The 71,566-nt window shown below is 45.4% G+C and overlaps 1 protein-coding gene across 1 annotated transcript; it reads right to left on the bottom strand.

Moving 5' to 3' along the window:
• Positions 1-43,918: 43,918 nt before the first annotated feature.
• On the bottom strand, positions 43,919-65,794 carry RIPK4 (receptor interacting serine/threonine kinase 4). The gene is made up of 8 exons (XM_059824536.1): positions 65,537-65,794; positions 57,561-57,852; positions 49,786-49,934; positions 48,940-48,989; positions 47,710-47,868; positions 46,654-46,760; positions 45,892-46,144; positions 43,919-45,096 (listed from the first exon to the last, which is right to left on the bottom strand). Exons 1-8 carry the CDS (start codon positions 65,716-65,718, stop codon positions 43,919-43,921), a joined length of 2,370 nt encoding a protein of 789 aa, XP_059680519.1. The 5' UTR covers positions 65,719-65,794.
• Between the last annotated feature and the right edge of the window lie 5,772 nt (positions 65,795-71,566).

Genomic DNA, 71,566 nt, shown 5'->3' with positions numbered 1-71,566 from the left:
AAATTATCTTAATGCTTTATTTCATGGAGGAGATATTGTTAATTGATTGCCTATCCATAATTTACAGATACCACTTTCTGCCTTTGGGTAAACTATTAAGTAAAAATTCCTCTGATTAACAACTATGTTGTTATTTCATTTCATATTTGTGTTAGTATTAATCATATACATTTTATATGTTAAGGTATTTGAATTTCAGGGGACTAACATTCGGTAGCTGCTATTGTGTAAGAAAAAGCACGCTGAGATAAAGTTTGACATTAAGATAAATTGATTGAATGACTGCTAAAAACTCAAGCACCGGTTGCTTCCCTGGCTTGGGAATGACTTTTGAAGCACAGGGCTAGGCATAAAGGCAAGAAGGAGAAAGGGGAAGAGTAAGGGCTTTATCTAAGAGGCCCAGCTATTTATGAAATCAGCTAATCATAACATACCAGCCCAATTAATAATTATTGGTGCAAAGAACACCATGGACTAAGCCACACTGATGCTCAGTGCTCCCAACAGGTGACAGAAAGCCATGCTCTGCCCTTCCCATATGTCTGACTGCAACAGAGAGTCGATCACCTCATCTTCTGCAACACTGCTCCCTGCTCTGCCACTGAGTTGTTCTGTGAGCCCAGGCATGTCTCTTTACTATGTTGTAAAACAAAGTTAGTAAGATTTTCCTGTCCTACAGTTAATTACACTGTAGTCGGTTGTGAAGTGCTCTGTGGGCACATCTGGAAGTAGAAGGGCAAAGTATCTCCAATGTAGTCCCTAAATTTCAACACCCATCTCCGTACAGAATTGCCTAAATCATCTGCTTCCTTGAAAACCTGCGACAAGATGTTCAGCCATGATTTCACTCAATTAGTGAAATGAGCATCATGTCCTCTGTACTGACGTATGCGAAGATTGTGATTAGGGACCCCTCTCCAGCTTCTGGTAAATCCTTGACCTATAGCCTCAGCCTATATGCTCCAGATCGTCCATACAATCCTTCTGCAGCCATAGCCCCTACTAATCCAACTTGTAGTCCATTGCATGAAATGCTAGATGTGTTTGAGCATTCTCCTTATTTTTCATTGCAGTTACCCATTGTTTTTGGGGGCAGTTCTTAGTATTTTTTAGTTCCTTATCTGTAGAATAAGCCACTTGTGAACTAGACAGGCAGAATTAAAGATCCTCAGCCTGAATTAACCTGGGAAAGAAGAATGTTCCCCATGCAATTAGCCACAACATTTATATTACCACCATTGGGAATTCCACAGCTGCTTCTCAGCATGCTGCACTGAAAATTAACTCTAAGTCTTAAATAGGCTTCTAAAAAAAACCGCCCCTGAAAATGCACATGACTTTACTTTTACCTCAGCACATACTGCTTTCAGTTAGATTTGACGAGGGGACTTTCCATTGACCCACTCTCTCTCCTCCCCGGGTTGGCATATGCCTCTATACTGAGTCAGGAACTGTCATCTTTGTCACTTGCCTATTCAAAGAAAGAAATTACCATTCCATAGGTCCAAGGATTTGTGGCAAACAATTTGGGAGAAGTAAGGGAAAGGGTCTAGAAAGTAAGATAAAAGAGTGATGTACACACAAGGTAACTCTAATGTGCAGTAGGGGCCAAATCAATCCAATTTCAAATTTCAGGATTAAACAGAAGTGCAGAAATCTTCGGCTGCAGCAGCATGTTGCCTTTGGCAGAGACGTTCTGCTTGAGAAACTTTTCCTGTCCTTGGCTGCTCACTTCCCAGCCACAGCATTTGCTGCATCCTCTGCAGAAATGTCAGTGCGGCCCTGCTGTAAACTGGATCTCTGAAATAATTTGGCATAAGTCTCTCGTTTTCTTTTTTTTTTTCTTTTTTTTTTAGCTTATTTCTTTTCAGCCTAGCTCATTTCAGAATGCAAACCTGAGACATAAGTAATTGTACTGGGAGGACAAACAGTGAAGTGTGGCACTGGGAACCAACATGTTTTGTAACACTGCCCTCATCTGACTAAAATCTAGTTATTTGATGTCTTAAACTGTGGAGGACCCTTCACCTCAGAATTAAATAACTCGTGCCCCATGTATTTCAATTCCACTGGTATTGCAGGGCGAGTAGGAGAGGACGGGAATTGGAGACTGAGGAGCTTGAAACAGCAGAGGTGGTAGAGGCACATAGAGGGGCAAGTAACAAGTTTTGTCTGAAAGACAGGGGAAATTTTCAAGGCGATCAGAGTTGCGTATAAGGTGGTCATGTGGAGGAACAGCAGGTGAATTGAGAGATGCTTTAAAGGAGACAGAAACTAGAAAAGGATGTGTACACAAAACAGGGTGGCTGTGAAGCAATGCAGAGAAGAAGGAAGGATAGAACAAGAGGCTCCATCTTGAGTAGGTCTGGAACAGAGGAATTAAGCCATTGCCCATTGCTGTAACTTCTCAGACAAGGGGGTTATTTGACATATCAGTACTGAAAGATTACAGACCAAATACTTTATCAAGCATAACTGACCCCAGTCTTTAGCTAGACAAAAAACCAAACTTCTGTAAGTGACATTTTATGGACCGTTATAGTGCCTGGTTAGTTGCAGTCTGCTATTTTGGTATCATTACCTCTCACTGTCTCTCTAACTTTGGGCAATGTTTCAGCTCATCTGAAAGAAATCATAGCCCTCCTACTCTAAAAGATCTGCCTGGAAGCAGCAGGGCAGGTTCTGGTGCCACCTCACACCAGTGGCTTGCCACAGAAAATTCCCAGCTGCTCCTTTATCTTTTTGCACAAGCTAAGTCCCATTGATTCTTGTATCAAGAGAGAGATCCTGCACTGGAGCAGTGGGTGTGGAGGGGACACACATTGTATCTGCACATGCTAATTTGGACAACCCTGAAAGCTGTCTTGACTTGTTCCCCTACTGCAAAAGGCCCATCCTGGTCACTGCAGAAGAACAAAATTGCTATGGGGCAACAACCCGCTATTCAAGTTTGTGACTTGTCTTAAAACACAGCTGAAAGCACTTTCTTCTACAGAGCCAGACCTTTATAGCTCAATCATGTGAGGAACTTCCCTGCAGCTGTGATTTTTAAAGGCCTCCCAGGTGTTTTGCATCTCCTTTTCAATACTTGCAGAATCCATGTAAAGTGGGGAGTGAGCAGGTTTCAGGGAGTTCCTCTTTTGCTGTTTTTGATTGTGCATGCAGCTCTTTTACAAAAGATACTGTGCCTTTTGGACCAAGAGATGTGATTACTGCAACTTCTCTCTGTCAGGAGAGGCCTCTTCTCGGAGGGCCGGTCCATGGGATAGCAGGTGAGAATGAAAGCAGCTTATGGTCATTCTCTTTCTTGTTTGCTTTGTCTTGTTTTTTGTCTTTTCACCATGAACCTGCCTGTGGACACCTTCCTTTTGAAACAAAAGCCTGGGTGAGAGGATTGAGTTTTGCTTTAGTAAAAAGAAATGACTTGTTTTGGGTGACCTGGCTGATGATTTTGCCTGCCTGTTGGCAGCTGCAGGCAGGGGGGAGCTGCAGCCGAAGGAAAGCAGGTGGACTTGGGGTGCTCTGCCTCCCCGCTCTGGTGTGGAGTGTTAGTTAACACGATGTGACAGACATAAGAGCAAGAGTTGGTGAACTCACCAGCTGGGGTAAATGGAAAGGAAGTACTGCACAGAAGCGCTTTGTGCGGATGCACTTGAGGTTCAAGCTCTGACCAGCTATTTTGGCATTCCTTGATTTGTAAAGGTGAGGCTCTGGCAGGCAGCCTGACAGGGCTCCTGTGTGCCTACTCCAGAGTACAGCTGTCTGTGCCCCTTGGTGCCTGTATGAGAAATCTCCGTTCCCCAGCAAGAACTTCACTTTGAATAATAGTTTGGGGCAGAAGGGAGGAGCCTCCTCACTACCTTGTAGCGCCTCGGTAATGCCTTCCGCCTACATCGATTTTTAAGAGGGGTGAGGTGGGGGTACCCCCACCCCCGGGCACCGCCCTGTTAACCATCAGCTACCCCTCGCCCAGCTCCGCCACCCTTTCCGGGGAGCCGCGGCCGCTCGCTCGGCCCGAGGCTCAGCCTGCCGGGCGGCCCGGTGAGGGTGGGCGCGGCCGGCAGAGGGCGCCGCCGGCCCGACGATGGGTCTGCGGCGGGTGGGGCGGGAGCAGGGCCCGGGCCCGGGCCTGGCGCCGGCACCGTCCCATTGGCGCCCCGCAGCGTCCGGGGGAGCTGTGTGGTACCTCGGCGTGAGGGGCCGGTGCCCCCGCCCGTCCCGTGGTGGGGCGGGGTGAGGAACCGCGTCATCAAAACAATCGGGGGGGTAAAAAAAAAAAAAAAAAAAAGAAAAAAACCATAATAACAGCTGCACTTCCTGTTTGTATTTCTGGCTTCGTTAATAAGTGGCCCTGTTGCCTTGAGATCCGCCTGGCTCTCCGCGGCCCCTCACGGCGATCCCGGCCCTGTGCGGACGAGCGTGAGGTGACTTGGGCAGGAAAGCGGGGACGCCGCTCCCCTGCCTGAGGAAGCTGCCCGCCCGTGAGGGCCTCCGGGAGGCCTGGTGGGCAGGGTGGGGTGAGCTCTGCTCTCCCCTTCGGTGGCTGTCGTGTGTGGCCTCCGTTCGTGGGACCGTCTCCCGAGGGGGTCTGGTCGAGGCACAGGGACTCCTGCCCTTGGGGACCCACTGCTGGAGGCGATGCGCTTTCTGCTGCGGCCAGCTCTGCGCGGCCTGTGGGGGAAAGGGCAGTGTGCAGTGGAGGGCCTGGAGTAACTACAACAGAAGCATCCTTGCCTGCCGTTATTCCATATGGAGGAAATTACTATCCCCTTTGGGCTTTTTTTTTTCTTGAGTGGTACATGTGAGTTCTTAGTCTGGATCCTGAGCTTCAAGAAAGGCGTCTTTGCCCTTGCATAGACTTCAGGGCTGTTTACAGGCTTTCCAGAGCTCATCCTGTGAGAGTGCAAAGGAGATGTTACAAAAAGGACTGGCCTCCAGGCACACAAACCTTCCCAGGGGCTCCAGTGCTGCTGGGTTGGGGTAGTCCTGTTTGGGCCACTGCAGCAAATAGTGGTCCAGGCTCTGGCTGTAAAGCATTTTTCTTTCACTTTTTCACTTTTAAATTGCATAGATTGGAGAAGACTTTAAAATAGCTGCAACAGGGATCATGGGAATGCGGATGTTGCATGCTCTCCATGTACCTTTGTCATTAAGTGTCTGGCATTCACATATTGGGATGTGACTGCTTAACAGGGAAATGGAATATTTAAACCACCCCATCCCCAATAAATACAACACCAAGGTTGTAATTGTATCTTATTCAGGGAGCTCTTGGATGGGAATTCCCTTGACTGAGTCTCGTTTCGAGAGCCTGATTCTGATCTGACCAGCTTTGTGTTTGCTCCTTTGGATATTATGCATTGAAAAAGTGAGTGGCATTGCTACAGAGCTAAAGGGGTTCAGGTCTTACGGTAGGTTTGCAAATGCGCCTCTTCAGTGGATCTTATTAAATAAATACATAAATAAATAAAATTCCAAACTCTTTAGTGGCCACTATGTCTAGACCAGTGTGTGAACTTCCTCTCTCCACCTAGTCCTGTTTGTCCACTTTCTCGCCTGGGATATCGTTGCCTGAATTCAAGGCTGTGCACTTCAGGTCCTCTGTGGAAGGGCATGTCTTTGTGGTGCTTGTTTAGATGGTGCCTTGTATAATGGTGTCCTCACCTGAAGGTTTGTAGTGCTCTTGTAGGGTCACAATAAATAAACTCTTTCAAAGAGTCCATCAGGTGAGGTAATCTGAGTGATGCATTTGGGTGAGAGCTTATACGGCTGTAACAGAGCAAAGACACGTGCAAGGAATTGATGATATTTAAGCATTTTGCTAGTGAAGACACTAGCTGTCCTGTAGGAACAGGAAAGATAGTGTGGACCTGAATCTGCCTGGCTTCCTCTGGTGCCAATGTTCCTCAAAGCCTGCATTTTGTGTCTTTAATGCTATTCAGCTTGGCAAAAGGTACAGCCTGGGACTAGTCAGAGAACATAAAGAACGCTCAGCTTCCCTCCTTCATATAAAGATTGTGTATTCACATTTCAGTTATTTAAGTCAGCCTCCAGCGTTTGTAAAGTGATGTTCTCTTAGTACTGTGTAAAACATTAGCAAAACCAAAGCAGAATTAATTTTAAATTGATCTGGGACATTCATAACAGGGATTAGAACAATAAACAAGTTTTATAATCGTCCTTCCTCCTTGCATATGAGATTATTTGACCTCTTTAGACTAATGAAATTTTACTTGTCAAATTAACTGTAAAATTCAGTATTGGTAATCCCAGACAGTCAAAACTTACTCAAGTTTCATCCCCTCCTAATCTATTCCCTCCAGGTGGGGGAAAAAATATTTTATTTTAAAAAAAAAAAAGTTTGGAATATGAACAGTCTTGATCTCATTTTAAAAAAGTTTGGGGTTTTGTGTCTCATTCTACATTTTTAACCTTTAGAACATAATTTTTTCATTTTCAAACTTTTTATTAGCATTTCTGAGGTCTGGATTTTTTTTTTAATGAAACCTGAGATTCCTGCATAATTGCTTGCCTTTGGGAGTTCAGATTTTAATTAAAAAAACAACAACATGGGACAGTTGTGATAAAATCACAAGAACTGGCAATGCATTTAAATTTTGAAGCCAGGTAGGGAAGCATTGCAAAGGAGAAGAAAACAGCCTGACTTTCCTGATGATGAAACCCTGTGGGATTATGGATGTCCCTCCGGAGGATGCAGAGGGAAGATGACAGGTCACCTATACCTGGTGCAAGCACAGGAAAATGTGAATCTTCAACCACCAAGACAGCCTTGTATTCATGGCCTTTACTAGGCCCAGCTCCTTATCTGTTGATAATCTTTCCTTATCGTGATACACGTTTGAAGTGCATGCAGCAAGGGTAGTGCCGGCACAGACTCTGCCCTGTGCCAAGCAGGTGCTTAGGGAGAATCCACAAGGTTCAGGGCAAAAGTTGAGACCATGACTGTTTGCCGGTCTGCATTGTTTAAACAATGATTCATTACTTGCTCAGAACAAGGAACTGGGCAAGGCTTGCTCCCTTTCCCGGAAGGACCCTAGTGCCTAACACCAGGAGTGGTGGAAAAGTCCTAATCTTCAGAGAGAGAGTAAAAAAAGTTCTTCTGTCAGAGGTGTTTTAAATAGTGCTGAACAAAGTCTTGGAGACCTATTGACTACACTAAATCTGAAAAGAAGATAACCCAGCAGATCTCTGGTTTTGCACTGTAGTATAATTATAGGTGAGCTTTACTGTCACACAGCTGACCATGTTCCTGGGTGCTAGGAAGAAAACTGGTGATACGTTAACTGCTGTGCCTCTCTTCTCAGCACAAAAGCACACATCTCATGAACAGACGTGTCTAGTCAGAGAAACAGCATTGTGCTTAGTGTTCATGGTATTCAGCAGTGTTGAGAGGTATTAATTCACGCTCTGATGAGCTCATCTTACATCCACTTTTCTCACCAAAGTTCTGAATTTCATAGCTTGTTATTCTGAACGGATGGCCAGATAGTGTCGTTCTCCTAGCGTGAACTGCATGCTCAGTTAATGTAACACGAATCTCTCAGCAAGAACTGAAGAATTGGGGTAATGATGGAGCCTGTATCCTGCTCTTATCAGTATCTGATTATGGAATTTCATTCAGCAAGACAGCACCAAACATAGCGTGGGCAGAAAAGAAATCTTCTGGTTCAGAAAGGCTGACCTAGCACCCAAGTGAATGGAAAATGCATCATCCTTCAGTTCCCCAAAGGAGCAGTGTCCTTATCTTGCACTTGCCTTGTAGTCAGGGACATGACCCTGCTTTTTAGCCATAGGGCTTCAGTGTGCAAGCCATCCTGGTGGCTCATCCCGTCACCACATTCTCTTCCTCATACTGCTGTGTTCAGTATGTATGTGTGCTCTTGTACCCTCCCTATACTCAGCACTTAAAATGAAGGCAATTTGACTTCACACAATAAAAAGCTAACAGTACCGTCTTGTACCAGCAAATTATCCTGCACATTAGGGTGAATTCACCTAGAAAGTGATTAAATAGTGGCCCGATTACCAATTTTCCATGGTTTTTCATACTAGGAAGAGATCAGAAATTATCCTGGCTTTTCTATTGTGAGTTCTGTCATTAGACTATATTAGAGCTGCTTCTGCATTCATCTTCCCCCTCGGGTGCTCTGTGACCCGTTTCAGGCTGGTGCTTGCTTCTTTGGGGAGCTGTTGGCTTTGTGTTACTATCGGAGGGAGAGGAGGAGAAATGGCCCTCCACAGTCAATCTGCTCTTAAACCAAAGTATGTTTCAGAAGTATGTTTAGCTTTGATTGGGAGGGGTGGGAAGAGGTTCTCCTATCTCTGTTTGCTTCTATTTTACTTCCAAGCCATCAAACATCGTCATTGCCTGATTTCGTATGCCTCTCAAACATGGGAACCAGCAGAGAAACATGGGAACGAGCAGAGAGACTATGATGAAACAGGTATTTAAGGCAATTAAGGGGCAGGCTGGAGCACAGGCTGAGTTATCAATCATTGCATGATTTACCTGGAGAGGTGAAAGAACAGTGTGGGTACTCAGCACATATTCGTTAGGTATTGAAGAGGGGCTGCCTGGGGATTTTTTATTTTTTCTAACTAAATCTGCAATGAAGTATATAAAGTTGTTAGTTTACCTGCTCATGTCTTATGGATTCAGATACTGCTCTAAATCAATACTCTGGAGGAGCTGAGAACGGGAAATTGCTTTTCCAGAGCTCCGATCTAATAAAAGCTCAGTTCCAGGACTAAAACAGAAGATGGACTGAGAATCCCAAAGTGACACACAGCATTTAACTTTGGCTTTTTAAAAAAACCCCTCGCACAGCTGCAGTAATCCAAAACAAAAGTGCTCAACTTAGAGAAATCCAAAGGATAGAAGTGCTTTAACCCACAAAAAAAATCTGTCAAGGATCAGATTACATCCCAAAATGTCTTCATCTTGTTATTCCTGCTCCAAAAAAATAGAAATCGTGAACTGATTTGTACCATGTCCTCTGTAAAAACTCTGCCAACTGCATCAATAACTAGTTTCCATTCAATATGTTAGTGATTCAACAATAAAAGACTTAAGTGAGTATTTATTTGTTTTATTGTTGACAGGATAATACTCTAGTCATTACAAATGGGTAAAAATCAAAAGTTCTGCCTGCCCCCAGTTTAAATTGTTGGTTGCTGTCCTGCAGTTTGGAGCTCTGCTGGTGTTTTGAGGCCATGGAGCCCTTCCAACCAGTAATGCTGATGAGCTTGCTAGTGCTGATTGACTCTACTGATGGGTTTAGGTCCATGAAACACTTTCAAAATATGGCAGTGACCTGTCGACCTCAAACTCTGAGAAACACCAGTCTAAGCAAAGAATGTGGAAAGGGAAAGAAACTGCAGCAGTGTGTGGTGGCATGACCAAGATTAGAAAACATTTGGGAAAATAGACTGGGATTTTTTTTCCATAGCATCAGTAACTGAATATAAAAAAAGAAACAAATCTGGTTTGGTTTTGTTTGTGGTGTGTGTGTTTGTTTTTTTGTTTTTTTTTTTTTTAAAAAGGGTTTAATGGTAATAATGTTTTTTAATTTCTTGCTAGCTGATAGAAGTTTCTGTGGTGTTGATATTTAAGCAAAACCCCACTAGGTGTCCTCAGTCTGTAATTTGACCTGAGAAGTTACAATTTCTCATAGGAGACTTGAAGTCTGAGATGTGGGAAACAAAGCCAGAGCAGCCTGTTGCGGTTTGGAAGGCTGCAGGCTTCCTCCTCCTCCTCTTCCACGTGCCCACAAAACAGCATTGAAAGTCAGTTCTGGTCTTGAGAGCATACCTGTGTCAGTAGCAAAGACTCATCAGTGTTTCCATGCTACAATGAGATGCCTTTAAATGTAAGAAAGTAAATGTGTTCTTCTGAATGCGTCTTGACATACACTGTAGATGTGTTGTCTACTTGCAAGCACATGGATCACTGTGTCCATCTTAAGTGCCAGATTAAAGAATAGCTTTGAAGAATCTCATGTTCACTTGGAGCATGAGTAGGTCTGTTATAATCAACAAACTTGAACAATCAAGGAACCTCAGTATTTATCAGTATTAGCTTGAAAATATCCAAGCGTGTGTGTGCAATCAAATTTTACCTGAACTTGCAAACCTCTTGAGTCAATGAAGGTCATCTGGAAACCAGAAGTTCTGAGTCTTTCTGTACATTTTGCTGTAGGGTTAGAAATATCCCAAGCACTGCTTTCCTACTGCTGTCTCATGTCTCCCCCTTTACTTTGCTGGAGATGGTGGGAAGTGTGGAGAACACTCCAAGTGCATCTCTGCTTCACTAAACCTATTTCATTCTGTTTTTTTGCCTTTTGGGATGTGTTGATACCAGCAAAATCTCTGTAGAAAGCAAAGATGTTTGAAGTCTTCCAGGCAGAAAATTAGCATGTTGACAAGGACCGTGGTTCAGAGTGTCTGAACCCCAAATTTAGCCTTACTAAATTAAAAAAAAAAAACAACAAAAAAAACCCCCCAAAACTACAAATCCCACTAGCTCTTTTCTGTGTAGCTCCAGCAGGCTTGCACTGGTGTTCCTAATAGGCTTTGTAAACAATCCTTAAAAGTAATCAAAATCTGGACTGAATCTCTGTGAGGGGCATGGTGACCTTATGACAGAGCTTGGAATTGCACATCTGTGCTCAGTGGTGTTTCTGGTCTACTACACATCAGTGCCAAAGGTTGTTGGATTCTAGGTTTTAAGGGAGGGGAAAAAAAGAAGGCAGAACTATTAGAAGGTAATCAAGGCACAAAACCAAGCACATCTATACCAGTGCTGTATTTGTCTTTAATATTGAATACTGGTTCTGAAACACAACAGAAAACAATCTTATTTGAATGTTTCAGTAATCTTATTAATAAGTCTAAACACTAGCTCTCCATGGGACCTTGCATGTTGCGGTTTCAAAATATTGAAACCATTCTGTACTTCTAGAAGAAAATTGGTTTTAATGAACAGAGACTGTGGTTCAAAATGTACATTAGCAAAAAACAGATTATTAAGCGAGTTAAACACTCATGAGACTTGCAAATTGACAACTTTGGAGGAGAAAGTTCTCTGTATAGCCACGGGGCAAATAAAGCAAGGGCAGAAGAAATACAGGCCCTGACAAAGTGCTGTAACATTGGCCCCAGGTCGTCCTGTTTCCGGCTTGGTTGAATGCTCGGCGCCTCTTACCAAAGGCTGAAGCTGTGTTGCTCTTTCTCCTTGTTTCAAGTCCTTCAGGGCACATCTGTTGCCCTGTAACCTCCTCTGGGTAATTTTTTTCCTCTCTTCCTAATGTTGATGATCTTAATACAACTCTGGAATAACCAGCAGCTCTGGCGCCTTTGTGCTTATCTTGCTTTGAAATGTCAGGTTGGACCTCCCTTGAGTAGTCACATGAATTCACTGAAGGAAACCAGTCATTTCTTGGGGGTATCGAAGAGGGGAACTTGACCATTTCAGCAAAGCAGACCTTCCGGAGACATGACTCACTGTAGGTTTTGAGTGGCATGTCTCCTGATCCAACACTTCTTCCAGTGTATTTCTCATCTCATTCTGATCTTAGTCATAAAGTTTTATGAGCGCGTTTCTTCCTGGCCTTTTTACCCTAGCTCAACGCTGTTAAGCAGCCCTTTGTTCCTTTTAGTCATCCACCCACAGCTTTCCCAGTTTTATTAGTGCCAAAATGAATGTTCCTACTTCTCTAGGCCATTCAGCACATATTGATTCACCCAACTTCTAATCAGCCTTTTCTTATTCCCAATGTGGGACTGGGAATTAGCTGAAATTTAAATAGAATCCTGTAGATTAGGATGTCTGCAGAAGCAGATCCCCTTTTGTATGGCACAGAAGATAAGCTTTAGGTTTCTAAATGCTCCAACAAACTTTCTGGCATGATTAGCACTCCAGGGAGTGTTCTTGTTATCCAGAAAGGCTTTAATTGTGCCCTTGGGGTATTGTGAGGTGGAAGAGGAGACAACTTGTGTTAGGGAAAGATAAATCATTTATCACATTTCTGGATGTTTTGAAAGTCCCCAGCAAACAGCGGGTTGGAGCAGAAGGCTCAGCAGTGATTCCTGCTAGAAGGCAGGCAGCCCCACAGTAGCTCACAGCTGATTGTACTGGCAGAGGATGTTGGCACATCACCTACCTCCAAAAGATGTACTCTGTCCAAGGCACTCGCTCTTTGGGAAGACAAGGTGTGCTGTGGCTGCTCTCCCTCAGCTGCGGTGCTGGTGGTTTGGGGGGCTCTCAGCCCAGAGACTCCTCTCTGGCCTCATTTCTTGGCCTTTATTTTTAGCTCCTTTGTAAGAATAACTAGCTCTAAGGTTAGGTCTTTGTCTCTCCCTGTAGAAGAATCCCTGCTGTTAAGAAGAAGCTTGCATAGAGGGAGCAAGGATATAATTTTTCTCTAGCCTTTAATTAGTTTTTGTAATGGTTTCTTCACAATCTAGCCCTTTAGGTTGCTACTATTTCTGACTTGACTGACTCTGCTGTCTCCTCCTCTCTCTCCCTCCCTCCGTGCCCTGGCCCTCTCATTTCCATTTTGTCTTTTCTTTCCCTCGTGTTGCATTTTCCTCCCTGCAGAGTTTCATACCTCTTTATGATCTTCACACCTATCACAGTCTTTGCTTAACCTACAGAAAATATCAACTGCTGAAGAACTAATGTTGACATTGAACTGTCATTGCTGATACTTGGCCATGCAGAAGTTGCTGTGAGATGGCCAAGAGAGGTCTAGCTGCTGATTCATTGTTTGGAGACCTCTGCAAGCTTGGGCGTGTGTGACTATCTCTGCTTGGTTCTTTTTTTGGCAGGCCTCCCCTGTGACAAATGAGGGCTAAAGTCTTGTCCATTAAAAAAACAATGAAAAACAAATCAACCCTCTAACACACATTTAGCATCTGAATTTCTACCCAGAGCGAACTAGGCTTACAAACCCCACACTCCGCTGCCTTTCTGCAGAGGCATGTCCCAAGTTTTGTGGAGCTTCTCTTCTGCTGTTTTGAAGAGCCTGGATCTACAGTCAGGAATAGCACTGAGACTGAGATTTAGATGGCCAGCCAAGTCTTAATATCCGTGAAAAGGCTCTACGTTTCCATAAAGTTTGGGTTTGCTTGCATACCGAGTGGATTCTAGAGAAAAAAAAAAAGTCCAGTCACAGGTTTAGTAATGCAAAGTGGGGAGCATGAGCAAGAAGCTGAATTACGTTTGTTTTGAGGATATTTCTAATACAGCATTAAACTAATTTATTTAAGCAAATGGTACACGAGAGTCAACTCCCACCAGAGTCAGCAGCAAGATCAAGTTCCACAAAGCTGAACATGATGCTTAAATAATACTAGAAGTTGTATGTGACCATTTGGCTTCTCATACAAAGAAAGAGCAGAGGGAAGACCAGGTGTGTATTAAGCAGAGGAAGAGGTGACTGCCCACAGGCCAAACGCTGGTTGCTCTCCCCCTGCACACCCCAATAGTCAGGGTGTCCTCTGCCCGGCTACCTGCCATGGGGTGGGAGGAGGAAGGAGAGCAGGAGCTTCCAATTTTGGTAGCAACAAGTTACTGGGCCTTGACATGAACTCCTACCTTGGAGCAGGGCAGGGAGCACAAGGGGCCAGAGCATGGGCAGAGCTGAGGCAGCAGTCACCCTGCTGCTGGTGGTGGCGATGGAGCTGAGGCAAAAGCTGGGGCATGACCCTGGGCTGCACAGCAAGATCTGGGAGGAGATGACAGTCTTTGGCCTGGTGAAGCAGGTGACAGCCCTCCAGTCTGTGCTCAGAAAACGTCTATGATGAGCCTGTTTGTGGGGAGGAGAAGAGAAAGACTTGCGAGGGCAGCAGTGTGGAGAGAAAAGAGGAAAAGTAAAGCAGTGAAGGTCAATTAAAAACTTATTTATTCATTAATTTCTTGAGTTAACTGGACAATAGAAATGATATTCGCAAACACTGACAATTAGAATTTTTAATTTGAAAGAATCTGAAATAGTCTGTCTTTTCTTCTTGAGGCTTTCTTACTTTGATTTTGGAGTATGATTTCAAATACATTCATTAAGAAATCATTTTCCAAATACCAAGTTTCTTGCGGGGGAGAACAGGACAATTATTTCAGGACAATTTGGGGGGGGGGGGGGAATTGCTGCGTGTGTGTGTATAGATATGCACACACATATATAAAAGTCTGTCAGGAAGAACCTTTGCTAACTTGCATGAAATACATAAATTTTTTAAAATGGTCTCTTTCAACACAGAAATCTAATTAATAGGCACAGCTTACTTTTTCTTAAATGAAGTAATCCTCTCTAAGGCTGTTAAGCCAGCTGTGTGCTGGAGCTGAGAATTCAGGTATTTGTAGACAAGTCACTAACGGGGTGCTGAAAGAAATGACCTCTTGTTTCTCACAACCAAGGATGGCTTCATAATGAATGTCTGTCGTGATGCCATAAGGTAGAACCTCATATAGACTGATTTGCATCGTAATGATGATACATTATTGATACAAGGAGAAGTATTTCACCCAGTTACAGTGCAGACCTCTCCCATAATATCTTCTTGTGCAAGTGCATTGAAATCTGTGTTGACATTGAGTGTGTCCGGCTGTGTCATTATGTTTCCAAACAAGCCACTCCTTCTCCCCATTGTTTCCTAAACCTCTCTCTGGAGAAATTATTTACCTCAGTGCTAACCCACAGTGAGAAAAAAAAATATATATATATATAAAGCAAGCACAAGAAATCTGTAGTAGGGCACTTGTCAACTAGTAAAGGAAGGAAATGCTTTTGTGGGGTGTGGTTTTAGGAGATCATTTCACTACATTCTACTACATTTTTTTTTTTTTTCTTCTTCATGCTGAAATTTCTTCAGGAGAGGAGACTACTTACACTGAGCAGATCCATCAACTGACAAGTGTCTCAGCTTAATTTCAGAATGAATTGCCCTCAAAAGACTTTTATTGCCACATCTGTTTTGCTGCCCTAAACATTAATGCTTTTGGATGGTAACTTGTCTGTTGACACATTGTGTTCCTGCTTCCCAGACAAAATACTCATCCACACTTAAAATACTTGGGATTTCTCAGGGGAGGGGAGACTCTTATTTTCTTTATCATAGTGTTTGATTATCGGTGGTACTGGATTGTATAAAAGCATAAAACAAAGGGAGCCTTTCATATAAGCATGAGTTTATTGTCAGCACAAGAATGTCTTGAAAAAAATACAGGGCTCAATGCTTAGGGAAGGTGACTATTCTGTATCTCTACATATATGAACAGATAAGTAGGTATTTACAGGTGAATGAAACTTGGAATTCCTATTTATTGAGACATTGATATGTTTTTATGCTGAAAATAAAACACTTTTAAAAAAAATAATTGGTCCAGAAATGCTTCAGGTTAGAGCCTGTGAGTTGCTGCTACTGGATTGTCAGGTGTCCAGCTGGAACTGAAATTAGGGCATGTCATGCCCTTTCTTCTTTTAGGATCAAGCTTCTATGTTGAAAAACATCTCAATTCAGGAAACGCTGTATGGCTTGGATGGGTAGAAAATATATCACAAAAATCTAAGTGTTCAGCTCAGCAGAAAACAGTAAGGGCATGGTATACCTGAATTTCTGTACTGTGTGACTGATCTTTAAAAAGGTGGTGTTAAGCTGCCCAGAAAAATCTGAAACTCTGCAAAATAAAAAATTTAAATTTTGAGGTTGGAGTAATTCTTCATCCAAAAATATTTTGGTCAGGAAACTCAAGCTTGTATATCTTTTATTACGTATGAAAATGGCAGAGACTTTTTTGTGGAACTACGCACGTACGCTTGTTGCCACCTGTATGTAGTCTGTAAAGCTGTTAAACAATGACAAAATCCAAGTGAGTAATAGGGTTTTTTTCCTCAGAGTTTATGTATGAAGGGACTTATAGATCCTGTTGCAATGTTGCTGAGTTACCCTGTGTGGTAACTTCAGAAATAGATTCAGTGTGAACTTCCTTGCCAGTTAAGGAAAGTTGCATGCATCCACATAGTTATTCAGTAAAATGCCATATTATAGAGCAAGATCTATGAGACCAATGGTGATGCCAAAAAATATGTCTGATGAGACTGTGGGGGTGTTAGTCACCCAGCACTCGAGCTGGATAGGAAATCTGGCTATGGCTCAAAATTAGCAGGAGTCTGAAGTTCAACTCATTTGGTCAGTTTTGGAGTCTGAGTTCCTCCACGTTTTGGAAAGGAACCCCTCAGGTGTTATACGCCAGTCTGCTTTTGGGTGCATACATCTCCATTTCTTTCTTTATTTGAACACACTGCTAATTGTGCCAGTTAGACAGTAAAATGAGTTTAAAAAATGTATTCAGAGCAGAAATGCCCATGGTGGTTTAAGGGCAAACTGGCTTTTTGCAGCAGCAGTCCGCCTTTAGTGGCAGAGAGATTGCATGTGTACTTCAGCTGTTTTGGTGCCAAGTGATTGCTCATAACAGGGTCTGAGCTAGTCTGTGAGCTCAGCCCTGGGGAGGTCAAGGTGCCGGCATGTGGTCTGATTTACAGCCTTGCTGGTGGCTGGCCATGCAGTGCAAAGGCCTGGGTTACAAACAGCTTAACAGGTAGCAGCATCCTAAATTGCTGCTATTAAACTTGGCATTGCGTGCTTGACCCATGCCCTTAAAAGCTTTTCTAGAACTGCTCTTCTTTAAGCTGGTAACAAGACCTTTGCAATTTCTGAGCTTGTTTTAGTAAACTGATCTTATCTAAAGATCAAAATAGATTTTAAAGGTGCCAAATGCTTGCAGTATATCTCCTACAACAACACACTTGTCACAACAGGTGGAGGTTTCAGACTGAACAGCACATTGGGCTTGGCTGCTCTTCGTGCTCCCTTCGGCTTCAGTGCGGCTGTGGGAGGGATGTGAACCCTCCCGTTGTACAGAGCAATGCGACTTTTTGGGCTGTTTGGAGTGTGCTTTGCACTCTGGTGTCCGGTTTGATCTGTTATCGCTATGTTTCATAAGGACAATATTTAGTTTGGCACACATGGTGGTTTTCTTTTCTGTATCTTACTATTAAATCCCTGACTGAAAGCACGTTGCTGCATAATTACACACAGGCATCTTCCTTTGGGTTTGGAAATAAAATTGCAGGTGTCTGCAAGGGGTATCTCCTCTTCTGTCTATTCAAAGAAATAAGAGCCATCTTGTAAAACTTGCAGTGTACTCTTGTTCTTTCAGCCTCAACCAGGATGAATTCTGCAATAACATTTGGTGACAGACGTCTGTGGGGGTGATGGGGTTTTATTTTTCATCTTCAGAAATTTATGTTTCAGTGATGCTGAAATGCTTTACAGCACTTAGAGAGTGTTATATAATAACTTAAGTGTATGCTCAGAGGAGTTGGAGAACTTTGACCAGGAAATGGGGCTGGAGAGAACAGTCATCACGGGTCAGGCCTTCGTCAGGGTGTGTGGCTGCTTGCGGTGGGGAGGAGGTCAGGCAGCCTCCGAGTCTTGGAGCAGAGCCGGATTGGAGACACTGCTGCTTTGGGATTTCTTCCCAAATGCGGTGGTGGTGGAGAAGCATTAAACCACAAACAGGATGAGGCGTCTGTCAATCTGTGGGCAGTGCTGGGGAGGATTGTCCTGAGAGCTTAACAGAGAGGTGCTTGGTGACCTGCGCTCTAGGTGGTAAAAGTCTGCTTGTGGGCAGAGCCGAAATCGGGGAGAGCAGATGGTGTTCAAGTACTTTCGTTGCTCCATAAACCCTAGCTGTCCCCACAGCCTTCAGCAAAGACAGCACAGGATGACATCTTTGCACTCAGTTGGCATAGTCGTAGCACCTCACGGGACGGGAGGTGGTGGATAAAGTCCAGCCACGCACAAGAGTGCCTGTGCCTGGTGGAAAAGCTCCCGTCCATACTGTAGGCCAAAGCAGAGCCAAGCTTTTCCTGCCACCGTCCCTGGAGCATGCCCAAAGCCCACAGTGAGTTTGCACTCGGGCACCTTGTAGCTATGCTCAGGTTGCAGCATAGAGCTAGCCCCCCCCAAGGTGTTTTCTAGCTGTGTCATAGGTGCTATTAAATACAGGCAGGGGTAGAAGAAAATAGGCTTGTCTAGTGCTGTTTTGTCAAAATACAACCAGGACAAGTGCAAACTAATTAGAAATCTAGACAACTCCCATATAAAATGCAGTGGTGTGTCATGTGTGTGCCAACACGCAAAGTCATTACTCAGTTGTTGTTCAGGCAAAATTCCCACTGAGTAAGGTCAGAGTAATTGCCTCAGGATCTGGCCCTCCTGTGTTCCCCTCCAGTTGCCATAGCGCTTTCCATGTGATGAGCACAAGGTACTTTCTGATCTCAGCTAGGTGCGTGTCTCATGCTCACCGCTTTGCTGAGTCAAGGCAAGGCTTGGCACGGCACCTGGATGTCATCCGTCCTCTCTGAGAGGAGACAAAACCTCATGGGCTTCTGCACGATGTCCTCCGGCAAGCCCCTCCGTCCGTGTGCCGTGTTACCAAAATTGCCACAGCAATTAGGCAACACTGTGTGGAGGCTGCTGCCTATCAGAGTGATCACGGTCAATTCGTCCTCATTATCCCTTCATTTCATCTTCCCTGCCTTTTCATACTAGTGGGCAGGCTAACTGGAGGCAACTGGGGCCATGCCTTTCACCCACTCTTCCCCAAAAGCCCTGCTGGGCTTTCCCCCCTGCGCTGGGCAGTGAGGGAGGAGTGATGGTGCCTCGGCACAGGCCCACCCGGCATCAGGGAGCTTGCTGCCAGCCTTGTGGTAGCCACGTGCTCCCTCAGCACCCAGCCTTGTGTCAGGGTTTCTTGGAGGCAGGTCCACGTCTTGCTCCGTTTGTAGAGGTTTGGGGCCCATACGCACCTGGGGCTCTTCCTGTGCTCCCTCAAGATCAGTAATGGTAGAGCTGTGGTATTTTTGGATGCTTTTCTTCATGTGGAGAGATGCTTCTTTACTGCCCAGGTGTCCCCCACCTTCAGCTCAAGGCCTCTGATCTGCAGGGTGCAGACCCTTCATGCACCTCTCCCCAAATCAGTGTTGCTCCTCAAAGGCCACCTCCAGGGCCTGTCCTGAGCCTTGCTGGTCTTCTGGAGGTCTGCGGGGTTGGTCTGGCTCCCTTATTGTGGGTCAGCTTTCAGGATCTGCACCAAAGTTTTTGATATGCAATGGAGAAGGTAGGCCCTTTTTTTTTCCTTTTTTTTTTTTTTCCCCCCCTAAGGGTAGGACTCTGGTATGACTGCAGTCTTTTTAGTAGGCTGGGTAGTCCTTAATGTCAGTGCTATGAACAGTGCTAGGCATGAACTGTGTCACGCTGTGTTCCCATCCCTCTATTTCGGGGATTTTCAGTTCCCTGCATCCCTGTCCCCTGACTCTGCTCTCCCTGCAGGATAGACCGTATGCCTAACTTAAATACCAGGGGCTTTCATTATCGTCCCATTGCTCCCCATTCACCACACTGGGCAAGGAGCTGCGTGCATCTCGCCCCCTCCCATACTGTGTGGTTCCTTGCTGGGTCTTTCACGCCTGGCTACGCCAGCTCCCTTCTGCTCTCCTTTCCTCCCTGGGCTCCACCCAGCTTTATCTTATAGACAGACAGAGAGATATATGACACACATTTGTGTTCAGACCTTACTTCACTTGGCTGATGATCTCTCTCAATTAACTTAAATGCAAGCTAGCACAGCAAGAAGGAGAGGAACTTTTAGGAGGGCTTGAAAGAAAATGTCGTCCTCTGTGGCAATAGCAAAGGAAAAAGAAAAAGGATTTAATTTCCAGCAAAAGCAGGCTGCAAGATGGACTTCTAGGCCAGTTAGCAGGAAATTAATGATAAAAACATAAAGTGTGCAAATTTGGGCCTTGATTCTTCTGTTGCTTGTGTGTAATAGGCGTCTGATCATGGATGGTGAGAGATGAGCTCTGGGAGATGTAGCTGTGGCTGTTTGGTGTCCCTCTCTGTGCTCTGTCTCTCTGCTGGAGGTTGGTGTCTATGCAGTGGGGCAGCACTGAGAGCAGGAGGACCTACAGCCCAGCTGCTGCTTTTCATTGTCCAGCCCAGTTCCTGAAATCAGTAATGATGGCAGGCTTGCACTAACATGCTGTGAACCCGAGGGAATGCAGGGTGGGCATAAGTCATTTTCTGGCCCATCTTCAGAGAAGAGATACGCTTTGGAAAAGAGTGTGGGGTGTGTGGGAATGTCATGTCTTGTCCACAAGGGCTTATTCACAGACAGGACAGTTCCCACTTTGACTTCACTTTCTTGTGCTTAATATTGGTTTTCTCTTTACGTGCCCCTGGCTTGATGGAGATATACCTTTTGACATTGCATAAGAGCAATGCTTTGGAAGGAAACGTTTCCATTTATGCTTATGTGGATATTATGTATGGCTGCTGGGAAGGAAAAGGCCCGTCCTTTAGAAGGGCTTTATTAAGGGAAACCAGTTATTAACAAGTATATATGGAAAGGGTGTGGCTCCTCATTACTCTACTCATTTCAGCATCTCCTATCTGCCTCAGGAGTGCATCATGGTGATATCAGCCTTTATTAATATAAAACTCAGTATTACGCACCCAAGATTACACCACAGGTAGCTAATTCAGTGGGTTTCTGACACTGCAGCCTATCTGATTAAAGTGGCAGTGGAGCGATCAATGACAGCAAATTAAGCTGTCGGTGTCAAGGAGCTTTTGGTGTTATGGTGTAGACTTTAAATGATATTCAAGGATTAAAACCTGGGAGACTGTGATCTAATTAGCTGAAGTTTATCCTGTGAGTGGTTGGGACGTAATGACTTGGAAATGCGAAGATGAAAACGCCCAATGGCCAATTTTCTCTGTGGGAAAGTGAGAAATTAATTGTTTTTGGTATGTGCTACATGACTCTTCTGTGTCCTTTTTCGATGGGTTCTGTCCAGTGGAAGGAATATGCCACTATGGAAAGATGTATTACCTTTAACTTTTTTCCAAGCAAGTATGAGTTACACAGATTTCCCCCTCTCCTTGAGGAAAAGCGTCTGTATCTGGTTCCTGCCTTTATTACAGGAGTTACCATGAAACTTAGTCAGGGGAAGCATGTTTTTAGTGGTGGAGCTGCTGAGAAATTACTACTTCTGTTCTGAAGTCCAGTGTTGATGTTTAAATCCTGTGTGGGAACAGAAAGTCCACATTTCTTGCAAAACAAAACTCAGTTATTCCTAATGAAAATTATCCAGAAGTCCTTCCTTTTGGTAGTATGGACATCTTATACTTTACTGTTATACATATTTTAATAGAAAGAACATAGAAAATAATAGAAAAATTACCCTATCAAAATTTTTTTCTCATTCCATTTTGTTAATCTAAAAAACTGTATGGTCTCTTCCTTTCTTGAAAACACTTAAATGAAACCATTTCTGAAAAACATCTTGCTTCTGTTAAAACATGGGGGTTTTTTTTTCCTTCTTTTAATAGAAAACGCTTCCCTTGGATATTTTGATCAATTTTATTTAGCGTATGGGTGTCTAGTGTTTCAGATCCTGAGAGGCTTCGGATGAATTTTAAGGGACTCAGCACGCCTCAGCATGAGTCCCACCATATTTACCCAGCAATGAGACAAGTGGGTGTAATTATACTGGCCTTTATCGTTTTCTCATAGCTGTCTTGCTGATAAGCTGTCCTTGGTGAGAACTGCTCACGCACATTCGATAACGAACCGGTGTGTTTGCGTGCGTGTGTGTGCGCATGCGTGCACGTGGAGGCACCAGGGCTGCCCGCTGGTACCGCTCCCACCCGGCCTCGGAGCAAGGGGGGGGAGTCGGAGCTCTTGCTGTCAGTATTAAGGTATTTTTGAGCTGCTGTTGGTATGGTGGATTTCTGATGCCATTCAGTCGTGGCTCACAACTCCTCTTCCCCCCCCTAATCCTCCTCCCTCCCCCATAATTGGCGCTGTGAAATGAAGTTCCTCGAAGCTGACCCTTGCTTCAGAGATCTTGGCACCAAAGCTGGCCCCATTCTGCAAAACTTCGAAATAAACCATCTTCTCCAAGTGCCACTATGCTCTGGCCTCATGATAGTTGCTTTTTCCCTTTCTCTCTTCTTTTTTTTTTCCTTTTCTCCTTTTTTTTTTCCTTTCTCTAAACCCAGGCTGTGTACATGCAGAGGAGCCCAGTTGTTCCGCTCTGTCACTGGGCTCACAGCATGCTCTTTGCCTGGCTGTGGCTGATGGGAAGAAGGTTTTTATCACCTGCCAGTCAGTGCATGTAGCACAGCCCTCCACTGAACATCTGTAGGGAGCAGAGGATGATATGGTGGGTTGTGTTCAGGCAAGAGAAGTCAAGCTGTCTTTTTAAGGCAAAAGATGAGCTGAAAAAACAATGTCTATCTGAATGACGGTGAGAAAGTGATATAAGGGATGAAAATAATTGCGTGCAGCTTAAGGAATAAAAAATGTCCCAGACCTAGATTCTTTCCTATATGTCAATATTTAACTGTAAAATTTTATGGAGGGGATATCTTGGGATTGATACTTGTTTCAAATAGTGCCTTTGACCTACTTACGTGACAAGCTTATTACTCGGTGTCTAAATAGAACTTCTGATGATAAGTAAATGATGCTGTTCCCAAGTGAACAGTACAGGAAATGTGCAGGTTATTAGTTAACTCATTTTTCAGCTTGGGGAGACACTGGAGTGAAAGCTGAGCATGAACTTGCTACTGTAAGCATCAAGCGTTCATCATTGCTCACAGGCTGTTAAGTCAGCTTCCTGTTCCCCAGTACTCTTGTATTCTTAATTTTTTCAGTTTTTCTCTCTTAAGGGATATATTTTCCAGTCTTTTCACCTCTCTTACTTCTCTTTCCATCATCACTGCACCTCCGATTGGGCTTCCTTATACCTTTAAAACACTGCCTACATCTCTTGTGGCCAGGAAATTCACCATTCTCCTCCACATTGTCACTGGGGAGGAAGAGCAAAAGTATTGAGGAAGATGCAAGGAGCTGGGGTTTACATATTTTTGCAATGGGTTTGGGGTGATTATTTTATGGGAAAAACTTGTAATTTTCTCAGAATTTATATTTGTGTCAATATGCATTTCAAGAAAATTAAATCCTCGTTCCCGTTTCATTTTTAATTGGCACTTCTAATATATCCTGCTTTTTGTATTGGCAAAGACAAACATTTTTCTCTTTGATGCTTCCTCCCACTTTTTGACTCTTTTCCTTTCACTCTGTTCATTTCCAACATCTGATCAGCCAATTTGTTTAATTAAGGTTTTTCAAGATAAAAATATGATCTGGCATATGTATCAAAACATGCTATTCAAGTGAATAAAAATAAGGAATATTGAGGGGTTTTTTTAAAGTCCTCAAATCTATCGATATTATAATAATTTTCACAACAAAAGTGTCATGAATTATTTTTGAGACGTTTCATGTAATGGAAACTTTTTCAGGCTTCCCTTCTCAGTTGCTTTTTTTTTTCCTTAACCAGAAATTCATGTTCTTTAAGAGCTATTTGCCTGGTGCCATTTTTATACTCCTACCATTATCTCCCATGCATACCTTTTACTTAAGTATTTAATTGATGCTGGAGACTGTGCCATGTTTAAAACCAATTACATTAATTCCTATATTTTTCACATAATGCAGTGTGTGTCTGCTGCAGTCTACAAAGGCTTAATAACATGGCTAAATACTGTATGTGGGTGCAGCGAAGATTAAGCTGGGCTGAGTATGGAAAGTGCGGAAACTAAAGCGGAGAGGAAAGTCTTTTGTTCGACTAGAATGGGGTGAGAAACCTTTTCCTCACCTGGGGCCACAGAAGGCTCTCGGGTACCCTATCAGTGGCTCTTGCAGTAGCACTGTATTTCCTTATCGCCCAGACCCCGTACAGTGCCCACAGACCTGTGATACAAACGCAGCTACAGCCGGTGGGCTGCGTGCCCCTTCTTGCCCAGCACCTCCCACCCCACAGCACCAGGTTTCTTCAGCTTGCGAAGCCTGGAGTCGTCAGGGCATGCTGTAGCCCCTGCATGGCACTGAGCTGCCCCAAGCCAGGCTTCGACCTTTGTGGAGTTGGGAAGTGGGAGTCCTAGAGCATCCTTTGGGACAGAGGGGTGGAAATGGAGGCTGGAAAAAGATCAATAGAAGAGATTGGGAACAGAGGTGGGACTTCACAAGTCACCAGGCTATGCTGGGGAAGTTGTCATCGGGGTGGAGGTTTCCCACCTCTGTGCTAGAGAGTCAGCTTTCAAAATCAATCTAGCAAGGAAACAGTTCAGCTCTGGCCACGTGCAATGGGAGCTGTGCAGGCACAGCTATAGTCCCTGGTGAGAAACAGCAGTTGTGGTTGTGGTAGAGGGAGAAGCTCATCTGTTTGGAGAGGGTAATAGCAGGAGAGGAGGTTGGTCCACGCTGGCATGTGTACAGGCAATGTGTTGCAAAATGATAGTTGTGTCATCCTGCCAGAGGGGATGTGACCCAGAGATGATACAAAATATGAAGGAATACATTAACTTGGAGGAACCCTTGTTCCCTGGCAGGACAGTAGCTGGCCAAGCCATGTGTATGTAGTAGGGAGAACGTGTTGCCTTTAGCCTCACTCTGGGGGGGGCAGATTGGGTAAAAAGCAGATTTATTAATCCAGGATTTACTTTCTAATTTCTTCTGGAGGAGAAAATTCAGAGCTAATCTTGTTCTTTTTTCCCCCTTCTTGGCACTCTAGAAAGGAAAAGTAACTGCTGAGGTTTAAAGTGTCTGACATCAGTCCTGATGCAATGGCAATATGGGGTAAAATAACAAGTTGCAAACCCTGCCTGGGAGCATGGAAGATTGCTGGAGCCGTGCTGAGGGACACAAGCTGCTGCCGGTGCCCGAGCGATGGCTTCCCAGGCGGCAGTCGCACCCTTCTAGCCTGTGGTGTGGGCATTACCTTCGGTGTTACTAGCTCAGCAGTGAGAAGTGCTGAGCCAGTTGCAGTCTATTTAGGTAGGGTTCCCGGCCCGTCGCCCAAGGAAATCAGAGTTGCATAAGGGCACAAATTGGAAGTCGTGCTGGGTCGCGGGGGAAGTGGAAGTTGTAATGGGAGAAGCGTACGCAAGGGAAGATCCTGTGGGAGAAGAAAGGGTGAGAACAAGGTTTCTCTCTACCAGTTGGGGAGCAGACCATCCACCTGCTAATTTTTTAAACTTTCGATCTGCTTATGGTTCACGGTCTTAGACCTGATGTAAATTCCTGTTCTCTGTTCCTATCTCCATCCTCTCCCATCCAGTGGGTACCTGTGCCATCACTAGCAGCTGCTGGAAATGTTGGACCTGGTCTTCAAAACTAGATGCCTCCCACTGGGCTTGATTGTTCTGGAGACTTGCATACAAATGTGTCCTATACACACACCTGGATTGGGTGATGGGTGGCTGTGAAGAAACTATCTCACCGAGTTCCTTACAAGCACTCACGCACACAAACCCTCCAATTATAAAAGGAAAAACCAAGGGAATATGATAGGAGGGTCTGTAACAGACCCCTATGGTATGGGAAGGGATAGATGTGAATTTTTTTTTTTAAGGTAGCTGTCATGCCTGTCTTGAGGGGTGGACCCTGTCGTAAACAAACATCTTGCTTTCCCAAAGGTCTGTTGGAGAAGCAGTCAAGCAGCCAGGTTCCTCCAACATGATAGAAACAACGCATCTCAGAAATGTGAGAGAGCTAATGATGGACTGGCTATTTCAGTATCTGTCCTGGTTAATAGAAACTGATTTAACAATCCAAAGGTGGGAGTTAATTGAGTGATCATAAAATAAGCCAGGTCACTGCGATAAGAATCGTGGATTTCGGGAAAGGTATGGAGCTGGTTGCTTGTTATCTGGGACAAAAGTCTAAAGGGTAAAGGATGACTGGCAATAAGATACTGTATCCAAAACATGGTGGTAGACTTTCCCGATGTAGCAGCCAGGTGGAAAGCTTGTCTGAAATGCCCTGCAGTCACTGGAGAGGAGCTCAGTGCAGGCGAGCTTCAGGATGTGGCACAAACTCAAGTGCGGGGAATAGCTCCTTGGCAGCAGTGGACCAGAAGGATCCAGTTGTGAACAGAGTACAAAGGATGTCCAGTTGCGATGCAAATTTGGCCTTCAGCAAGAATGGCCAAAGTCCAAACAGGCTTGTGCTCCTCTGTGGGCTCTCTGGGTTTGTTTGTGTTTTGGGATTCCAGCACGTTGTATCTCAAGTGTTTCACGTCCACAGGAATGTGAAAAGCATTAAAATCAAGATTAGGATGATTGATATAGTGCTGTTTACTTGCTAACCTGGTTACAAAAACTATTCCGCTTTGTAGTGCATTCTGAATTATAAATGAAAGTAGCCTGATGTTCAGGTCTGCTCTGAAACGTATATAGTGTAGCCAAATGTTCACAGTGCCCCTGAACAGTGCTGACATGTTGGCCTTTGTGCAGTCTGGGGATGCAAGAGAGTACTCGCCTATAATAATATTAATAATGAAAACCAAGATATTTGAAAGAAATCTCATGTAATTGGCAAAGTTGTCCAATTCAGCTACACTTTTGTTGTTTTGTAGCCCTTTGACACCTTAAGTACATTCTGTTAGCCAATGCTAGTGGTTCCTTTTACTGTTACAAAGCTAGATCATGAAGAGAAATATGTGCCATGTCCAGCTTTTCCTGTTCAGGGAGTAATTTTTTCCATGACGTCTAATCTTTTTCTTTTGCTGAACTGTCAGTAAAGCCAGACCACTTTGGCTTGGCATTTCGCCCACATCCACCTACATATTTTTCTTAACAGCAAACAAACTAATTAAATGCCTTTATCTTATGAAGCATTCCTTTCTCTCAGGTAGTTACTGATTAAAAAATAAATAAAACTTCTCACTATTTTGAGAAAACAAGAGATGAGTCAGTGTGTTCACAGCCTGGTTTATTATTAAATAAGAAGCTGGGATCAAAAAATGAGCAGGGTGGAAAAAAAAATGTTAGCGCCATCATATTATGTTTGTGGCCAGTGAACAGAGTCTGTTCTCACTCCAGTGAGCGTTTCCAATATCTATTAAAATTCATGAGCATTACATTTGCACATGAAGGTGGACAGGGGTACATAAACAAGGCAGAGGTACCTCTCATGTGAAAGATTACTGCAATAAAATGTTAATTTATAAACCATAGTTCATATTGCTTCATGTTAGGCATGTGCTTCAATAGCCTTTTCAATAATGCTAACCTGAAGCAGAAAGGCAATTATTCAGAGAGGCAATAGAGGTTCTCCAAACCTAACAGATAACAATAACCTTACTAATTGAAGCTTTGTCTTCTTTTTAACTTAAAAAAAATTGTACACTTATAAAATTAATTAATTGGAAATGGAAACATTCAGAGAGATCATCTAGGCCAACATCTGCTATTGGGGTAGTGGGGGGGAATAATAGTATGTATACTCTGGAAGTTATAGCTCCCAAGCAATTTCCCTGATTATTTGTCTGTGTTCCCTGTATATGATATATCTTTACTAGTCGGTGTCAGGACACATCTGGGCTGCAGAATAGCATGGGGTAAAAAGGGAGCAGGAGCAAGGGGCAAAAAGCCTGGCTGGGTGGTGCCATGAGAGTGAGGGGAGGCTTATGCCTAGGTAGCTCTGCGTGCTAGGGCTGAGGAGCAAAGGTGCTGCTAGGTAGCCTGGTGAAGGCAGGTGGCTGTGCTGATGTTAACCTGAACTAATGCCCATGAAGCTCCTGGGCCTGAGCAAAAAGGTTGTTCATTCGGTGCTGCTGCCTGAGCACTGACCACAGCACCCTGATCAACCCAAGGCACCAAGCCAGGCACTGAATGCTGAATATCTCGGTAAGCTCCTGCCAGGGCAGCATCCACTGTAATGCTCTAAGCTTAAGAGAAAACAACAATAAAGAAGTCTTCAGTCCCTGTTGTCTCTTTCCCTTATATTAAGCCCAGTTCTAGGCTTGCCCGTGTTTGCCTGGAGAACAATTTGTGCCCTGAGACAAACCAGGAGACGCTTGCTGCTATTACCAGCAGCCCTCATTCTACCTTGGGAGGTGTTGCAAAATGTGTAAATCAGCTTAGCTCTTCATCCCTTGGTTTTTTTAATCAGGACTTCAACTCCAGCCTTTGAAGCAGGCTTTACTCACAACAGACCTATTAAGTTATTTGCTTCTGCTATTGTATATCCAGGAGATCCACAGATGCCCCACAGTTACGTAGAAGCCATCCAGACTGACACCAGTATGTATGCAAATCTGCAGGATTTATCATTTGGCATAGAGTTTGGGCCAAAGTGCCAACCCTATATTTAAAAACTACTGTGCCATGGAGTAGCATCCCAGCAAAGTCTCCCTGCCCAAGAAAAAAGCAGGAGCTATTGGCTTCCAGTGGCACCATCTCTAATCCTAGCCTCCGAGCACCGAATGATTCAGAAGCAGACTGAGATCTTCCATGCATTGTTTTGATCCCTAATCCTGCCCAATCCTCCTCCTTTGATATGTAATAGAGGACTGCTGGCAGCTGTGGTGAGTGGCTGCTGTTTGCCGAAGGGTGGTTAGGAGACACCAGGTGCTGGAGCTGCTGAGGTATGTTAGCATTGGGCAGGGTAGAGTCAGCGTGGCCTGAAAAAGGAGATTTGCTGCTGGAGCTGGGAAGGCCCCAAGGGTGGAGCTGATGGTGAGTTTGACCAGATAGTGCTCACTGAGATGGTGAGAAAGGCTAAATAACCCCCACAGCGTGACACCAGCTCCCATCCTGCCTTCCCGCTGGGCCAATTACAGCAGGAAAACAGGCTCTCCCAACCCAAGCATTAAGTGTGTGCCCATAGACACGTATGTGGGAGTCCCTGCCTCATCCCAAAATAGTCCAAAAGTCATTTGCTCCTTTTAATACCAGCCCTCCTCCTGAAACCCTGCTGTTCCTAATCCTGACCCTCACCTTAGCACAGGACCTCCGGGAGCTCACCCTTATAAAAAATGATTGAGCCCTTGAGGACACTGCACAGGCTTTTATCCTGGGTCCTTGGATTTACCTCATGGTAAACCAGGAAACTCCTCAGTTCCTGTTGAATGAAGCCCTGGCCCTGCCCTAAGCTTGCTGGGGTGTTTCCACTGCCTTTGGGCTTTGATTACTGCTGGTGCCACGTGGGTGGGGGTTTGTGGCTCCTGCGTCTGAGGGACCACATGGAAAGGGAAGGGTCTAAAGAGCTGCCTAGGTCAACATGTGCATGTGCCCGCAAGGCTAAACAAGCAACAGTGAGGGTGGCATCCTAAGGGAAAACATTGATCTTTGATTTGTTCATGTGTGTTTTGAAAAAATGAGGCAGAAGGCATGATCGTTAGGGTTTGGCTTAGCATGGGCTGAAGATCTCTTGGGCTTTGTATGCTGTTCTGATGGGTCCTGCTACATCTTTAAAAGTAGGATGGCTACCAAATGGGTGAAAGAGTCCTCATTCATTTTGTACCCACTCAGGGTCTGTAAGCAAGGATATCAAGCTGATGGTTAGGGCTCATGCCAGCTCACAAAGAGCTGTAATTTCTCTTTGGTTCTTGCAGTCCTGTAAAACCCAGGTAAAAGTTAGCATCACCTGGGGCAAAAGGGTCATGATTCATTTAGGTTCAGCTCAGCATCACTGGACTGCGATGTTAAGAGCAGAAACTGAAGAGTTTGATATAATATAAGCATCTGCAAAGGCTGTCTGGCTAAGATAAGGGTTGCATCATGTGGAGGCAATTTGGCTTTGATTTGCTCAGAAGTGGGATGAGATTTTTCTGTAAGTCTAAAATTAGAGCCAGTGCCTCCTGGCATGAATTCAGTGTTGATTATTCTAGGCCAGATTCAACTCATTCAACAGGTATTATGGTTTGCACCTAGTGTACAGGAAACTACAGTGTAAAAGCAGAAGGGGTTGTGGCCTAGGGAGGGATAGGACAGGTGTTAGGTCTCAGAAAAGTAGAAGTTATCCTCATTGTGAAGAGAAGTGAGTGGCAAGCTTGGCTGATGACTGAATGTGAGGCTGGTGCCAGGAATGCTGGATGGATTATCTTTGTCTAGGACAAATGGAAATCGTTGGGTGTTACTGGGAAGGCTGTTATTTGTCCCTACTACTACCCTGAGCCTGCATTCACCTTATAGGCGACATTGCTCAGGTTATTTCTTTTGATCCTGTGGTTCTTAACCCTGACTCTGGCATTAGCAGAATATCCCAATGCAAAGCACATGCGGATAATCCCTGCTGGCACCCTGCCTCGTCCTCTGTCTTTAGGCTGCGTTTGATTCAGTTCTGAACTTCCTCAGACCCACCTATACCAAATTGTCATCTGACCTACCCCTCCAGCTGTGAGCTTCCCTACGCCCAGGAGTCCTCAGCCAGTTTCAGAATTATCTACAGCCCTTCAGAAACTTGCCTCCATGCTGATGTACCCCAGGTCATTTTCTGTCAGGGCAGCCCTACGCCCCAACCCTAACACTGGAGACCACTTCAGTGAAGCACTGCTAGCTCAAGGGTTGATGACCCGATTAGCCCTAGAAACAGCAGCACTTACTGTAGGTCTTTACTCCTTGCCTTTAACACAGTGGTAGACCTAGCTCTTTTAGTTTCTTCTGTCCTTGTTCATAAGCATAACCCTAGCCCTAGTGTTAGCCCAATAGCCTGGTCAACTCAACCCTAACTGTTAGATAATTAGCTTTGACAGCAATCTCTCGCAAATAGCGCTCATCCTAGGAGGACCCATCAGATGAGATACTTGGCTCTGCTACTCCTGCAGTCCTCCTCCTTCCTCAAGAGACTATACAACACACAGTCATGAGCCCCATTCTCCAGCTTCTGTACCAACCCCCCCCTCATAACTCCAATGATACTCTGAGGCATGTCAAGGGAGCTTCTTACCGCTGGTCTTTTCTGGGGCTGTTTTAAAAACAAAGTGTAGGCAGCCTTGGTGGGATTTAGCTCTCCTTACTTTGGCCAGCCCAGTTCCCCGGGGTTCATCTGGGCAGTCTGCTCGCCCTCTCTGGTCAGTGCAGGGCACTCAGCTCACCCGGCTTGGTGTCTGAGGAAGGTGGGATGAATAAATACACTAGGTTTTCCTCCTTTTCTCTCCCCTGACTGATGAGGGAGCTTTCGCACACTTGCAGCCTATTAGAGGCCTAATGTTGGGTGTGCTGCATCCCACCTGGCTATGAAAATTTATATTTAATTAATAACCTAAACAACTGTGATGAAGTGTTGCTGACTTGCGCTATTCCCCCTGTTTTATTAGGCTCTGACTTGGTCATGTATTTCCAGCACTTGCAAACATGTTCTTTTGGTTCTTTGTTGGCGCTCTCAATAATTAATGAGTAAGCACGTTACCCGCTGTGGTCTGCATACAGCGCCCTGCACTGTGATCTGGGATGCGCAGGAGGGGAGCCGCGCGGCAATGCCTGCCTGGTCCCGCTGCAGGAAGGCTTGTAAGCACAAGTCCTCGCTGATGCTTAGATGGTTGGTGCCATGGATTTCAGCTTTAAGGAGCTGGCACGCTGTGCTTAGGCAGTCAGCTGAGCCCTTCCCCAGGGCACCTGCCACTTCTGAAAAAATGCCTGAGACCATGCATCGGTGTTCGTCCAGCACGTGCTGAGCAGGAAGGGATGGTAAGAGAAGATTATGGAGAGATGCAGCAGTTAGAGGAAAACAAAACAAACCCACAAACTCTCTCTTTTTTTTTTTTTTAAGGAGCTGTCAGAAAAACACCTGGTGGAGAGCTGATTTCAGCTGCAGTGCTGTTACCAGCTTGATATCATGGTGCCATCTTGGGTGGGGTCTTTGCAGAGAACAATATTGTTACAAGAACATTAAAGCAGTAATAGCTGGCTCAAACAATGCAAGTAAAGAGAAATAAAAGAGAAGGATAAGAAAGTAGTTGTCATAATTAGGCAGGAGGAGAAAACTGAATAGGTTGTGTTGGTGGGGGGAGCAGAGGCAGCAAAGTGCTGCTAGGCTACCTGCTGCAGGTGTTGAGCTGTAATGGCAAAGACTCAAAAAAAATGAAAATTAAGAGTTGTGTAATTAATACCCTATGAATAATGCAAATAGATGCCCTCACAGGTAGTTGAATAACTGATTTTGTTACAGGGATGCTGCATAATTCCATAATGTGCTTTTCTTTCCCAGCTGCCTTTTTGATTTTCTTCCTCCTCCTCCACATTTCTGTTTCAGGAGTTGTTGGCTTTCTTTTCATTGAATCAGTAAGTTCCCCATGTCTTACCCCATTTCACAGCTGCTAGAGAGATCCTTTGCACAGCCGAGGCAGGAGGAAGTGAAGGAAGGATCTCTGGTGACCTTCATCATAGGTGGCAGAGGAGAAAAGGAGAAAGTCCCTGCAGAGGAGGGAGGGAGGGGAAAAAAACTGCAATGACTGGGCCAGGTTACAGGTAGGCTCAGTTACAGAGGCTGTTTGGCATCTGTACTCCCACAGAACACTGGAACAGCTTTTCTAGAGGAGCAGACACCCACTGCCTCCAATGTCCAGAGGACGTAGTACAGCCCTGCAGGGTACAGAGTGGAGGAAAAAGCTGCACCGGGGGCTGAAACACGTGGCCTGTCCCTTGTGTTCATGCCCCCCCCTCCATCCCACCCCCCCTCCGTGAGTCACAGAGGCTTCACCCTTCAAGTCTGGATGCATTCAATCACTGACGAGTCAAAGGGCAGGACCCAGAAGAGGAGCAGGAGGTGAAGACAGCAGGCTTAAACACCCTTCCAGTGGCAGCTGGCACACCTAAGGAAAAGAAGGGCAGACTGGGCCACTGGTGTGTGTGGTGGCTGTAGGCACACCTACACACCCAGGAGGTACAGCCGGGTCACCCTGAGGTGACAGCACCCCTGGCACCTGCTGCTTTCAGGGACAAACAAGTGTAGGCATCTTGGAGCTGTCTTTAAGGTCTGCTGGGTTAAATTTGCAGTCAAGAATGAGGTCAAAGCAAGATGGGACAGATACGTTTGCAGCTTAATGGCCCTTTCAAGACAAGGGAACAGCATCTAATGTAACCTAGGCACAAAGTAGGCACTAGCTTGGAGCAGCCATTCCTTGGAAAGCCTCAAAACTTCGTATTTGCCTATATGTTAGAAAAATCTCTCAGCTGAATGTGAGCATTTCCGATGAGGAATAAGGATAGCTTCCTGGCCCGGGTTCTTTTAATGGCTTGAATGAAGGATGGGATGTCAAATTAGGACAAAATTTAATCTGTAGTTAAAGGATTATGTCTTGGCTCCTCAACAGTTACATATTCAATGGAAACCTGGTGATCTTAAGTATGTCACAATATAATATTAATAACCTCATTACATATTAACTGTGTCACAACTCAGATCTGCAGCCAAACTCTGCTGGCAACAGAGAGGTGTTTATACTGACATCTTAACTTCACCGCTGTCGGCCAAATGCCTTTTGGGCAAAATATGAGGATTGGATTGGTTGTTCAGGAAGGTCATTAAGGAGTTAAAAGCAACTGAGGCTGGCTCTGAGCTTCTGGCGGGTTTCTCCAGCAGCAGCAATGACTTTCCTCTGGCTCACCCACCTCCCATCGTCTTGTGGGCAGCAGCAGAGCTGCCCCCAGAGCCGCAGCATCTTGCAAGAGCTGGCCTGTGCCTCTCCCCAGAACAGGCCTCTCCGTAAATTAAACTTTCCAGGGAGTTGAGGTGCAGGGGCTCAATTCCACTGTGGGCAGCCCTGCCCCGGGGGCTCGGCAGCAACACCCTGCTGCAGCCCAGCGCCTTCTCCCTGGTTGGGTCCACTCCTGTCACTCACTATTGGCAGAGGAGCTTTGATATCTGATCAAGGAAGATAATTAAAGCCACTCGGGAGACCTCTGAGGGAACCATAATCCTCTGGCGCATCGACGGGATGCAGCCGCCGCTCACGATGTGGCTGGTGAGGAGCAGCCAGGGCTCAGCATGGAGCCCCTGGCACCCACTGGCACTGGGAGGGGCCAAGGGGACATTTTTAGCTGAGATAAATAAATCCAGCTTTGCTGGGGGTTGTGGTCCGCTTGGCTGGAAATTTTTGCCCCTTGCGTCTTGGTCTCCAGTGAATTTTGTTGATTTGGAACATATTTAGGGCCTAGAGCAAACCTGGGAAAACAACCAGACAACCAGAGCTTGGGAAAACAGCAGAAGGGCAGGAGAAGGCTTGATATGCTGCTGCTTGTAAAAGCAGTCTAGCACTGCGACTGACCACTGACTCTGTGTGTGCGTGCATGTGTCTGCAATGTATGTAAGAAATAATTAGTAAATACCTTCTCAGTGGGCCAAAGGCTGCCCTTTAGTGTAAACTTGAGGCTGTCGCTGCATCGGCAGAGAAAGTTATGAAAAAGCGCATTGAAGAAGGCAGCTGGGGGCATGGGGAGGAATAAACCACTGCAAAGATGTAAGGTCAAAAGTAAGTTACTGCCAGCTCCTCCAGTTTTTGGTGATGGCGGGGCTCTGTGCAGGAGCAGCAGCAGCAGCCACACATAGCGTTTTGGACCCAAGTCCTTGCTGCTGGGTTTGAATTTGGGTTGTTAGGATGGGATGGGGTTGGAGCTGTTGTCGATAAGTAGCATTGTAGAGGAAACCGTAAGAGTTTGTATCCTGTATCTTATGTGACTGCTAGAGAGAAGGTAAATATGACTTACTCTGCCACAATAGGAGGTAGAAGCAGAATCCAAAGGCAGCATGTCTTTAGACTGATCAAATAAATGCTTTCAAGGGTTTTCATATAAATATAGATACACACACACATACATACGTGTGTGTACATATATGTATATGTATAAAAAAATATAAAAAATCTGTATGTGTCTATAAACATTTAAAAAAAATGGTAACTGTTAAGAACAATGTAGGATTCTGGAAATACTTAAATATTTATTATAGGTAACGTGAACAGTGTGGTAAGTGACTGGGACATGGAGGGCATTTTTCCTATGAGCGTTTTATTTCCTAACTGCTTAGAGCAGGATTATGTTTTGATTCTTCCTTAGGCTTTTAACACCGGAAACTCTGAGGCAAAACACTGAATTTGGGGAATGCTGGTCTGATCCAGCTTGTGTTTACTGGGTTGGGAATACCTGAAAAGGAACAACCGTACCAGTGTTCGTGGCTCCGCAAGTGGATGTTTCTTCCTCTTTCTTTCGCAGATGGGATTCGATTTCTTTCTGACAGCGGCAGTATCTCACGGGAGTGGATTACAGGGTTGCGGCAGTGCTGTGATGTGTCTGACTTGAACCTTTGGCAGCCTCGAGGGATACACCCTGAGGCAGCTTTTAGCCATCCAGATGCTGTGATAGACCACAAGGAGCAGGGATGGAGTAGCTTAAGGGGAGAGCTGCAAACTGCTGTGGTACCGAGTGGTCAGTGGGATTAGGTTAGCAAAACATTGCACGAGTAGCAGTGTGTTACTGAGGCCTCTTTTCTCATTTCTGTAGTCCGTTTCTGAATGCAAAGAATTATGACCATGTCTGTACGTGGCTTGGGCTGGGGTAAGTTTGGTGGATGTAGTGGTCTGAGAGCTCCCTGCCTTGAAAAGTGGCTAATTTTCACCATGAAAATAAGAAACAAATACTGCATTTGTGGATGTGTATGTGCAGATGCATGCCTGTGTGTGCAGGCAGAGAGCAGGCACGTGTGCACCTGTGAGCCAGCGTGTGCAGGTAGGGAAGCGCGTGTGCCTGTGTAGGTAGGTTCACATGCACGGGCACCCAACCATCCCTGTGATCAAAGTGAAGAAAGAGCCGCATTAAAAAGCTGAAATAGCTTGAGATCCCGTCCTTATTGCCTCTGGTCTCCTACCTCGCCCAGCCTCACCCTGTCCTACGTCCCTGTTAATTGCTCGCAAACAGCAGCAGGGACGCAGCAGCAGCTGGGTTTGCTGCGTGCTTGCCACGGGGTTGATCAACGGGTCGGGTCCTCCTCTGGGAAGCCGTACCACCTTGTTGTGATGCTCGCACCAACCTGCGACACCGGCTGCTTCGGAGCAGTTGAGCAGAGGGAGAGGGGTCAAGGGAGAGCCCTGCCTGCGAGCTCGCAGAGGAGACAAATTGGTGGCACGCACGAGGGCCCCTCGTGGTACACCTCAGAGCACGGTTCTCAGAATTTTGCATGGAAACAACCCCCCTTTCAGCCCTGTGGGGCTTTTTCTGGTCCCCATAAAGCATGCACAGGGCTGTTGGCTGGAGGGAGGCAGCAAGGTGCCGTAGTGCATTCCCCCAGCCCAGCCCCTCTGCAGGGCAGAGCGGAGTGGAGGAGGTGGCATCTGAAGGAGCGGTCCCAGACGCCTGCAGGCTTCAAGCACAACACTGGCCAAGTTCCTTAGGTCAGCATCCCTCTGGTTTTAATGGGAGTCAGATGCGTAAAATCCCTTGGAGATGGGTTTCCGTTGATTAAGGGAATGACAGCCTCCCCCAGAGCAGCTTTTCCTGGTTCCGCTCCAGCCTGGAGAGACTCTGTCAGGGGGCTGGCAGAGCCCCACCACCCCCAAAACAGCATGGAGCAAACCAGTCCCTTTCTGAGGGTGAGCTTGGCTAGCTGTGCTGCCGCTGGGAAGCTGTACCCTCTGCCCAACCCCAAGCCAGCCCCACTGCACCCCTGCCTTTCGGCTGCCAGCGTGCACCCCGGTGGGGGGGGGAATGGGATGCCCCCCCTCCAGGCACACATCTCCACCGGCAGGAAGAAGCTGGTGTGTTCCTCTGCATTTGTTGGCCTTTTAGTTTATTTTTTCTTTTAATTCCTCCAGGAAGGAGGCAACTAATTGACAGTCTAGGGAAGCTCAGAGGGAGGAAGGAGAGGATCGGGCCCCAGCTTCCCCACTGGCGCAGGCTGGTTATGAGCCGTGATGACTACTGAGCCATTTTGCTTTGCTGGGTGCGCTACCAGCTCAGCTGATTACCACTGCCTTCACCATCGGGCTTTACCCAGGCTTAAGGCTGGAGCAGCTGTTTTGGTTACTAATGGGGAGAAACGAATGGAGAAAGTCCAGCGGCATCTGCAACGCCGCCTCTCTGCCAAAAAGCCGGCTGGAAAACCTCAGCCAGCCTCGTCTGGGCAGGAGCCTCCTGCGATGGAAAGGCAGGCGGTGGTGAGCCGGAGCCACCTGTAGCATGGTGCATGCTGGCACACGCCGTGCGAGCTGCCGGGGTTCGCTTGCCACCCAGGGCAAAGGGCTGCTGCAGAGCTGCCTCGTCCTGGGAGGCCTGCGAGGAGGAAGGAGAAAGGGTGCTCCACCGAAAGCGTGTCTGAGGCTGTTGTCCTTGGCACTGCCATGGCCCTGGGAAGGGGATGCCAGGAGCAGTTCTGCACCTCTCTCTTTCTGCAAAGCCAGCAGAGCCAAGGATAGGAAGTGAGCCCCTCAGTTTCCAATTCTGCAAAGCTTTTTGCTTTGGAAATGTCCCAGAGCTGGGACCTTTTCAGCAGAGAAAACACCGCCCCGGTGAAAGGGAGGGCAACACACGCTGCAGGTTGTAGCTGTGGCAAGGGAGCTTGTCTGCGTCTGCGCTGGTTGGCCTGGTTTGCTGCACTAAAGCAAACTTCTTCCCTGGGAATCGGTGCACTGAGAAATGTATCAGGAACCCAAAGGATGAGGGGAGAACAGGGGTGGTCCTGAGAGCAGTTTGACTTGGAGAGCAATGGAGCAGTACTGCCTTTCCTTAACAAACCACCATCCAAATCTGGGGTTGGGTCAAGTGGAAACAGAAAGCCCTGGCTGCTCGTCAGCAGTCAGTGGCCCTTTACCACTATAGCAGCAGCCATGCGGTGCAGCTTTCTCCTCCTCTTCCCTACTGCTCCCCGCAGGGGAGCCCAGTTGGGGCGTAGGTTCGCACGTCCTTGTGTGGAAAAACAAGGAGCTTCAACATGGGGAGAAAGCCTGGTACCTCCCACCCATCCCAAAGGTACTACACAAGTTGTACCCCGGCTGCACCGGGCAGAGGGATGCTGCTTGGGAACCGGGACCAAGTGGGAAGACACTGGCAATAAAGGCTTTTCTGCTTTGGGAAGCTGGTGGTCAAGCTAAGTTAATCTCAAGGCATCTAGCATCTTCTTCAAGCTGGCATGGACTAGTCTGCTCATTAAAAAAAAAAAAATATATTTTTAAATCTAAAGGAAGATGTTGGAGACTTTTGTGAGCCCCTGAGACTGGTGAGGCTGAAGTCAGCCTTTATATTCATCGCATACAAACTTCTAGACTTCAATTTTGCAAATGTCTAAACCCCATTGTACATGTGCTTTTGGATATAGCTACTGTGATAAATGTTCCCAATGTCAGTTATAACTGTGGCCTGCTTAACCTCCTACGATGCCCCTAGCTAAGCATCTTTGCAAGAGCAAGACGATGCTGGGACAAAGCCAGCCTCACTGGGGGTTTTATAAATGCATGGCAGATATCAGTAATGGCAGCACAGGATGTGACATGTTTTGCGTGGACTGAGAAAAGCAATCCTATTTAAATAGATAAAAAGGAAATGTATTGGACCCGGTCCCTGTTGAGGCAGGGTCAGGGCATGAACTCATGTGAAAACTGGCTCTGCCAGGATTTATTTCCTCTGATCCGATCAGGTGATGGAGACTGGGGGGGGGAACTCGTCAAGCAAATTTGCCTCTCATGCATGTTGTGAGTCTGCAGCCCGTGGGCCCTTATTCCTGCCGCGGTCAAGGGTTACTCTCTGCCTGTGGGGCAGAGCCTGCCCCAGGGAGCAGTGCCTGCAAATGGGCTCTTGCCGGCTCTTCCAGGGAAGAGTGCAGAGCATCTCTTCTTGTCATTGCCACAGCTGTAGTACCTATCTTGTGCTTCTGCATGTTTCTACTCAACCCTCTCAGAGCCAGGTGTTTCTGTGCAGATCGTGCGTTGCTCTTTATTAGCTTTTTAAATGGTCTTTGCTCTACGTAACTGCAGAGAAAAGCCTGAAAGCCTCTCCCACAGCATTTCAAAATCACAAGGGAAATATTTGGTGGCAGCAGTGATTTTAAACCCCGCTTTTGCCCAAGTGCCTGCCACGTGGCTCCCTACAAGCTCAGGACTTCCCTGGTGCAGCAGCGAGGGCTTCCCGGCCAGCCGGGCGTCGTGCCTGCCTCCCCGCCGGCACAGCCTCCCCGTGCCGCTCCCAGCCTGCCCCACAACACGCTGCCCCGCGGCCCCGCGTCTCGCTGCCAGCACCCCATGACGCTCAGCTGCCGAGCGACTGCAGCAGCCCAACGTGTTGGGATCTGCCTTCTGCCTCCTCCCCTGTTGAAAGGGCTTCCTGTGCTGTTACGCAGCTCTGTTTAATCAGCAGTCGCTTTGGGTTGCGAATCTCTCCCTGGCTTCTGTCGGTGGTAGGAGTGACAGCATTCAGCGTTTTGCCGCAGCCCCTGGGGTTGAAGCGCGTCCCAAAAGCAGGGAGAGGGGAGGGAGTGGAGCGTGAGCATTTCTGTGCGTGCTCCATCCCTCCACAATACCAAACTGGTGTTGCAAAAGCAGTCGAAGGCTTCATGCGGAGACCTGGGCGCACATGCAGGTGGTTTTGGCCAATGAACAGAACAGGCTAAGCATGGCTGACATCTTATCTCGAACCCCTGGCCCCAGGACTCGTTTGTAAAGAAGCCCAGCACTCCTTCTTTCTTGCTTGTGTGGGTCTCCTTCAAAGAAACAGATCGAAACCAATGCTGCTTGAAGAAAGTCCTCCTTGTCTGAGATGGGGAGGGAAGGGGAAAAGCTGGATACCTCCTCCCTAAGGTGCAGGGATGACGGGATTTGAGCAGCAGCCGGGCCCAGGGGCAGTGGGGGAGGTAATGCAGTTTTGCACCCCAGCAGCAGAGCACCATGGCCCCCGAAGGCTTTGCCTGGGTTTTTGGGGACACCTGAGAGCCAGTCTGCACTTTATACCACCCAGCTGGGGTTAAAGAATCGCAGAGGAGAGCAGACAACCCCCCCAGACCCCTTCGCTAAAGACGACCTTGCAGAGCAGCTCCCCCATGCCTTGTTTTTCTCCCAAGCCTGGTGCGCAGAGCCAAGGTGGTGCAAGAGAGGAGGCAGGAATGAAAGGGCTGAGGTTTGCCTCTGGGCCTCTTTGCAATCACCCAGCAATTCTCTCCCCTCGCCACCACCACCGCTGAGCGTGTTTGAACCGCGGGCTTGTTGAGTCCTCTCGAGGCCTGTAGAAACAGGGTGCTGCAGCGCCTCGTGCTAAGTAGCAGGTAAATAAAGCTGGGAACAAACTCTTGCGAAGACAGGCAATGCATCAGGGGCTGCGCTGTCCCCCAGAGGCGGAGGCTGGGATGGAGGAGCGAGGAATGGGGATGATGTGAGGCACCTTCCCTGTTGCTGGGGCTCCTGCACAGGGAGCTGGCACCAGTGGGTGCTGGCAAAAACCCCGACTACGCTACCGCAGGCATGCAGGCAGAGGCCAGGTTGAAAAATCATGTCTAGAGATTGAAAAAGTGTCGCTTTTACGGTCACTAACACCATTTCACTGTATCTTTTGTCTTATGTTTGTTACTCCTTGGCCTGAAATAGCCACCTGGGGCCATGGTCAGAAGCTGTAAGGAAGCAGGCAAGCACGGTGTACGCAGAAATGCTGCAAGCAACCTCTACCTGATTTTGGAGGCGAGCAAGAGGAGCTCATGTTCATCTTGCAGCCCTTTCTGCTGCCAGCATGGGGGACCTGGAGCAAGGCTCAGCTCCGCGGAGCCCGCCATGCCTTCACACCACCCATCAAACCCGCTTTCTGAGCATTCGGGGTTTTGTGCACATTTTAGGGATTTGGGTGAGGGCCGAAGCCGGTGGGTGAGCTGGCAGAGCCTGGGGGTTAGGAGGTGGTTCACACCGTTGCCTTGGCTTGCTTCAGGGCGTGGGCTGAAGTCGAGGGAGGGATGCTGGCGGAAGGTGGTGTGGGGAACAGGTTTCCTTTCAGACTTGGGGCAGCTGAGTTCAACCTGACAACTCAACTAGGGAAAAGAAGTCAAATGATACCAAGTGTGCATTTATGGTCGGGTCTGGGGATTTCTTTTTTCTTTTGGTAGCATGGGTTGTGTTTGGTTTGTGCTGTGTTTTTTTTTTTGTCTTCTTCTTTTGTAGGTAAGTAGAGACAAAGCTTGATATTGCCATTAGGGTGTTCTGTATATTTTGGGGGTATTTTTTTTAAAGACCATGGCTAAGATTGGGAAGGGGGTGGGGGGTGGGGAAAAAAAAAACCTGTAAGCTTTAGGTCAGCAGCCCAGTTAAGACTTCAGCTAAAAGTCAGAGGTGTGCACATAGGACCAGGAAAGTCACCTGCAGGAGACCTTTGCCAAACAGTAATTCGTAATTGCTGCATTAGTGCTAATTTAGCACCCCCTTTTGCCCCTCCTACCCCCAAGGAAGGCTGGTTCACAGGGACAAATACCCACTCCAATACTGGCAGCATGTCATTGCAATCCCTTTGTTGTTTTTTTTCCAGTGCCAGCTGTGCTGCCTTCTATGTAATGCATAGCTGGTGCCTGTTATTGTGAAAGAAGGCATGGAAAATAAAGACTCATGAGTGTGGCCTCATGTTTAATTAGAAGCTAATGTGCTATTATTATTAGGCAGTGAAGGAACGTACTGGTGAAGCAGTGCTTGAGCTGTTTTAAAAGCATTTTTTGTGTACTTTCCCCTTGCCTAGCTGGCATGCACCACCTTTATTAGGAGGCACAAGACTGCTGTTACCTGGTCTTACAGCTCTTTTGCAGTTCAGGCAAATAATACCACTGGAATTAAAATATCTCAAATCTCACTGTTCAGAGGACTTTGAAATAAAGGGTACAGTGTAGGCTAGGCTAGGCCAAGTGTTTAATCACAGTGGCACAGGAGTTTAGAGAGTAAGTGGTCTGTGGTTGAATTTGCTATAAAGCAAGACTGATTTAAGTACAGCTTAATGAAACATGACAACCTTATTGGTCTCAAAAGAAGTTGAAGGAAGCAGTAAGAAAATTAGAGTTTTGTTTGTTTAAGGAGAAGTTTCAGTGTCAGCACCTTTAGGAAGCTTGCTGTGACTGCCATGCTCTGGTAAGAAAGAGGTATATTGCTTTGTAACCTCCATATATTGGCATGAGCATGGCTTCACCATCTATTCTTTAACACAGTTTCATTACGTAGTCAGTGAACTGTCTTGAAATTCAAGAAATTGATCTAGTGGAGTTGCATGCAGATACACAGAGGTACCTACTTGGAGCCAGGAACAGCCTCAAACAGCAGCAGGCTCCCTGCTCCCTCTGCAAGCACCCATCTTCCTTTGGTTATCAATCACCCTCAGCCACTACTACCTCCAATGGCAAGAGGCTGCTTTTTGGTTTTTAAGAAAGTATTGACTCTCATGGGGCTAGATTCCAACAGGAGCACTTTGACTCCTAAAATCAGATACTGAATTAGCACTAGCACTCATATCACTGTTGTCAGGTATATGCAAAAAAGGTCTCAAGCAGGAGCAGCTTTCCTGTCAGGGGAGGTGGGAGCAAAGCACGACACTGCTGCTTGCTCTGTGGCATGCCACCAAGGCGAGGTGAGGTACCTGTCTGGGCAGCAGCCCACCAGTCAACAGGGAAGATAGATAGATAGATACAAAAGCATTTGACACAGCTTCAAGGTAGGGAAGAAAACTAAACTCCCTGAAGAGATACAGCATAAGAGGAAAGCATCCCAGCTGTATATCAATGTGTTACACAAATAAAGGCTAGGTTATGTGGGGTTTTACTCTGTAAATTTATGCTGTAAATAACACTTACAATTCATTCAAGCTTCTTACCTTCCATCTAAAAGCTAAGGGGAATGTAAAACTGAGGACAGCCTTACATGTCAACAGTTTGGGCTTCAACATCATTAAACACATTACAGTTGTATGCTGCTGCTGCTCAATGGGTTTTCAGTTGCTTTAACAAAAAACTACAAAATACAGACAGATATGGAACACAATGTTTTATTAATAAAACAGATCACATTTAAACTTTAAAAAGAGTGAAATTAAAAGGTGTATTAAAACATACCCACTCTAAGCAATCTATTTTCTTCAGTAGAAAAAAAGCATACAACAGGTGGAAATACTATATACACAGTATATCAGTCTAGTTATCAACCCCTCCGAACATTGTTTTGCAAATTGGTATAGTGGTGTTTTAGAATATACCATCCAGTTACAGTCCAGTATGAATTTTAGTTTTTGATTTTTTCATTTAAGACAAGCCACTAAGCACCTAGTTCAGCTTACTGATCTTAGAATACATACAAGGTGGTACTGTATATGAAGATATCAGCGTTAAGCTTTTACTTCTGCTTATGTGTTTTTAGGACCCTGCCTTGTTAACAAGTATGCCTCATCAATATTGAGTACATGGAAATCTGTAATCAATGTCTCCATTAAACAGAGTACCTTCTGACACTGAAACATGATTAACTAGATCTTAAATAGCCCTTTCCTCATCTCCTGCATTAATTTCAAGCAGATGTGTTGTGTTTATTTTATGCTGGAGGCTTTCAGCCCAAAATATAGATCACTGCAATAAACCAGGACTCTATGCCTTTTCTTTTTTTTAGGGAGGAAAATAAAAAAGCAGAATGTTAGTTCTTAAATTAGTTTGGCACACAAAAAAAAGAAAGCCGGGGTGAAACCCACAAGTTGCATCCTTCTCTCACAACATCCTTGGGGAGGAAATGTCAATATACGGACAGGGCAGGCACACGCAGAATGACTGATACAGACCACAGCATGGCAGAATCCAGCTCTTAGCTTTACATCTGGCCTTAGTCCATGTGCGCTCTCACTCGCACACTCAAACACAAGTAGCTTCTGCTGGTTGCACCTCAGTCCATCAGCTGACACCAATGATGAATGGGTCACTGCACACCTGGAGAAGGCCCTCTGAGTCAAGCTCCAGCAGCCTTCTCGCACCAGGTAGAAAGGTAGCAAGTTCTGTACCTCTTGCTTAAGTCTCACTTAACAACACAGTAACTGAGCTGTTACGTCTCTGCTGAGCAAGCTGTAGCAGGGTCTGACATGTGGGTCTTTGCATGTCACTGTGCACCCCATGCTTCAGAAGAACCTCAACTGTTTTTGTGTGCCCTCCTCGTGCAGCCAGATGAAGAGCTGTCAACCCTTCACTGTCAGAAACATTAATATTTTCTGAACTGACAAGTTCTTCTACTACTTCAGAATGCCCGTTTTCTGCAGCAAGATGTAACGCTGTCCTATTTAAAGGGCCTCTGGCTAGAACGCTGGCCCTTTCATCTATCAGCAACTTTGTTGTTGCTAAATGGCCGCTGCGAGATGCCAAGTGCAGAGCAGTGTATCCTTCTGCTGTTGCTGCCTCAATGTCTGCACCGTGTTTAAGGAGCAGCCTTGACGTGCTTGTGTGGCCAGTTTCAGCAGCTATGTGGAGAGCAGTCTGCAAGAGCGCGTTCTGTATGTTGACATCCGACTCCAGGTCTATGAGAAGGCGAGCGACACGGTAGTGTCCTCGTTGAGCGGCCAAGTGTAGCGAGGTCCTTCCATCCACGGTCTGCACATTCACGTTTGCACCCCGTTGTTTGGCCAGAAGCTTTACGATGGGGAGATGACCTTGCCAGGCAGCATAGTGCAGTGGCACCCAGTCATCCTTTCCTTTGATGTTCACATTAACGCCTCTTCTCAGCAGGATCCGCACAATGTTCTCTTGGCCATACTGACAGGCTATGTGGATAGGGGCTCTGCCTTCAAAATCTACCTCATTTAAGGATGCATTCTTATCAAGCAGCATTTTGGTGCTGAAATCATCCCCGTTTTGGGCAGCAAAGTGAAGAGCAGTCCACTGATCCTCATCTTTAGCATTAACATTGATTTTCCTTGCCATAATCAACTCCACAATGCTTTTAACTTTCTTCTCAATGGCTATGTGAAGAGGGGTGGATCCTTTCTTGTTGGTGAGGTTAGGGTTAGCGTTGTACAGGAGGAGCCATTTGACACATTCTTCTTGACCAGCTTCAACAGCCAAGTGCAAAAGACTGGAGTTCCCATCTAAAACAATATCAACATCTTGAGGCTGGAGGATCTTCATCAGCTTGCTGGTATCTCCAGATAAAATGGCCTCTGTTAGCTTCCTCTTCTGTATGTCTGTAGTACCAATATCTAGATGGAAAAAGACACCATCACAATTCTGATACTGTCAAACCTTACTTGCTCATGGCTACCATGGCTTCAGCAATGACTTGACTGCAAAGAAATCCTCCCCCCTGCAGTAGTTTCAGAATAATTTCAGATCAGATTTGTAGCCCCACTTGCCCTTATTCTGTTTCTTGTGAAATGAAGAACCAAGGGTGCTGTGATTGAGCTCCCTGCACTAATCATTGTTTGCCTAACTGGAAAATAGATGCCTGGTTTTCTGCAGCACTGGATTGAAAAGGGAGGGGCGTGTGCACATCGGGGGGTGGTGTCTTTATTACAGTGTTCATGGGGGCTGCTGAGAAAGTGGCTTGAATCTTCTCAAAAAAAGGAAAGAAAAAAAAAGTTGCTCAGGCTTGGGCTTAGTATAACTGAAAAAGCCACAAACTCAGCTGACCTCACTGGTCATTGGCTTTAGTCCCACTTCGAGCAGGACACTGGACTAGGGTGACCTCCCTTCCAACAACCTTTACATGACTGATTCTGTAATTGCTTTGCTGGGAATTCAGGTCACTTCTTTTGAAAAGTAAATGAGAATTATTATTTTTCATTAGACCATGTTTGGGAACTACCTCATTCATTTTTTTTAAATAACTACCTTCAGTAAGCAAATTTGTAGTGCTGACAGCAAGAGAAAGCAAGGCTAACAGTGATTTCCAGAATGCTGCTCTTTATATGACTACTCTCCAACCCAGTGACTCCCATACTCCATTTCAAACAACTACAAAAACGACGAACAACAAAGAACATCCTGACCATTACCTGAACTCTCCCTTTCAAAGGAAAGGGAAAGGGAGCCTCTGGATGAAAAAGCTGAATCTACAGAGGAAACTCCTGAAAGCCGCTTGTCACTGGAGGCAAGTTTGGACTCAGAAGAGCTGCGGCTGAGATCCTCAGGGCCTTCCATAGTCTGTGAAATCCCTGAATCCAGCTGGGACAACAACTCTGAGAGACTGTAATCCTTTACTGATGGTAGAGCAGGCTCCTGTTTTGGCTGAGATAATGCAGACATCCCCTTCAAGAGAAGCACACAAGCATTTTAGAAAGGTCAAGAAAGAAAACTGAGCATGAGGCCCTACAGGAAGAAGCATAAGTTTGTTAGCTTGCAGGTAGCCTTTAAGCACTGTTTGTATTAAATGAAACCTATGAATAAGGTCACTGAAAATTTTCAGATGCAGGAGGGCAGCTTTCATCAGTACTCACACAGCCACTAACACCACATTGCTCTTCTGTCTATAGCGTTTTTTAAGATCAGTCACACCCGCATAGTTCCAGTCTTTATTTCCTAACTGTCCTGCTCTCCCTCAACAGCCTAAGATCCACTTGCACTACAGTTTTCCTGAGCTGGTCCACGCATCTGCTGTCACTTTTGCATTCCAGTCCTTCACCAAGACCCACTTCTACCAGGTAAGAAGGTGCTCAAAAGCAGCAAAGAGAAGGTTGCTTGGGAAGTTACAGGTCACAGAGGAACCCATTCCTCGCAAAACCTAGTGTGCTTGAATAAGAAGCAGATAGAGAAAATACCTCGGGCTGCTGCTCGGGGGAGTTTTTGGTGTCCAGGTCCTGAGTTATCATCTCTTTTGTTTCATCTTCTGGTTTTTCACAAAGGGTCTCTGTTTCTGAAGTGATTTCTTTGAAGAAAGAAAGAGAAGGTTTGGGTTTTGTTTTGTTTTTTTTTTAAAAAGGAGACTTTTCTGAGATGTCCTGGTGCCTTCCTCTATCATTAGAGCTTAACAGCTTTGAGATACTGTGGGAGAAAGACTCCAATTTTGCCTACTCCATCTAGCACCTCATCAGTAGGTACAAATGTGTAGCTAAGCAAAGAGTGCATAGGGCTGACTGAACAATTCATTTTCACATTCAGACCAGACCAGACCACTGTTACATGGTGGCTACACTGCAGGACTGTGAAATGGGAACCAGTCTACTCCTGGCAGACTTAGACATATGTTTTTAAAAAGACTGTATCCCTCTTCCCTTCAGTTCCCGTCCCTTGTTTGGGCAGGAGGAAAGGGAAGAGGCAATCTCTCCCATTAATGCTAAATGAAGCTACCTGGAGATAGTACTTGCTACATCCTTCTGCACATTTGAATTCGTAACAGGTGCTTTGGGCAAGTTCAAGCCTTTCACCAGAGTTGCTTTTTATTGGCAGAAAAATGACAGTACAAATTGTTTTGTTACAAGAAAACAACTCAGTTTCTCAGCATGCAACAGTAAATTTCAAGAGCCAGGGCCTTCAATGCTTGCTACGGTGAAAACCACACCAACTCCAGCTTGGCATATGTCCTGATACACACAATCAGAAATGAACATAATTTCTGGCTAAATAGATTAACTGCTCCAGTACAGGTCTTACTCCTGACATGTTTACATGACACCATCATGGTCAGACTTGTCCCCAGATAATCTCTTCCTCCACAAATGAACAAATGGCCGGTATCATCATCTCTACCATACAATGTGCTCTATTTATTCTGTCACAGAGGTTCACAGCATTTACCCCAAGGATTAACAGAGTCCTGAGCAATAACGTGACTCATAGAAGAATAAATGGGCAGCCAAGTTACGAGGAAATCTTACCTTGAAATGTTGGCCGTTCACCAGGATCATCTTGCCAACATTTTTGCATCAGTTTGATCAAGTTATTACATGAATGAGGTCTGGATTTGGAAACAGCAGGTAGCTCTGGGCGGTGGCCTTTAACTACTTTTACCATAATATGTAAAATGTTGTTTTCCTCTGTAAAGCAAAAGCACACAAATTAAGATCTCCCAGGAAAAGGAAGGATTTCTCTTTTGTCTAAGAGCATTAACACTGTATTAGGCTGAAACTTTGTTTTGATACATTTTTTCTAGATTTAGAGTGCTTTCTTTTATCAACAGGGAAAAAGAAGTTGGTCTTATTCTCCCACAATACATTCGTCAATGCAGTAACACCTACTTCCCGTGTATCAGTTAAAAACAACTGTCAGTGAGTGACTGTGTTCTTTTTCCACCCATAAAAGACAAGAGAACCAAAGAAAAAAGTCAAACAGTTCTTTGCTACTACCGCTCTTTGGATTTCTGTATCTGCTGTAAGAAAACTGAACCACAGCTTTCAGTTAGACTAGGTACCTGAACTTTTCATAAAGGGGAAGGAAGAACACAAATCAAGCAGTGCAGTAACGTGGCTCTTGACTCTGAAGTCAGCCATTGGGCTAAATGGGATCTCTCACTTGGAGAAAAATTAATAGACTGGAACCTGTTCAAACATGTTTGCTATACATAGGCTAGTCATACACACAGGAAAAGTCATAAAGAATAAACAGCTGCCTGTTGATCGGTACATTTACTGTGGGGTGGAACAAGGCTTATTCTCACAGACAGCTTTTTTTTTTTTTTTTTAAAAAGAACAAATCTATACCCACAATCTACAAATAAACTACAGAACCTCTCTGTAGAGAAGCTGTTTCTGAAAACAACACAGTTGCCTGCCAGTTGGCTTTGCTCTGCACTGTTCCGCATTGGCCGCAAACACGTCAGAAGTCTGAGCAGGCCACACACTAACCTGGGTCTGTACAGCAAACTCCAGCAGAAGCCAAAAGGTGCAGACTGGGGCCCCCTGCAGCAATACGGGTTGTGCTTTCACGATGTAGGCCAAGGAGGACTTACATTTGTGCTCAGAATTTGAAAGCTTACAAGTGCCTACCACACAAGACTGTAGGAATTTAGAGGACATGCGTGTAATCTGGGGTTGGTGGGATGGGAAATATGCCTATCAATGGGAGTAAGGAAAAAAATTCCAACACAACCCACAATACATCAGACTTACCTGCAAAAGGCTTCTTCTGTGTAAGAACTCCCCAAACCACGATGGAAAAGCTAAAAATAAATGCAAAAAATTATTTCTAGAAAAGATTTTTAAAAAGGCACAAAACTCACAGAAGTGTAATTTATTTTCCTAGGTTCTCTTTCCTTGGCCTTCATTTCTTCATCTAATTCAGCTGATGAACACACACGGCAAGATGCGGTCATGAACCATGATTTGAAAGCCTAGTTTTTGCAGGGAGGAACCTGAGGCAGCAAACATAGGGACTTGCTGGAGGCTGCCGAGTTCTTGGTAACAATTACCAACTACTCCACACCAACACTGACAAAGTCAGAGAGCAGCAAAGCACTACTGTGGATATTATTTAATACCTCTACCCTGCAAGATGACTTTAAAGAAATACATTCCATTTAGAATATGACACATCTTTTGATCTACAGGTATGATTTCCTTTTCCTAATAACCTCACCATGAAAGAAGAACCAAAAACCTAGTGATGAAATCCACTGAAGATAGCTAAGAATTTTGTCACAGACTCGAAAAGTAGGTCAGTATGTACCTTTTGATGGGGAAATTAAAGGTGGGCAGAGTGCCTCCCATGCCAGGTGCTAATAAATAAAGTGTTACTTGGAATGATAACGCTCAAGACCCAGGATGAGCTGCAGTTTGTTAAAAGGCCTCTACCCTATAAAGACTTCGCAAAAAGCAAAGCAAATGTGACCCTTTGCAAGATGAGGCTCAAACGAGATTTGGGGGTTTCATGCTCAAGTACGTTGTATAACCAGAAAAAGAGGGCTCATTTTACAGTATTACTTAAAGTGCTTTTAAGTGTTTTCGTAGTTAACTGACCTGTACACATCATGTTTGGTGTCAAAACACCTGTTTTTCTCTTTGATACGCTCTGGAGGAAGGTATGCAATTGTGCCACACAAGCCATCCATGCTGATGTCATGGGAATGGGACAAGCCATTGCACTTTGCAAGTCCAAAGTCAGAAATCTGCAAAAAATGGAGGAGGAAGAGGGGAAGAGACATGCATGCTACCATTAGACTTCGGAGATGTTAACTAAAAATTTTCTATAAAGAATGATAGATGTAACAGGATGACCCAACAAAATATAGCGAGCTGCCGTTCAGAAATACTAAGCTAAGAAAACATCCCTGGAAGTATTACGCTATGGTAGGCTTTTCTTTATGGTTAAGCAAAAAAAAAAAAAAAGAAGCAGTTTTTTGCAAGCAGCAGCATGTTAGTCCATTACATAGCAAACACAACAAACAGTCAAGACAATTTATTGTAATTTAAAACTAATCAAATTGAGCTAGTGCAAACTACACTTTAACGTAATTATTGGTCCCGCCACCCCCTTTCCCTATGTGACCTCACATTGTGTGGTATGTCTAAGTGTTCCGAGTACCTGTTTTCAGACCCTGAGCTCTCCAGTGAGCGCAAGAGAATTCCTCTTTCAGATATCGCTGTTACACTGACCATGCCAACAAGGACTAAGCCCAACACTAGAGGCACGAAGTGTTTTTAATAAAAAAAAAAAAAAAGCACAACCCAAAACACAAACACATCAAAACCCCACACAGGGAATTCTTTTTGGCAGCTAGGAGATATGGCAAGTTGGTGCAGTGACGCAGTGAACACAGCTGAAAACAAGTGACAGCAAGTTTATAAAAAGGAAAACACACCTCCACTTTAATTTGAAGTGTCAAACAAATATGCATTCATTTGCTCTCAAAGGTATACCAATCATCAAGCAAACAGATAGGCAAGGAATTTCCTTTGTCTTACTTAATTCCCACTGGTCAAAAATGTCTATTATGCTAAGTGGAAATTTCAATAAAAGTCAAGTCTTTTTGGACCACTCAGCCCACTGATTTTTGTCTACTTGTTAGATAAGATTCCCCCCCAAACCCCGACTTACACATTCTTTTTTATCTAATAAATACTCAGGTTTTTCAATGACTCATTCCCCTTTTGATCTTCACAGCTTCTCCTTTGAGAAAGTTCTCCCTCAAAACAACAAGCATAATTAAAAAAAAAGCTTTTTTTTTTTTAAATAGGCTCCAACTTTACACTTTCAGAAGTTTCTCTCTAAAGATACCACAAAGCTAGTTGTAACATGCACCCATTACTGGAAAGAGAGAAAACTGCTGCCAGCTTCAGCCTCCTGGAGAAAGGCAGACTACACAGCCACCACTCTTCAAATGCTAGGAATCTCCCTTTGCCACAAAACAAACAAAACAACCCACACAGCTTCAGGAGGAGCTTCTCCCAGGGACAAGGAGCTCAGTAAAGGCATTCTCAGTAGCTGCAGAAGCCCTGTACCCTAGCACACAGGTATATCCAACCTGTGCTCCATCTGTATCTTAAACCTGTAACGTAACATGGGAATGACTTGGGGGGGGGAGAATAAAGGGGAAAAAAGCTGAGTCATCTGGAGGAATAGTTTCTCATGCTTGTAGGGCTACACTCATAGGGGGATTGCTAGCCTCCTCAGCAAGCCAAGCATTGGAAAGCAGCAAATAGTCAAGAAACCTGGGTTCACAAGCCAGCTACCCTGGGAAGAGCAAAATCAACTGCCCCAGTAAGTGCTGCAGGAGTTTGGGGCACTTACTTAGTGCTCCACAGGAGAACAAAAGCACAACCCCGACATCGCACAAGCCCGTGGTGTCAGGTTAATAAACAAATTGACTGCTGCAAGTCTGAACAGATCCAACTTGGCGGAGCGCTGCTATCCTTTGATTAACGTGAAGCAGAGGTTTGCATACACCTCAAGAAATCCATATGGCATGCAGGCATAATTAAAGTTATACACCTTCCTCTTTGTCTAAACAATATTGGGTTTCCTACTGTGTAAGTTAAGAAATAAAGATGAAATACAGACAGCACAGGCTTTTAACTCCTGCGTTAAGAGACACCAGCTGTGTTGCATGAACCTAAGGCTAGGGGCTAAGACAGGAGGCTAAGCACACTAGATAGAAAAGGTCTCAGTCTACAAACCAAGAAACAACTAAGGTACATAGTATAGCCCCCCAGGCTAGCAAGAACTTTACCTTGTGAACCTGTCCCTACCTACTGTGAAGGACTAGGTTTTATACCAATTAATAGGAAATTCATCTGTAGAGCAGAGCTTCAATCATATCAAATTCTGCAGAAAGCACTGGAAACTGAAGAACTGTTATCTTCCAGGCTGCAAGAAAATAGTAAGATTCTGCAGACAGCTTTTGTGGCTTTTATTAGTTCCTTTAGGGTAAATTTTCCACACTGCATGGGATACTTAGTCATGCAGTTTCTTTTAACATCACTGGGAACTGTGCTGTGGGTGGAAGACAGCCATTTAACTTACCTATTTTGCCTTTAAATTGCTTGCCAGGTACATAGTTCTGCAATACAAGGCACCCTTGCTGGTGAAGGTAGGGAAAGTGGAGCACCCCTCCTGGCTTCTTCCTCCACATCCCCGCTAGCCCTTGTAGCCCACTCTGGGATCTGCCCTGCCCCATGATCCGACAGAACCCGTAATCTCATTCCTCACATCAGTTATTTCAGGTGGATCCCATCATGCTTCAAAAGCATAGCTAATATCAGCAGAGTTAAGAGGAGACACAGAGGCGACAGACTGCTTCATGCAAAACACGCGGTGAAGAGGTAGGAAGAAGAGAAAAGACATTGGCCAAAGCCCACGCAGACAGTGGGATTGTTCGTGTTCAGACAGCTCTCTCGGTCCCTGCTCTTTAAAGGTCTGCATGAGAACAAACACGTGAGTAGGGACTGGGGAGGGGAGCTGTACATGTTTTCTTGCCCACTTCCCAGCAACACTTACTTTACCGAGAGATTCCAAGATCTGAAATTTTTTTTTTTTTTTTTTAGTTTTGTTTGTTTTAAATCAAGCATACTGTGCACACAGGCCTTTCTCTGTTTCTGTCATTTGTGGACCTTTCTGTTCTAGTTTGTAAAAAACACTCACTTGCAAAGTTTTAGGTGCTTTGAGTTTGTCAAGTTTTTTTTGAAACTTTTTTTTTTTGGGCAGGGAGGGGTGGAAACTAGCAGCTATGCTCACGTAACTACAGTGGTTACTAAAGTCAGCTATTCCCAAACACTGCAGGGATCTAGCTCCCAGGAACAAAATTAGTGCTCAGAAAAAGTGCTTTCACTGATGACTCCTGACAGGCCATCCTGAAGTGTGCACTTAGCTTCTGATGCTACATGTCATTTTTCTGCAAATTAAGACTCAAGAACCCCCTGCAATGAACTCAGGGACAGAGTTCACAAAAAGGTTTTCTTCATCAAATACGTAACAAAGCCATCAGCTTAATTTTTAATCACTGCTGGCATATCCAGTATTTGCCTCTGTCCAAAGTCTCTGGATATTGAGAATGCCACCACATTTGTCTATGGAGGTTTTCAGGTGTACGGTCGTGCTGGTGTTGGCCTTGTTTGTTTGGGTTTTTGGGGGGTAGGGGAGAAAGGCTGGTTGTTTCAATTTTGTTCTTTAAAAAATGCCAGAAATTTTTAAGAGACCTATATGGGTCATAGGTTTGGACTAATAAAAATTAGGAATAAAAATTAATTCCAAGTGTAGACAAAACCAGCACCTGCACTTCAAACATGTCTTTACTTCAATGTTTATGAACACACTTCAGTTAGCTACTAAAAGAAGTCTTTCTGAAACAGACTGTATTTCCATGCTTTTCCAACCTGCCCAGAAACCTTAACTCCTCAAAACCTGTTTCAGGTGTGACGTTTGTAATGCTCTTCAGAAGCAGCAAAAACCAAAGCCACGGTCAAACATCCATTTTAATCCATCATAAATCTGCATTACTGTAACAGGGATGGTCTTGTTCCCTTCCCCTGTGTCACCACAATTAGATCAATTAGAGAATTGATCAAGGTGAAAACCAGCTTTGTCAGCTGGGATTAAAGACCCATGTAGCAAAAGCCCTTCATGGAAACCTTGATCAGGAGGGGTGGGAAACAGAGAGAAGGAGACACAAAACAACAAAGACTCTTCCCATTTCTAATAACAGGAGAACATTTGCAGCTGATAAAAAAAAGTGGCTATGTTAACTACATCAGCTAGTCTAATAAAAAGAGACAACTGCTCTTTACCAGCCTGGCCTCTGGGTACTACTTTGACCTACAGTTAGTGACCCATATTAAGAAGCTTTCTGATAAACAAATGTGCTGTCTGACTAGGCTTCTTCTAGCTCCACACTCAGAAATTTTGCCACCCCTTCTTCATCTGAACCAAATGAAGGTGAAGACCAGAGAGGCAACCTATCCATGTTTAGTAAGATCGCCAGCACAACACAGCAGCAAACTTCACTCTTCACAGTGGTTTAAACTGGAGCAGCAGGGAAAAAAATAAGAGCAACTACAGTGAGCTTAAAGCAGTGCACAGCTGAGACCAGCTCATCCTGATTCAAGTCCTTTAAAAACAAGATCTGGGAGATGAAAAATAACTGGTGGGATTTGCCTCTGGGTGTGCATGTATGCACACACACATATACGTGTGTGTATACACATATACATATGTGTGTGTATATATATACATACGTGTGCGTATACATATACGACAAGATGAGGAGCTGCAAAAAACAGGATTAATGAGAGAAACAGGAACTTACAAATAACGCTTTTCCCCAAAAGTATTAAGTTGCAGGCTGACTTCATTTTAAATACCTGAACTTTTTGGTAACACTCTTAACCATGAGATACTGAAGATAAGAACCCTGGGAAGTAGTAATAGAGAGAGCATGCAGGCATGGTAGTTGGCAACAAGTTAGGGTAGGGAGATTACTGCATGTGGCAAGGGGGTGGAGGGTGGTGTATTCTCCTACTGAGGGCCCTGGAGAGAGATGACACTGGAGCAGGGAACGTCAGAGCAGGGAACCAGCAAACTTAACAGCCTGCGAGGGAAGCGCTGGAACATGGCACTGCTTCCCCAGGGCCAGCTCCCTGCAAGTGATTTCCACATCACAGGGGGCTCAGGGGAGACATCGAGAATGCGTATGGAGGACAGAAGAGCTGAAGAACAAGCTCATAAGATGTGTTCCGGTTAAGCAAAAGCTAGGTGTTTAGCAGTCCGTTAAGTACTGGAAGGCTGCATATATGGAACACTGGAGAAAGGGGTAGGGAGAGTCTTGATACAAATAGAAGCAACAGATTGACATTAAAAAAAAAAAGTGCAGGCTGATCCCTGCTAGCAAAACCTGCCTGGGTATGGAATAATCCTCCCAAGCAAACCAGGCTGCTTAAGGCAACCAAGATGGAGCAGGATATGGAGGGGAAGGGAGCTCCCGGCTGAGGCTCCCTGTCAGTACTGAGCTCCACCACTACTTTCAGGGAAGGAGGCGTACATGCATACATCACCAAAAAACAGCAGAGCCTTATCCTGAGTTGTACATGTTATATATATATATTTAAAATCACCAAGGAATCCCCCAACATGCCTTTGAAAAAGTTAATATCTGTCTATCTATATCCCCACTCAATGCTCAGACTAATCCCATCCTCTTAATCATCCTCCCAAGAACAAAATTCAGCACACACTTATGTAATACGCAGGAGACAGCTTTATGATATGGAGGCACCCACTTGATGATAAGTTCTGTACAACACTACTGCATTAGTCATCATCCTCACTTGGGGTTTTTACAGTAAGTGTTGTGCTCATAAAAGAAGAAGGGCGTGTTTCCATTTAACTAGCAATACTGTACAGAAGTATTTCTAATGCACTCGACTGGAAGACTGTTTCCTGGCTCAAGGGCAAACAGTTTATAAAAGTCCTCCCTACCTCCAAACTCTTCTTTTACAGTCTGCAACATCTCTTCACTTACCTTAGGATTCTATTTGGGACAGGTCACCTACTAAATTAACGCTAACATTTAAAAAAACACTTCAATCGTCAGCTCCATTAACCTTCCAGCAAGAAAATGCACATTAAATCAAGCTGCAGGGTCTGAAATTTAATTACAAGTTTCACATCACACAAAAAGAAGGTTTGGGGCCACATTTTTAAACTGAAGGTGCCTCACAGAATATGTACATCTCTTATTTTGCATATAGGTTCATATGTGTGCTTTGCTGCTTGGAGGGGTTTCCAAGACGCCTGCAGATGTAAAAGACAGCTGGCTGGAAAAAGGTTTGGATTAGATCATTCTTTTCTGAACTTAATGGAAAGGGTCTGAAGACTTTCATCTGTTTCATATACAGAGCAAGCAGCAACAGTTTAGGGATGTCAACAATGACCTCAACAGAAACATTTTTTTGTACATTTCTCACTTTTCCCCCTTGTATTACATCACCACCCAGATATAGGCTATACAGTAGGCAGAATATCAGGCTTTTTTTTGCTCCTGAAACAGTGAGAAAAATACAGCCTTATCTTGGCTCATGGGTGAGTCAAAAATTAGGAATTTAAGAAGTTATGCAAGCAAACACAAACTTTAGGTAAATACTTAGCGAAGGCCTCTCGGCATCAATGTATGAGAATATACTTTCAACAGTTCAGATCCTGATGTTCTCGTCATAATACCGTGGACCACCTGTAGATGCCTCCTATCTCAGAAAGAAAATCCTCTAAGAAGTATGCCACTAAGAGGCCTAGTAAAAAAGCTGAGACTGTCACAGGTGTGATTTCATTAGAGGCACACACACCTCTTATGGCTCCAACCGTCTCATGACATCAGGAGAGATGCTTTCATTTCATGAAAACGTCATTTTTAGAATGGTACAGGCCAAAGCCATTTGGCCAGTTTGAGGGGGTCAGGAAAATGGAGCAGATGCATGATGGTATAGATTAAAATCTATGACTACCTGTACTATCAGCCAGCCGGCATGATTAGTCCTGCAGTACTAAGTTGAAGAGTTTGGCCACCGATTTGGGAAAAAAAAAAATCTGGAAAAAGTATGTATTTCAGTCCCTTTCTTCTCCAGAAGGAAGGATCAAAAAGCAAGCACAACCTCTTCAGTCCAGCTGTCAAAACTGAGCCTCCAACAGAGAAAGCCAACAAGTTTTGCTAGCTTACTCTGGAAATGGGTAACGAAAAGTATTTCATGCTGATACAGCAACAAAAATTTCCTTAAGTGACCTCTGGTATGCATAAGCAGTCAGGACAGAGATACTTCTTCACTGTATATGCTCTGAGCAAATGAAACAAGAAAATGAGTTGCCTCCAGAAAGGCTTCTCTGGACTCCAGCTGTAAATGAGATTTGGGTATTTAGTGGAAGAGCATACAGAGCCAGGAGGACCTAGACAGAACAAGGTTACCACTGGGAGCTGGGGAAGTGACCTGGGTGATTTAGAGGTTCACACTGCTTTTCTCTCCCTGTTCTCATCTGCCTCATGACCTTACTGCAAGGAAATTTACAGCAGATCTCAAAACCAGAGTTCACTACACTAGCACCTTCCTAAAATTTCAGGAGAGTTGTCACACACTCCCTAACCGTACCTCTATTTATGTACCAAAATGATACATAAATCAGGTATTGAGGATTGGAGTGGTTGGGTTGGTGGGCATTTTTTTTTTAATTGAAAAGGAATGCTCCTTCGAGTTTGGCAGGAGCCATGCAGGAATATCCAAAAGTGGGTCCCTGGCCCAGAGTGCCCAATGCGTACCTTGACATGGTAGTGAGCATCAAGCAGGATGTTTGCAGGCTTGAGGTCCAGGTGGAGCAGCGGAGGGGACATGCAGTGCAGGAAGTTCATCCCCACTGCTGTCTCATGGATGATTCGGAAGCGCAATTCCCAGGGCAGAGGTTCGGAAGCCAGGAGCTTTTCCAGAGACCCCGTTTCCATGTATTCCATGACCAAGCCAACTGGCTCTTTACAGATGCCATAAACAGGAAGGATGTAGCGAAACTTTGCCATTTCCATCTTCCTGGCTTCTTCTAGTAACTCCATGCGCTCCCTGGGCAAAAGAGAACAGATGGTGAAGGATGGAGTAGCTGTTTCTCCCCCCTCCCAAAAACATTTCTTATGAAACTGAACACCACATTCCATGATCAACACTTGGCTGAACCACGCTACATCTCACCAGCCTGTACCCCAGGCATATTTCCACATTTATTAACTTTGTTTTATGCTTCTAACGGTAGGCAGCTCGCAGCTGCTGAACCACAGGCAAGTTGTACACTTTAACAGTGCAAATATCCCTAGCGTAAAGCCCGTCTCCCCACTTTGATGTTTATGCTGTGCTGTTCAGAATGAGGACGATACATGTAGTGCCCAGATTTACCACGGCTGTAACTCCTTGGGCTGAAGTCATTAACTTTTTGTGAGTCATAAGACTGCATTAATCAGGACTCAGCATGGACAGCATTGCTTCAGCTGCCCTGCTGGCGCAGGCTGCCAGCACACAGATCCAGGCCTTGGGAGAGGAATCCCCGGGACCCACCATTTAGGGGAGCAAGCCGCCCACCGTAGCTAGGGGGACACAGCAAAAGCCTCCTTGTCCTCAAAAGCCAGATTTGGCAACTCCAATACTGTGCTCACTCGGCTCCAGCGGATGCCGAAAACTCCTGGCACGCCATTTTTGGTGATGTAACAGGCCCAGCACCGGCACACGTAATGAGCACCCCGGGTTGTTTATGGGTCACTTTAGCCTGACCCTGCAGAGTGCTAAGCGTTACTCAGTCCAAGCTGCAGCCTCCCATGTCAAGACCCTTAACTGCCACACCCTCCTCCTGCACCTCACGCACGGCCTTCGGGCTGCAACAGCCCACGAGGACCCGCCAGGCGTTGAGTTGGAAAGAGGACACAAGTGTCCTCTCCCTGCACCAACAAAGAGGAGCCACCCGAGATGGGTGAAAGAACCTTCAGTCTGTCAAGAGCTACATTATTAGTGATGATGGGCAGTACCCAGAGCAGCTTTGGGCTATGGGTACTGATGCATCACTGTTGCTGCCACCCACCGATTCACAAAAGAAGACGCAGGGAGGTCAGATAGATAGTATTTCCTGAACAGACCCTCTCTTATTACACGACAGCTCTTGTAAGGCTGTACACTATTTAATGGAGAACAGTACCCAAAGTAATAGGACAAAGTTTTAACATAGACCCTGGTAAACACAGAGTCCTACTTTGAAAGAAAAAAACATTGCTTTGATGCTTTCCCACCCCACCCAGATGTTTTGAGATGACCAGCTCTCCTGGAAGATGTCAGGGTTTACACGAAAAGCTCAGTGAGCACATTCACAGCAACCACAACAACTGACAGAAGAAAGATGGTCGTACCCTCTGCAAGGCAGAAAGCTCTCTGTCGCCCACCTCCTCCGCCAGTTCCCAACAGCTCTGGAAGACACCTGGGGACTTATCCTGACCCAGCTGCAGTTTGTGCCCTGTGTCACTAACAAATTATGCCAGTTCCCACCACTATCAGCTCAAACTTCTTTTTTTTTTTTAAAAAAATCCAAGACCAGCTAAAAATACCCTCCGTTTCTAAAAAGAGAAACGCCAAGTCCAACCTTAGCACAGTGAAGTCTCCCCTTCCCGCATGTCTCCCCGCCCCAATTCCTGGATGACCCAGGGGACAGGATGCACCACCCACACTGAAACACAGCCTGCAAGGGACCCTCAGTGCTCCCACGTGGGACCAATTTTGGGAGCCCTCATTTATCCCTTAGACTCAGTATTAGGACACTCTTGTGACCCCGTCCCCTTCCCCCCTGCTGAGCCTGCCGTGAGAAGCGCAGAGTTGATGTTCACCCAGACAAGGTTGGAAACGCTGTCTGGTCCTCACCTGCTGTAGCAGCCTGCAATAACCTGACGCAGTTAACATTTCACGCTAGGGGCAAGTCTAGCCTAGCAAGAAGAAGCAGACCTATTTCAGAGGCAAGATCAGGCTGAAAAATGGTTCAAGAGGGACTACACACTGGGAGGAAAAAAAAAAAGATAAGGGAAATCTTTTCTCTCTATTAACCATGTTGGCTGCTGCTGCTCCCTACAGCAACTTTCTTGTGAAATAATTGCCTCTGTAGACAAGTACCCAGTTTGCTCTTTGGCACACTGGAAGGGAGCGCCTATGAATAACACAACCAACTCCTTGCCCCCAAGCCACATGCATAGCCAGCATAATTCACCAGGCTTCGGAGGGCTGAGCTCTGGAGTCAGGGATGTAAAATACCTGTCTGAGCCCTCCAAGGCAAGGCAAGAACCCAGCAATAGCTAAGGCCTAACAAGAACCACTAGACTCCCGGGGACGGAGTTCCCCGGGCTAACGACAGCCTCAGAGAGCATCACCAAAATCACAGGCATCAGCTGCTGAAAATGGAGCATTTTCCTCAATTAGAGAATATTTCCAGTTTCCAGAAAATTAAAAATGCTCCCTTTCTGCTTGGACCAGACCCAGTTAGTTCAGTGAATTAACTGACTAATTAACAGGCAAGTGCCCTTTATCTAATTTGCCTGTTTAAATAAAACCCCCATACAACAATTACCACCTTTAGCATCTTCCCATACCCAGAGCGTTCAAAACTGAATCAGCCAGTGATCTGGTATAGCCAGGGAGACATGTCAGTTTTCAAATACAGGCCCCTGGCATGTTTAGAAAACAGAAAAGGAAGAAAGACAAAAGAAATAAAGAGAGCCAAAATACAACTCAGTCATTAGCCAAGTGCTGGAGTGCACTTGCATTAATCCTATTAACACAAACAGCTCGTGTAACCAAGATCTAGTCCATCAGGCGAAGATGAAAGGTCTTTCCCTTTCCTTTTCCCTGGGGTCTCAGCACAGCCTTAGGTGCACCCATCACCTCAATACACAAGTGCTAATGCTGCAACAAAGGATGTTGTAGGTATCCTTCAAGTTCACATTTAACAGATCAAAGTATGGGATGGAAGGGGGGTCATGCTGCTCAGTTACTCCTAGTGCTTAGAAGCTACTCTGCACTGTCACCAAGAAACACTTCCCTCCAAAGTGGAGGAAAAGAAAAGCTCCTTATGAGGTTTCTTAGTCAAGAGGCATGGGACTAGCCTCTGTTATAATAGTTTCTTATTTAACACCTACAGAATTAAGGAGTCAGAATTATCTTTTCTAAGCACCTTGGCTCCATTTCCCTCCTGCTCCAGTACTACATCCTAACATTATGGTAATAAAAATTAAAAAAAGAAAAATAAAATCTTGCACACAGGACAGCTGAGCTTATGTAAATCATGGGGTGCATACACTTTCCCGTATAATAGTATTAGAAGACAGGGGCACACACATCAAGAGATCTAGCACTGGGTTCAGTGCCAAATAGCATCTGTCAGGTAAGTCAGTGACAGATCAGCCATTTTCAAAGTAATCGTAAATATTACATGAATTGAGGACCTCTGACATCCCAGAAACAGCTGTCTGGTTCCGCTCAAAGTCAGACCCTGAACGGATAGGTCTACATTCTTTGGATTCTCCTGTAGAGACAAGGCGCTTACTCCTGCCCACTGCCTCACTCCCCAGGGACCAGAGCCCAACCCTTGTACCACAAACCCTGCCACAAGAACAGCAAGAATTACAACTATATCCACATTTGCATGTATCCAATCTTTATGTCCTAAAGATAACACTGTATTATAAAAAAGCAACTTAAAACTCACAAGGCAGTCCCTGCAGTTTTATATTCCCCCACCACTACCATCACATTTCCCTAATGGAGTCTGAGACAAAGCAGTTAAAGTTGCTCCAGAGAAACTCAAAAAGCCCTGAAAACCTGTAACGGGGCTGTTTCTGTGAACCACCTCCAGACGCAGAGCAGCCAGGCTTCTCCCAGCCCAGGGGAGATTCAGCCCTGCACAGCCACGCTGCTCGCCAGTGGGGAACGCACGTTACCTCTTTACAAACTGCTGGCAGTGAAGATGAGGTCCACAAAATTACAATACCCCTGAATTTTTTCAGGGACTCTTTTCATCTGCATCATGCAGATGTTTAAGAGCATACAGGGACCTCTGCTCTGCAGGGTACAGCTTTAACATTGCTGATCCTTAGAAAGGAACGTGAATAAGAAGAGAAAAGAAAAACCACTGCATGGTCAGGGCTGAGTATGTTTGGGGGAAAAAAAAAGGAAAATCCTTTCCTTCAGGTTAACACAGATCTCTGCTGCACAGCCCAGGTATGAGAGGATTACAGGTTAACCAAGACAGCTAGGCTCACCGCTGCTCTTTAAGGAGCACAAGGTGAGTATTAAGTTCTACCTACACATCCAGAGACTGCCAGAACAGATATTCATTCACCTTTGTCACCTAAATAAATGCAGCATCTGCTAACAGCAAGGCATTTCTAAAACTTTCTAAATGTCTAAGCCTTACTCCATTCCTAAATCCCAGTCCTACAGAGGGAGGTACATGTAGGGCTTTGCTAATTTTTTTTCCAATCAAGAAGGCAGACCTTTCCACCTCCACACCCTGTAGGCACCCCCACCAGCTAAAACCTCCAGCAAAGAGCCCTCTCTGGGAACCGTTACATCATTTACACTCGTTATAGTCTGCAGGTTTACGTTCAGCTGTAAGAAATGCACAAAGGCTTCCATGCTGTTCTCTCTGAGCTCTCCACCCTTTTTCTCCAGACCGCACTTCCATTCCGGCCAACAGGGAATGGAAGAGACTTTGTGCTCTGCACTGGAAGTCCTGGGGGAGAGGCTCCTCCACCTTTCTGGATCACATGCTTTTTTCTTCAGACTTCCATTGAACCTCCCCATCTTGAGAGCATCTTGAGTCGCATGTGGGAAATGTGATCTCAGGAGACAGAAAGTGGGAGCAAATAAGGTGTTAGGAATGGAATTTGGCTCGATTGCCTGAGAGGGCTTGGGCTTAAAGGTAAAAACACTTCTGGCTGTACATTCAGTTTTTCTTCTGCTCGAGGCCACTTGGCTCTACTCTGTGATAATTGCCAAGGGAATTACTTCAAATCTCTTACTGTCTGCAGAAACACAGTAAGAGAGACTACAGAGTATTACCACCACCAAGCCATTACAAACAGGGTTTTAATGTGGTACCAAATAAATAAATAAAAAGCATCTGTGTTTTTCAGTTAATGTTTCTGATACCACTGGTAATTCTTCTAACTCCGCTGCTTCACAGGGTTCCAAGAAACGGCTAGTCAAGTTAATCTCCTGAGTTAACAATCTAATTACACAGGCTTGTTTCAACCTGCAAACTAGAGAGGTAGTGTTTCATTTTGTCTGTGCCCCCCACCCCACCATTTGAATGGCACAACTTTCTTAGAAAAGTTTCAGGTGAAAAGTCTCTTTGGGGGTGGGGGGACAGCCTTACCAACTACTGAAAGGGGTTTGGTAGAGCAGCCTAGAACCAAAGGAGAAGCATATACAAATTCAGTTTAGCTTTAATTTTGCAGAAACAGCCTTCTCGAAAGCCAGGGGCCCTCCAACTTCTTGTTAATACTCCTCTAAAGCACCTGAAGCACAAATTCTGCAGTAAAACAAATAAATTAGTGTTTGAAGGTCTGGATTGTTAAAATTAACCAGGAGCTGCAGGAGCCCCACGCCCTCAAAGTTCCCAAATTCTCAACACATTTTTGTTTACTGCACTGCATGTTCGTATGGTCTCTCCAGTATCTGCACACCTCATAGCCGCTGAGGGACAGGCAGTTCTCTATTGCTCATTGAAAATATTAATATATAGCTTTAGTAGCAACTCTCAAAATTAATTGTTCATATTACAATATGTAGCAGTATCCTTCGACTCTGACTGAAAATTAACTTTTGAGTAAATTTCTAAATGCATTCTGCAAATGAAATGTATAACAAATGTTCTAGCTTATTTTTAAGAGATGTTTTAATTTTAACTTCAAAATTAGTCAGCTACAGTACTATTTTGATTAGGCCTCAATAAGCATCAAGTCTGAAATCTACTTCGAAGTTTTAATGGTAGGAGGGTTTGCAGGTTAACCCAATAAAACACCCTCTACAATTTTGAGGCCTTTTCCATTTTACTCACAGACAGCACAGTTACCCTACGCATATATTAAACTCTCCCTCTCCCCTTTTAAACAAGGAACATTTTTATCTTATTTACTATGGTATATAAGTCATGCCTACAGCAAAGTCAGCAATTCAGATAATGGGCAAGATGCCCCACTACCCTAGTAATCTTGTAGAAGATGGGTTTACAAATGTTTTCAATCTTGGGCCAATTTATCTCCCTCCTCCTGCAGGAACCGCAACAAGGGAAACCTTTTGTGACCGAACCAACGCACATCTCAAAAAACGAACTGCAGAATCAGCTCATGAGTTTCCAGAGGTCCCATAGATCAAGGTGGACCTGGAAAAGCTCCGTGAACACGACCTGGCCATATTCACCTCCCTCTGCACAGATGCTGACCTGCTGGGAAATCCCTACCGTCCCTCAAAACAGAAGGATGCTTCTAAAGATGCATCTGACAGCCTTCCTCTCCTAGGAAAGGAGAGCCGCTCTCAGTAGGCCCCCATCACATGCAGACGGTGTGAGCACAGCATAGCTGACTGTCCTCCACCATGGGCCACAGCTAGTTACAGAGGGGAGATAAGCTGGACGGGGCTCTCACTGTGTGGTATCTTTACCTGCAACATGCAATACAGCTCCACACTGGATTACCCAGTGAGCACTCATCCTGGGCAGACGCAGGGAGAAGCGCTGGCCCTAAACTGAAGCTGGAGCACGTATTTCGCAGCATGTCTCCTTTCAGCACCCAGGCCTGATAGACAGCACGCCCGCACCTGCACCCCAACGCCCCCCACGCTGAGTCCACTGCTTGCCCTGCCAGCGTCCACCACACGGAATTCACAACTAATGCATCTGCAAATGCAAGCAAAAGGGCTGGCTTTTTGCAAGGCAGGGAGACAACTGAAGCGAGACACGGCAGACCTGAGAAGCCCCTGCATCCCATTCAGCATTTCTACTCCTGCACTTCCCCTTTGGGACTGCCTTCAGTGACCTTTGGAGCTGCAGCAGGCATAACGCTTTAGCACAAGCCAATACACGCACGACCAGGGCAGGGCAAAATGCCTTCCGAATGGCTCCGAGGGAATAGGCAAGACCTACACTGCAGCCGTGCGGCGGCTCTTTCCAAGCTGCTGCGAGTGGCTACGCAACATAGCTTATTCTTTGAGGGAGGCCAGCCCTATTATGTACGATATAACTAAAGGTGTTGATCCGGGCTTTGCTTAAGTGTGACAAAGGCCACGTTTGCCTAGGGAATACTTAATTGCGCGGCTCTCTTCGCTGCGTTTAGTCGGACCTTCACACCCGTTGCTGCTGTCGGTAAATAGGGCTGCAGCTGTTGGCGTGGGGCTGGGTTGGTTCGGTTCCTTCTTTACCGAGTACGCTCCCGAGATCTGTAACTCTGGGCTATACGGTTGGGTTCGTTTCTCAAAAATAAGGTGCTGTGCTGGCAGAGCGAGCAGTGTTAGCATCTTGTTTGGTCTCAGAAGTGTTCGGCCTCACAAGCCGGGCAGGGCTGTGGAGGGGGAGCCCTCAGTCGCCCCTCGGCTTCCCGGCTGCGCGTATGCGCAGCCGGGAAGCCGAGGGGCGACTGAGGGCTCCGGGGTGCCTGGAGAAGGTCGCTCCTGAGGGAAGAGTCGCTTCCCGCCCCGCTCCCTTCCTCCCTCCCTCATCCCCCCTTACTTCTCGTCCACATGAAGGCTGGGCGAACACTTGATGGCGAGCCAGGTCTTCCAGTGGAGGTGGCGCACCTTGTACACCTGCCCGAAACCCCCCGAGCCGATCTTCTCCCAGCTGCTGAACTCATTCTCCTCAAAGGTTTTCAGCAGTCCCATGGCCCACGGAGAACCGCTCTCCCGCGCCATGCTGCCCCTTCGGCCGCCGCCCGCCCGGCACCGCGCTGCGCAGCGCCGCAGCCGCCGCCACCGCCCGCCCAGGTGAGTCAGGTGTGGCGGGGGGGGGCCGGGGTGGCGTCACTTCCGGGGCCGGGCCCGCCCCCCCCGCCGCCGCCGCCGCCGCCGCCGCCGCCGCCGGGAGCTGAGTGCTACGAGCGCGGTCAGGGGGTGGTTGTGGCCCGGTCCGGCTGCCGGTGCCCGGGTCCCGCTCCCAGCCGGGGCGCAGGCAGCGGCTCGGGCGTCGTAGCGCTCTCCTTGGCCCCTCAGAGGCAGCCAGGACGTCCCCAGGGCCGGGACAACGCTTAGGGCCCGGCCCTTGCTTCTCCCCACACCTTTAAAGGGCAGTTCCCTCACGCCCGGGTGGGCTCTCCAGCGGCCCCTCTTCTCTCCCGGGTGCCCTGCCAGCTCCCGCCCCGAAGCCTGGCAGCGGGGTGCAGCACGCGTGTCCAAAGTTCCTCGGGCAAAAGCGATGGGGCAGGAGGGGAGCGCTGCGCACGCTGTGACAATTAAGCTATTAAATAAAGGGGGAGGGAAGCACCAGCAACTCTGTTCCTTCCTTTTCTTCTACGCAGGGCCTGCTCTGGGAACCCCAGCGGGTTGCGTCCCTCCGGCAAAGGAGGACAAACCCTTCATCTGTGCATCCTGCTCGGGTCTGCGAGACTTGGGTCAGCCTGCTCCGGGTGGCAGAGGCTGGTGTCTGTCCAGGCGTGCTCCGAAGCAAGGTTTTTTAGGCTCTGGGAAACTGTGCTGCCAAGAACTGATGCATCTCTGGTTTTCAGTTGCCCCTGGGAGTAGGAGCTTTGATGATCCCAGTGGCAGATTTCGGTGCCTGAATCCTTTTGTGGATCTAATTGCAGGTACCAGAGGACTTGGACCAATGGATAAAGGGTCTCACTCTGTTAATGAGATGCTGCAGTTGGAAGGAAGGAGTCTGCAACCTTTGGTATGTAATATAGTGGTAAAGAGGCTATTCCGATCTGCATCATGACCTTCACACCTATCACATGTCTAAAGGCTAGTAAGGCTCGTGTTTGTTTGTTACGCTGAATATCAGACTCAAGTTGATTGTTCTAGGCAGTTAGCATATGATCACTTAATCTGGCGGGTTAGGCAATAAATAGAGGACAATGTGTTTTAAAGCTAGGATAATAGCAGTAGTCAGTCTTGTCTTTGCAAAGCTCCGTTTAAAAAGAATCTACAGAGACATTTAATTACTTTCAAAAGACATGGGACACCAAGTCTGTTCTCAGGGCTTTATTCCTGCTTAATTTACTCCGGATTAAACTAAACAATGGCTTACTCTGAATGAGAACATCTGTGTATAAATAAACCAGGAATAAGAAATAGCTGTGTGCAGAGACAAGCCCTTAGGTCACCTGTGTGACCCAACAATACACCTCTATCTGACCTCCTTCTCCTGGCTATCATCCTAACTTGTTCCTTGCTTTGATTTGGGACTTCAGCTGTAACTGGTTCAGCCTGGAGAGACTGCCATGCTGTCATGGAGCTCTGCTTAAGTTGAGGCGATTTGGAGAACCAGGGCCTTGGACACAGTATCTTCTGGAGGTGTGCACAACTTTGTTCTGAATAGCACACCAGATATTTTATTCCACTAATGAGATACATTGTCATTCAAGCTCCTGTTTCATTGGGAAGACAGCAGAAGTTGTAAAACTAAGTGAGTTAGATGAAACCGATCTTGCATTTAGTTGGCAGTTGAGTTTAAGCAAGAAGTAGATTGTATACCTTCTACCTTCACTGTGATTTGAGAATTAATTCAATAAACACCAGCAACAAAGGAGTGAGAGCTCGTGATAGAAGATGAAAAGAGTTGGTCTGAGAGAATTTTGATTATTTAAGTGCTTTCAAAAGGGCTAGGCCTAAATAAAATTCACATTTAAGCTGCTTAGAGAACTGGCTGCCCAGCCTCTGAGCTTTTAGTTGGTGATGTGTAGGAAGGCTGGAAAAGGGCACCAGAAGAGCTTGTCTTCAAGAGGCAGAAAAAGAGGTGGCAAGGGAATTCCAGAGTAGTCAGGTCACTGACTAAAAGTAAATAAATGAATAAAATATGCTAATAGCTAGCCAGGCTGACAAACAACAGTCAATACTACGTTTATTGAGAACAAATCATGTGAAACCAACCTAATGTATCTTTTTGTGGCAAGGTAACCAGTCTTGTATAACTCCTCCTCTCCCGTGCATGTACTTTAGCAGGGCCATCACAAAGGAAACTCTCTTACTCTGTTTCATTGTCTTGCAGTATTTCTCAGTCCTTTCAGAGAACAGGATTTAATCCAGTGCTTTAGCCTTTTCTTTTTAGAAGGAAAACCTTCTAAAGGGTTGCTTGGCATGTATGCCAACTTGAAGCTTCAACAGGTCATAGGGCATCTTTGTCCTGTATGTCAAAGCCAAAATATTTTGCTTCTGTGTTCTGTGAACAGATAGCAACTATGTAATAGCTTTAAAGCTGATACAAAAGAGCACTAATTTGCAACTTGCAACTTTCCAAAAGATAAAAAAAAAATCTGTCCATTTGCCCACTCTGCAAACATTTAAGCTACGCTTAGGTTTTCACACACAAATGGTGCAATGCTGCAGTTGGCTTAAGCTACATTGTCTCTGAAGAAGGCTGCTGTCCCCTTTTTCTGTCGGTGCTAGTATTCACACGGTTGTACTCGCATTCACGTGGTTTAACAGTAACTGAATCAGCTCAATGATCTCACTTTAAAATCTCCCTTGTTTAGTTTTCAGACAAATCAGAAAGCTGGCCTGACTTACCAGATGCTCGTTAATGTCAACAGAAAGGGAGGCAAGTAGGCTGGAAGGAAACTACCTCTGAAGAAGGTGATGAAAGGGGCATAGTTACACATCGTAGCAGATGCTGGAGTTCCTTGCTGATCTCATTTAAAGCACACCCTCGCAAACAACTAAGAAGTGTGGTGTGGAGGTGGAAATGAGCAGTAGGAAGAGGGTGGGAATTCTTAAACCAATTTTTCCACTGAAGAAAATTTAAAAAAAAAAGTACAGTGTACGTATTCCTACTGAAGTCAACTACACACTCCAGCTGGGTTGCTCCTAGTGCCAGAGTCAGGCACGTGTATGAATTTTTGCTTGTTCAGAGCTTAAGTTAATGGCAGCTCTGCCTGCTCAGCACCCCAAGAGTCAGTTCCTTTATAAACTGATTTGACCATACAAAAGTAAGCCATGAATTAAAAGGCAGGCTGGGGATGGTGCTTGGGCCTTCATCAGCATGTTTTTAGTGCTCGTGACTGCAATAGCTGAACAAATCACAACACAAGGTAACAAAAATCTCGTGGGTTCCTTGTAAAGCTGAGAACTCTTCTTCAGAGGCAGAAAACTGAGGCACATCATAATTTGCTGGAGATCACATAAACTCCTACTCTGTATTTGATGTCATCTAGTAAGAAAATTACTGTTTTGGGGCTTTAGGAAGCCTTTGCAGATTGCTTACTTCATTGTAAGTCTTACTTAATGGAATTATATGCCAAAAACCAGATCAGGGCAACCACTCCTCTCCCAGACGCTACACTTTAAAGCCCGTGCAAAATAATAGAGCTGCTTAATGATCCAGCTTTGAGATTTTTTTTCCTAGGAGTCAAATACTGTGCTTTTTCATAACTGCTTTCTTAGAAACTACTGAACTATTTTTGCTAACATTATTCCTCTGTAAGGATAATGAAAAGCCCTGCTTTCAGGAACTTAATTGAGAAGTATTAAACAACCCCAATTTTTACATAAATCTCATTATCAGCTCTGTTTATGATGGTAGAGAGCCTGCACAAAGTGAAAAAATACAAACTTAAAAAAAAGATTAATCACATTCTTGTAAGCAGTGAATCACTAACACGGTTGTTTCTGTGGTATTAAGAAAAAGAATGCCTAGTTCTAAATTTTCATTCTCAAACTCCTGAGAACAAAAAAGGTGTTCTGCATGAGTTCCTCAAGCTCCGTCTTGCTCTGCTTCCTGGCAGGCACCGTCATTTTTTAGGTACATTTTTTCCTGCTGTTAGCTGTGCTGCAGGGCACCATCTCCAAGGTCATTATCAAAGGGTTTCTTTGTCAGCCTGGCAAGCTGTTTCCTCCTGCCTCCACAAAGCCAAGGGCTGGTCCGGTCCCGCTGAAATCCACAAAGGTCCCGTGCCAGAGCCACAGTTAGACATTATGCTGGTTTTACTGACTCGAGTGGACCTGTGCCAGTTTACCTTATCTGATGATCTGGCTCCCTGAGAACAAGTCCCCAGTGACTCACATGCACCTCATACCTGGTGTGCACGGGAAGAAGTTGTTTTTCAAGCTGGGTCCCACAAATCCCAGCAAATAATGCTTTGTTTCTTGTAGAGCTTGTGTCTTCTAGGAGGTGCTGAATAAAGTATGTGTTCAACGAAGATATTTGCTTGGCACATGCCCCGTGTCACACAATGTCGTGGGACAAGGTGGCAGCGTGAGTCAGAATGTGCAGTCCGCAGGCACCCTCTGTAGGCACTTCTGTGGGACAGCACTCAGCAGCACTTGCTGGGGAGAAAGCAGCTTCAGAATCATGTTGGAGAAACAAAAACCTAGTTTTCAAAACCGAATAGATTTACATACAGTTAGTTTAGTACAAATAACTGGCATGAAAAATTCATAATTTGGTATCAAAATCAGAAAAAAACCCTCTTTTCACCAAAGTGCTTTCATTCAGATGGATACTTTATTTTGTTTTGTACATGCAAACCAGCATCTTGGACTGCTAATATAACACCGAAATCTTAACATAAAATTTGAAAAAGCTCTGAAAAAACAACTTTGAAATCCATTGTCGCTAACTACTATTACCTAGTAAATACATCAGTGTTAACAAGGCCTCTGTATACAAACTAGTATATAAATGTAAATTCTAAACTAGATGACTGACAAGAAAATGGATGTAACTTTTTAGCTTTGCAAGGCCCTTGTGTGAATGCAAACTGTGAATAATGATGAAGTGGAACAGGTACCTAAGCAATAGTGGAATAAAACTCTGGAGTGTGATTAAGCAGCATAAATGAGGGAAATTATTTTAAAACATTATTTTAAAAAATAGGTTGCCATTAATAAATTACCATTGCATTGTGTCTGCCCCCACAGTTGATTTTGTGTTCCATAATGTATTTAATGAGCTTACACAAAGTTGTGGCAGTTTAGAACTTGCAGGGTCATACCCTTGCCCTGCAAGTGTGGTTCCACAGCTCAAGTACAAATCTATAATGCTATGTTTAAATCTGTCACGTGAAGCCCTGAATGGGCTTTGTGTAAATTAACCTTGGTACCTGCAACGCAGCTTTCACTGAAGGCAGCAGCCTCCCAATCAGGCAGGCATGGGGATCTGCCCAAAGGAGTAAATTGTTGGATATTGGATTAGAGGCTTCTGGTAAACTATTGTAAAAGATTTGGAAAAGACTCCTCTGTATTCTGGTTGACTAATACTTTCCATTATAAAGGACTCTTTCTCTGGGAAGCATTAACAACTCTGTTGTTTGTTGCAGGCCTTTGATATTTAGCAGGGGAAATCCCAGAGGCTATAGTGGTACCTATGCATTGCCCAGAGAAACGTGAGTCAGTTTTACCTATATTGTAAAGTATTAAAAATGCTGGGTCTCTTATTCATGCGCAAAGACAGATGAAAATCAGGCTGCCACCCACATCTGTCTGGCCTGCCCCCACTGCACAGAGGGCTCAGCTGCCCTTGAAACATCAGCTGAATTGCCACAAATTACAGCCCGGCATATTTAATAATACTAAAACCTGAGCACAAAGATCTCAGCTGCCTGCAAAGCAG

The sequence above is a fragment of the Gavia stellata genome, chromosome 1 (genome assembly GCF_030936135.1).
Source record: "Gavia stellata isolate bGavSte3 chromosome 1, bGavSte3.hap2, whole genome shotgun sequence".
Taxonomy (NCBI): Eukaryota; Metazoa; Chordata; class Aves; order Gaviiformes; family Gaviidae; genus Gavia; species Gavia stellata.
Note: the sequence above shows the minus strand (reverse complement) of the source record. Positions and strands in the feature narration are given on the sequence as shown.

What these genes read in the sequence shown, in the direction of transcription:
- RIPK4 (XM_059824536.1), bottom strand. Translation starts at nt 65,718, where the DNA reads ATGGCGCGGGAGAGCGGTTCTCCGTGGGCCATGGGACTGCTGAAAACC. An exon ending in AGCCTTCATGTGGACGAGAA is followed by an intron (nt 57,853 to 65,536) that starts GTAAGGGGGGAT and finishes TCTTTTGCCCAG; the next exon opens with GGAGCGCATGGAGTTACTAG. An exon ending in ACAGAAGAAGCCTTTTGCAG is followed by an intron (nt 47,869 to 48,939) that starts GTAAGTCTGATG and finishes TTTGCTTTACAG; the next exon opens with AGGAAAACAACATTTTACAT.